Source organism: Eriocheir sinensis, chromosome 11 (genome assembly GCF_024679095.1).
Source record: "Eriocheir sinensis breed Jianghai 21 chromosome 11, ASM2467909v1, whole genome shotgun sequence".
In the NCBI taxonomy this organism is placed as follows: Eukaryota; Metazoa; Arthropoda; class Malacostraca; order Decapoda; family Varunidae; genus Eriocheir; species Eriocheir sinensis.
In genome coordinates this window covers 24,486,377-24,539,528 of record NC_066519.1, presented here as the reverse complement: position 1 = coordinate 24,539,528, position 53,152 = coordinate 24,486,377, and the positions used below count along the sequence as shown (strand labels likewise).

Below are 53,152 nucleotides of genomic sequence, written 5' to 3'. Positions count from 1 at the left end.
ATTGCCAGATACTACGGAGACAGTGAGGTCAAGTGTGTTTACAGCGGTGGTGCAGCAGGTGGGGGGCGTGGGCGTGATGGGCGGGTGGTGGCAGTGGTGGTGGGATTGGTGGAGGTTGGAATAACACGACAGAGGAGTAACCGGGGGGAAAGAGTGGTATTGGTGGAGGTGATAGTGGTGATGGTGGTGGTTGACGTGGATGCAGGAGTATACTAGTAGCTGGAAAGGAAGGTAGTGAGGTATAAGAGATGGAGGGGCGTGGTGATGGTGGTGGAGGGAGAGGGGGGTGGGGGTGGCGCTGTTGGCACTGAGCTCGTGGTGGTGGTGGTGGTGGTGGTAGTATCATGTGCCTCAGTGTGCAGGGAATCGTTGCCGTGGATGGTTACAATCCCCCTCCCCTCATAGCCGCTGCCAAGAACGTTCCTCTCCCTTGCGTGTCAGAGAAGAGCGGCGTGACAGTGACTCAGTGGGATTATAAGAACGTTTCTCAAGAACACAAACGTTGGCCATACAGTGAAGGGTTGGCGTCTTTCCATCGATAACTCTTGTTTTATTTACTGATCTTTTATTACCTGTACGCGTTCAACAGGTGTGTATATTAGTCTCTCTCTCTCTCTCTCTCTCTCTCTCTCTCTCTCTCTCTCTCTCTCTCTCTCTCTCTCTCTCTCTCTCTCTCTCTCTCTCTCTCTCTCTCTCTCTCTCTCTCTCTCTCTCTCTCTCTCTCTCTCTCTCCATACGTCAAGAATTGCCAGCCGATCAGAAATTCAGTAAGTAATTTAAGTAGGAAAGTCGCTTTAACTTTTAACAAGCAACTGTCAGTCTTCAGTCTGGTAAGAGGCAAATCAGCCAGTCAGTCAGTCAACTCTGCATCCCTTCAGTTAGAGGAACATGAGCCAGGATACATTTTCCATATATTCTTCTTCCTCCAAAGACTAACATTATGAGAGAGAGAGAGAGAGAGAGAGAGAGAGAGAGAGAGAGAGAGAGAGAGAGAGAGAGAGAGAGAGAGAGAGAGAGAGAGAGAGAGAGAGAGAGAGAGAGAGAGAGAGAGAGAGAGAGAGAGAGAGAGAGAGAGAGAGAGAGAGAGAGAGAGGCATGCTGCCACAGGTGTTAAAAAAATAATCTCTACGTGATGTTTGGTGTGTGTGTGTGTGTGTGTGTGTGTGTGTGTGTGTGTGTGTATTCACCACGGCCTCATCACTAGCTGGACTCGCCAACGCCAGCAAGTACTCTCGATTAGAGCAACCTCATTGTAGTCAATCTCTGGGTACTGCTGGACCTCCACACATCACACATCCCATCCTCGAGGGAGTCAGTAACCGCTCCTTGTCATCGGAAAACTCTCGGACTGAGCGGGGCTCGAACCTCAGCCTGCCAGGCCGGAGACTGACTGGGGAGAACATTAATCCACTGAGCTATCGGAGCGGTGTATTTACCTAGTTGTATCTACCTAGTTGTAGCTTTACAGGTCCTGGGCTTACGCTCGTGTGGACCCGTCTCCGTATCTGTATTTGTCCAACTTTTCCTTAAAGTTTTGCACACTTCGCCGATACTACATCCTCACTTAGTCTGTTCCAAACCTATATATTTCTTTGCGCTAAGCTATATTTCTTTATGTCTCTCAAGCATCTTCCTCTCCTCAATTTTTTAATATGTCCTCTTGTGCTCCTGGTGTTTATTCCTTCTTTTAGTAGTAACTCCTCATTATCTACATCTTCCATTTTTTCAATAATTTATAAATTTGTATTAGGTCTCCCCTTTCTCTTCTTTGTTCCAGTGTTGGTAGGTCCTTCTCCTTTAATCTTTCTTCATATGTCAATCCCTCCAGTTCTGGAACCATTTTTGTTGCCATCCTTTGTATTCTTTCTAGTTTTTTTATGTGTTTCTTCTTATGGGGAGACCACACCACCTCCGCATATTCCAATTTTGGTCTAATCATAGTGGTTATTAACTTTTTCATCATATCCTTATTCATGTAGTGGAATGCTAATCCTATATTTCTCGCCATTTTATACATATCACCGAATATCCTATTTACATGACTCTCAGGCTGTAGATTATCTTGTTTTGTCACTCCCAGACCTCTCTCTTCTTGAACTTTCTTTAATATTTCTCCATCTCCCATTTTATATTTCCATTTTTGTCTCCTTTCACTCTTTCCCATTTCCATTACATGCCTTTTCTTCACATTGAATTCCATCTCCCATTTAATATTCCATTTCCAAATCTTGTTCAGGTCATCTTGCAGAATTTCACAGTCTTTAGTGTTTCTAATATGTCCTAGCAGTTTTGCATCGTCTGCAAACAGGCTCATATAACTGTTTACTCCCTCCGGCATATCATTTACATATACTAGGAAGAGTACAGGTGCCAATACCGATCCTTGAGGCACTCCACTCTCTACAATTCTCCATTCCGATTTCGTATCCTTTACCTCTGTTCTCATCTCTCTTCCCACTCACACACACAGCCCGCTCCCCCGACACACTATACATAGAAACCAAACAATCAATCAATTAATCAGTAGGGCATATGCCGGCGGGAGCGTCGCCTCGCCCACCTTACGACGCTAAGCTCGGGGTCCCTCCGGGCAAGTCTCCATGCAGGCCCCCTTCCCAGCCTGAGTACCTCCCGGCAGGATCAATCGACTTGCTCAAGTCATGAGCTCTGTGGGAGTCCCCAGCCTCCTCCACTCAGGATTGTACATCCCAATGAGCAGGGTCGGCTTCTGGATAACGTGCCACATACCCGTTTAGCCGGAGCTGGCGCTGACGGACTATGCAGGTAATATATGTTGAATCAGTCTCACGGAGTAGTGACTGGTTTGAAACAAAGTCATTCCAGCGATATCCCATGATTCTGCGCAGACATTTATCATCAATTGCATCAATCCGCCTCTCCAAGTCCCTATTTAGTGTCCATATCTCACAGCCATAGAGTAAGACAGGGAGCACAAGAGACTTGAAGATCCGAATCTTTGTCCTTTTACACAGGTATCGACAACGCCATATACCCATACTGAGCGAGTCCATAAAACCGTGGGTCATGTCAGTCCGCCATAAGACTTCACGGGGAGACTCACCGTTGTTTTGAACTACGCTACCCAGATATGTGGAATTTTCTGAGACCTCAATGTCCTCGCCATACGCATGAACAGATTGTACTGTTTCATCTAGCAAGCCTCCAAACACCTGTCCCTTGGTCTTGGCCCAGGAGACCTTAAGTCCCAAGGGCTACGTCTCCTCGTGCAGTGCCTCGAGAGCCATTGGAGAGCATTATCGGCAAAAATAAGGTCAGTTGTTGACTTACCAGGCGTGAGCCCAGACTTTTCAGGTCTCTGCAGCTTCAGCAGTTGGCTGCGAATTCGCAGAAAAAATACCCGCAGAAAACATACCTGCAGAAAAATACCCCAAAATAATAAGTACCAAAATAATCAAGCCGAAAAAACACTAAAAATTGTAACCACGCAGAAACAGCATTCATCGCCTAATATATATTTGCTGTTTCTCATGCTGTCTATCTGGTTTGCGGCGCACACAATTTATTCCTTTGCCAAGAGCGTTGTGCCTCACCCAACGAGCGCTGCCGTGAAGGAGGTTATGAAGAATGTAGGTTACTGAAAGCCGATATTGTGTGGGGCGGGGCCTTCCAGCTATACATTTTGCTCCATTTTTTTGTTAGTTTTTTTTCGGATGCCTGATATTAGCGCGCAAACAGTGGTAAAAAGAGAGAGAGAGAGAGAGAGAGAGAGAGAGAGAGAGAGAGAGAGAGAGAGAGAGAGAGAGAGAGAGAGAGAGAGAGAGAGAGAGAGAGAGAGAGAGAGAGAGAGAGAGAGAGAGAGAGAGAGAGAGAGAGAGAGAGAGAGAGAGAGAGAGAGAGAGAGAGAGAGAGAGAGAGAGAGAGAGAGAGAGAGAGAGAGAGAGAGAATTCCTCGTATTATAGCAACCTCTAACCGCTTTTGCTTCATTTAACTAGTTTCCTACATCCTTCTTTAATCTCGGCGCCATTGTAGAAAAAATATATCCTTGTTAAAAAAGCTAAAAATAGTGAGAAATTAGTTTTCGTAATAATGTCTTTCGGCTTTTGCTCTTTCAACAGCTGCGAGGGAGAAAAAAATACACAGGTGACATTTCTTTCTGACGTTCATGATCGGCGGCTCGTGTTACTTTTCTTAGCATCTCCAAAGTGCGAGCCGTGTTTTGCAGGCAAGGAGGCAGCTCAAGGGCGTCGCATAAATTGATAATGCCGCCGTGACGCTGCACCGACGAACACACGACAGGAGGAGCTTAAAATACGAGGGTCACATTCGGTTGGTTTGCTTCCTCTTGCAGCATGAAAAAGGCGTGAAAAAAATAATAATGATAACCTTATTCCAATAATGTGTCAAGGCTGGATCTTGCATTGCTCTGTACTACCCTTGAGGAAACCCTTACGTAGCCTTTGTCCCGTGTTCTAATATAAAACACGAATACCAGAAAAAATAATCAAACTGGCTCCAACCGTGTGTCTAGGCTGGACCTTGGGATATAATTTATGTCTTGTAATTCTTTCGAGGAATGTCTCTTTAACGATCGATCTGCTTCTTTCTATGGTAAAAATGAGGGTGTCGGAAAAAAAAAAGAAGTCTGGACTGAAATTCGCAACAGTTCAAGTTCAGCATTCTCTGACGCTTCCATCTCTCACATTAATTATTTAAAAAGGCCGGGAAGATTAATCGCGTACTCAGGAGTGTATTTCTTCATGCTCATGGTACAGAAGTTTTGTCAAACTGTCGCCATGGTCATGAAACTGCCCATGGAAATGTCCAAAACTCTTACGAAAGTCTTGTTAACTTAATGTGTGTGCTTGGCGCCGAAGAGTTTTATCAGGCAGATGGCTCTGCATGTATGTTTTTTCACGTTCATGGTACAGAAGCTATGTATAACTACCACCAGGGTCATAAAACTACCCATGGAAGTGCCCTAAACTCCTAAGAAAGTCTTGTTAACTTAATGTGTATGCTTGGCAACGAGGTGTTTTATTGAGTATATAGCCCTGCACTTGTGTTTTTTCACGCTCATGGTACAGAAGCTTTGCATAACTACCATCAGGGTCATGAAACTACCCATGGAAGTGCCCTAAACTCCTAAGAAAGTCTTGTTAACTTAATGTGTATGCTTGGCAACGAAGTGTTTTATTGAGTATATAGCCCTGTACCTGTGTTTTTTCACGCTCATGGTACAGAAGCTTTGCATACCTACCACCAGGGTCATACAACACATGGAAATGCCCCAAACTCCTACGAAAGTCTTCTTAATTTAATATGTGGACTTGGGCGTCGCAATGTTGAATATGGCCCTGTACCTGTATTTTTTCACCTTAATTGTACAGAAACATTGTATAACTACCCCCAGAATCATAAAACTACCCATGGAAATGCCCCAAATCCTACGAAAGTCTTGTTAATTTGATGTGTGTGCTTGGCGCCGAAATATTGTATCAAGAATAGGGTCCAATACCTGTCTTGAAGAACACCGTGCGCGGGCTATGGTAACACTGCTGCACTGATCGTTCCTTAGTACTACTGTGTGTCCTTTCTCCTTGACGCATCGCTTAGTTCACGACGTATTACCCCGAACTGGGACGCGTTATCATATGATGGATTTCAGCGGTATATTTTTTAATTTTTTTTACAACAAAGGAGACAGCTCAAGGGCACAAAAAAGTAAACAATAATGAAAAAAGAGCCCGCTACTCGCTGCTCACAAAAAGAATCTAAAAAGGTGCCCGAAAGAGAGGTCAATTTCGGTCAATTATTCAACTCATATTTTTTCTCTCTTTCTCTCGATCTTTCTTTCTCTTCTTTTCTCTCTCTAGACAGGCATGACGGATGGGTGAGCAAATTTTCAGCGCAGCGTCGTAAGTTACAATGAAAACTATCGAACACGTCCTTTAAAATTTATGTGCTCAGCTCCACACCGCCGCCACCACCACCAGAGGAAAGGAAAAAAAAAAAAAATGGTTCTAAGAAGTTTAACGACATGCAATCGGAGGAGGAGGAGGAGGAGGAGGAAGCAAGAACGTAAATTAAGAGACAACAAAATCTAAAAGCTGACGGAGAAAAAGTGAGAAGATGACACCCCCCCACTACTACTACTACTACTACTACTACTACTACTATAAACTCCTCCTCCTCTTCCTCCTCCTACTACTACTACTACTACTACTACTACTACTACTACTACTATAAACTCCTCCTTCTCCTACTACTACTACTACTACTGCTACTACTACTATTACCACTACTACTACTACTACTACTATTACTACTACTACCGCTACTAGCCATAAAAAAGAATCACCATCACTACCTGCACGACAACCCAGCGCCATTACCATCACCACCATCATCTCCATCGTCATCACCGTCATCACTAAGCCGTAATACGATGAGGAATGGGCCCATCGATTTAAGCTTGGAAGGTTACTATGGAGGGAAGGTAGAGGGGGGCTGGGCGGGAGGGAGGGAGGAAGAGGGGGGTAGGAGGGAGGAAGAATGGAGAGAGATAAGGAGGGGAGGAAGATAGAGCCCTCCTCCTTGTCATGTGTGTGTGTGTGTGTGTGTGTGTGTGTGTGTGTGAATGAAGGAATAACATGTAGTTTGATATACGAAAGAAGAACCAAAATACAACGCCTATGTACAAGTTCTTTTTCTTCTCCACCCTCCATTTCCTCCTCCTCCTCCTCCGCCTCTTCCTCCTCCTCCTCCTCCTCTTCCTTATTATAATTACTAGTTGTCCAATAGCTTAGTAATTAGTCCTAAATATCGCAGAGTGAAAACAAGTGAGAAAACTAAAACAAAACAAAAACAAAAAACAAAACAATAAAAACATATAGAAATGAACCTTGAGACAATGTTCATTCTCACTAGCAACCAAGACAACCACACGTTTCTCCTCAAGGGGCAACTCGGAGCACAGTTTAAGGGTAGAGATGGTGTTGCTTTAGGGAGGGAATTACATATTGAAACCATGATCCTGAGTCTCAATTCTACTTTTGAGTGTTTCAGGCGTCGAGAAGATAACTAATATGATACCCTAAAATAAAATCAGTTAGTACATATATTGCCTCTCATCTTTAAAAGTATAAGAAACAAATATTATAGGGAGTACAATACTTACCAGATATTCAACCCTCTGAGTATGGAAGAAATATACCGTAGAATTACATCCTTTTGTGCTACGGGGAAAAATACGAGGTTGGTGGCATTACTAAGTTTAGACAATCTCCTCTGAGCGCCGCAGAAACACATGCAACAAATACGAAAACGGAAAACAATCACTGGGAAGAAAAGACACACCAGATATTCCTTTTCTTAACGCATTTTGAATTGAGCGACTGATAAGGGCCAAGAGAACGTGACACCAGTAAACTAGCATGGGTTAAGGGTACGAGGGAAGGTGTGAGCATGTTTAGGTTATGTTTATTTGGTCTGGTTATGATAGAGGAAGGTAAAGATGAGCATTGTGTTAAGCTAGATCAGGTCTGGTAAGTTGGATGCGGGAGGCGGGTGGGAGAACATGAGGCCAGCATGGTAGTGTAAAATATACGAGGGAGGGTGTGAGAATGTGTTGGTAATTTGCTTTGGTTAAGATAAAGGAAGGTAAAGATGAAGATTAAGTTAGGTCAGGTCTGGCAAAATAACCAGGGGAGTAGGGTAGGAAAACATGAAGCCAGTAAGGTAGTATTAGTTAAGTGTACGAGGGAGAGTATGAGAATGCTTTGGCTACGCTGGTTTGGTTAAAGATAAAGGAAGGTGAAGAGGAATGTTATGTTAAGTTAGGTCTGGTCTGGCAAAGTAACGAGGGGAGTAGGGTGGGAATACATGAAGCCAGTAAGGTAGTATTAGTTAAGTGTTTTGGCTATGCTGGTTTGGTTGAGATAAAGGAAGGTGAAGATGAATATTATGTTAAGTTATATCAGGTCTGGCAAGGTAACAGGCCGGGAGGAGGGTGGGAGAACAGGAAAAGAGTAAGCTAGAATTGGTTAACTGTACGAGGGAAAGTGTGAGAATGGTTTGGCTATGCTGGCTTGGTTGAGACAAAGGAAGGTGAAGATGAATGTTACGTCAAGTTAGATCAGGTCTGGTAAGTCTGGTAAGTAAGGGGAGAAGGGTAGGATAGGAAGAATACAGCGCAAGGGTTAAGTGTATGAAGGCAAGTGTGAGAATACTTTTACTATGCTGGTTTGGTCATGATAAAAGAAGGTAAAGATGAATATTGTGTTAAGTTAGGTCAGGTCTGGTAAGGTAACACGCAGGGAGAAGGGTAGGATAGGGAGAACACGACTCCAGTAAGCTAGCATGGATTAAGTGTATGAAGGAGTGTATGAGAATGCTTTTACTATGCTGGTTTGGTTATGATAAAAGAAGGTAAAGATGAATATTGTGTTAAGTTAGGTCAGGTCTGGTAAGGTAACACGCAGGGAGAAGGGTAGGATAGGGACAACACGACTCCAGTAAGCTAGCATGGGTTAAGTGTATGAAAGAGTGTATGAGAATGCTTTTATTATGCTGGTTTTGTTGAGATAAAGGACGATGAAGATGAATAATAAGTTAGATCATGTCGGGAAAAGTAGGACGCGGGGGGGGGGGAGTTTGGCTATTTATATACGGCGTGGCTCCTGAGTGAGACTTGAGGTATGAATTTTACAGTGCTGTGTGCCGTTCGGAAGGCCATGGCGAGGGTATAACGCGGTCTGTTTACGCCCGCATTCCAGAGCTTATGGCCGCGAGGGACGAAAAAAGAAAAAATATTGAGTAGCTTGGTGGAGTTGTCATTTTTAGGGTATTTCATTCACTTTTATTTTCTTTTTACTCGGACTGGAAGAACACACATCATGAAATATGTAACTGTGACTGCCTTACTACTACTACTTCTGCTGCTACTACTACTACTACTACTACTACTACTACTACTACTACTACTACTACTACTACTACTACTACTACTACTACTACTACTTCCTCTACCACTACTACTACTACTACTACTTCCTCCACTACTACTACTACTACTACTAGTACTACCACCACCACTACTTCTACTACAGCAAATAAAAAATGAAGTGACAAAAGACAGAAGGCAAACATAAAACACAAAAGGAGACCAATAGAGTTCGTGACACCCTCCCCCTTCCTCTGACGCGAAGAATGATTGCCCTGCCTCCTCCCACCTCACCCCCCCCCTCGCGTGGCCTGCAGTGGCGCCTTGTGGGTAAGGTCAACAGGTCATGGGTCTCATTAAGGTTCATGTGCTATACTGTTTTCTACGCTGCCCTTTCTCCTGGCTTGATCGAATGCGGTTTTCTTTCGTTTATTTTGTCATTTTCCTAAACAGAGGGATATTTTCTTCCTAGGTAAATAAATATCGTATGTGTAATGTTGTTTTCTTCCATCTGTAGTCATTTTCCTGAACGTTGGACATTTTCTTCCCTTTAAGCTTCGTACGGTATTTACGGTATTACGGTATTTGTTACGATATTTGACCTCTCTTTCGGCCACCTCTTTTGATTTTTTTTTTGTAGGAGCAGCGAGTAGCGGGCTTTTTTTTCATTATTGTTTCCTTTTTTTTGTGCCCTTGAGCTGTCTCCTTTGTTGTAAAATACAAACAAACAAATAAAAAAAAAAAACCGCTCCGCTGTTTTCTAGCTCCCCTTCCTTCTGGCTTCAGCGAATGCCGTTTTTCTTAATTTAATTTGTCACTTTCCTAAACAGCTGTGCATTTTCTCTTTAGTCGAATGAATATCGTGTGTGTCCTTAGTAATTTTTCTAAACGAATGAATACTATTTTCTTTTCAGGCGATTAAATGCATGCATACCTAATATTATTTTTCTTTTATTCATGAGTCACTTTCCTAAACGAGTGCATGTATTCTTTCTAGGTGAATATATACCGTACCTAATGTTAATTTCTTTCGTCTCGGGTCATTATCCTAAACAAACACAACTTCCTGACACACCCACATAGAACGTACTTTAGCCACGTGCAGTACCCGGTTCCCTTTCCTTTTATGCTCCATTCCCTGCTGCCAACGTGACCTTCCTAATGGAGACACCTCGGGAATTCAGTGTAATCATGTCCAGAACCTTTTCACCTCCTCATAATCTTTTTCTCGCATTGTGGACGTCTGTGTCGAGGCAGAGGAAGAAATTGTGAAAATAGAAAGCCTGCTGTACGTTGTGTTCCCTTGAAGCTGAGCGTATGAGTAGGAGGAAGACATACCCACATCATGTATAGCAATGAGTAAAAAACAAAGAAAACAAGAAATAAAATGTTAGTTCTTCACACACGCCCGCATACGCTAACCCACACACGAAAGATATATGAGAAGAGGTAAAAACGATCCATAGAAGGTTTTAATTGCTATAACGAATAAAATAGACGAGCAATATTTGATTACTATACGTTTTTATGTAAAATACGGGTACAAGAAAACATACGTACTCTCTTCCTGTGCGAGGGTGAGTGAATGGAGCACTAAAACTCTAATATGTACATAGATAAAAATCCTCAAAACGCTTCCACTTTCTATAATATAAAAACAGGAATTCTCTTAAGTCACGCCACGAGTGTCTGATTACTTCCACCCACTCCTGCATGTAATTATAAACGTAAGCGCTTCACTTTCGCCAACTCGTGGGCAAAAGGACCGAGACAATCGCACGGTTCCACACGAATAGGAACCCTCGAGCTCTTCACGGGTGTCGGGTTACTTCCACTCCCTCCTGCAAGGAAAGAGAAGTCCGTTGTGTTATCATCACTAATCTACATACAAACAACTAATCGCATCAACGGTATTTACTAGCGAGAGTATAAAAAATAGCATCCCTTGAGCTATTTCAGTGTCGGGTTACTGCCACACCTTACACCGTGAAAATAAAAGCCCACACTGTTATTCCTAATCTGCATACAAACAACTAATCGCATCAACGGTATTTACTAGCGAGAGTATAAAAATAGTACCCCTTGAGATACTTCACTGTGTCGGGTTATTGCAACACCCAACAACGTGAAAATAAAAGCCCACACTGTTATCATTCCTAATCTACATACAAACAACTAATCGCATCAACGGTATTTACTAGCGAGAGTATAAAAAATAGCATCCCTTGAGCTATTTCACTGTGTCGGGTTACTGCAACACCCAAAACGTGAAAATAAAAGCCCACACTGTTATCATTCCTAATCAGCTTACAAACAACTGATCGCAACAAAGGTATTTACTAACGAGATGATAAAAAATAGGAACCTTTCAACGTTTCCACGTGTCATTGATAGAAATAACTAACATATAAAGTAACGTATCTAAAATTAACGGCGCAAACAGCGGTATTGAGTCATGTTCGGAATGAAAGGGAGCATCAGTTTTATTCTTTTCTGTTCACTACTTCCTATAAACAGAAGCAGGTAAGGTTATTTTGACTAACTTGCAGACAAAAAAACAAAAAACAAAAACAAAAAACAACAACAACAAAAAACCTTACCGATGTTATTAATTTGCAACCCTACTAAAACACAAACTCCTTTCATTCCCTCCAGCATATACATGAGAATAGGTGAGGATATTTGTACTACTTTAAACACACACACACACACACACACACACACACACACACACACACACACACACACAACTCTCAGAAGGCTTATGGACCTGATGGAGTTCCTCCTATTCTCCTTAAAAACTGTGCTTCCGTGCTGACACCCGCCTGGTCAAACTCTTTCTTCTCTGCCTATCAACATCTACCTTTCCTTCCTGCTGGAAGTATGCCTTCATACAGCGTGTGCCTAAGAAGGGTGACCGTTCCAATCCCTCAAACTACCGCCCTATAGCTTTACTTTCCTGTCTATCTAAAGATTTTGAATCAATCCTTAACCGGAAGATTCAGAAGCACATTTCCACTTCTAACCTTCTATCTGATCGCCAGTATGGGTTCCGCAAGGGGCGTTCTACTGGCGATCTTCTTGCTCTCTTAACTGACTCTTGGTCATCCTCTCTTAGCCGTTTCGGTGAAACTTTCTGTTGCGCTAGACATATCGAAAGCCTTCGATAGAGTCTGGCACAAGTCTTTGCTTTCTAAACTGCCCTCTTTCGGATTCTATCCCTCTCTCTGTTCCTTTATCTCCAGTTTCCTTTCCGGCCGCTCTATCTCTGCGGTGGTAGACGGTCACTGTTCTTCCCCTAAACCTATTAACAGTGGTGTTCCACAGGGCTCTGTCCTATCACCCACTCTCTTCCTGTTATTCATCAATGATCTTCTTTCCATAACAAACTGTCCTGTCCACTGATACGCCGACGATTCCACTCTGCATTATTCAACTTCTTTCAATAGAAGGCCATCTCAACAGGAAATACATGACTCCAGACTGGAGGCTGCAGAACGCTTAACCTCAGACCTTGCTATCATTTCCGATTGGGGTAGAAGGAACCTTGTGTCCTTCAATGCCTCAAAAACTTAATTTCTCCACCTATCAACTCGACACAATCTTCCAAACACCTATCCCCTATTCTTCGACAACACTCAGCTGTCACCTTCTTCAACACTAAATATCCTCGGTCTATCCTTAACTCAAAATCTCAACTGGAAACTTCATATCTCTTTTCTTACTAAATCAGCTTCCTCGAGGCTGGGCGTTCTGTACCGTCTCCGCCAATTCTTCTCCCCCGCACAGTTGCTATCCATTTACAGGGGCCTTGTCCGCCCTCGTATGGAGTATGCATCTCACGTGTGGGGGGGCTCCACTCACACAGCTCTCCTGGACAGAGTGGAGTCTAAAGGCTCTTCGTCTCATCAGCTCTCCTCCTCATACTGAAAGTCTTCTACCTCTTAAAGTCCGCCGCCATGTTGCCTCTCTTTCTATCTTCTATCGATATTTTCATGCTGACTGCTCTTCTGAATTTGCTAACTGCATGCCTCCACTCCTCCCTCGGCCCCGCTGCACACGACTTTCTACTCATGCTCATCCCTATACTGTCCAAACTCCTTATGCAAGAAGGAACCAGCATCTTCATTCTTTCATCCCTTACACTGGTAAACTCTGGAACAACCCTCCTTCATCTATATTTTCTCCTGCCTTTGACGTGAATTCTTTCAAGAGGAGTGTATCAAGACACCTCTCCACCCGAAATTGACCTCTCTTTTGGCCGCTCATAGCTTTTGTCTCTGTAGGAACAGCGATTAGCGGGTTTTTTTTTCACCTTTTTTGTTGCCCTGGAGCTGTTTCTTTAGCTGTAGATGAAAAAACACACAAAAAAACCCGCGATCAGACTAATACTTAAAATATTTTCATACCATGCAGCACATATATAAAACAACGCTAGGATGTTTTTAGTACCTCAAACACACACGCGAGGAAAAACAACACACACACACACACACACACACACACACACACACACACACACACACACACACACACACACACACACACACACACACACACACACACCTCGGGAAAACAATAACACACGACTCGACTAATGCATAAACTATTTTCATACTCTACAACACATACAGAAAAAAACGTAAGAATAATTTTACTACCCTGAACACACACACACACACACACACACACACACACACACACACACCCAAAGGCAACCCATCCAGACTACAACATAATTCGCAAAGCCATGCCACGAGTCGGTCACGGGATGCTATCATTTCCACCGGCAGTCCGTCCACTCTGCCTGCCTGACTGATTGCATGAAAAGCTTCTATCGATTACATTCGCGGAGGGCAATCAATTTCCTTTCCATTGGACGTCCACTTATCGCTGCCTGTAAATGATGAAGGTTCGTTGTCCTCGTGTGTGTGTGTGTGTGTGTGTGTGTGTGTGTGTGTGTGTGTGTGTGTGTGTGTGTGTGTGTGTGTGTGTGTGTGTGTGTGTGTCGCTGACCTGAAAGAGGGCTTACTGGTGCCGTAGAGTAGAAGTGTGAAGGAAATTATAATATGTATATTGTGTGCTCTCTCTCTCTCTCTCTCTCTCTCTCTCTCTCTCTCTCTCTCTCTCTCTCTCTCTCTCTCTCTCTCTCTCTCTCTCTCTCTCTCTCTCTCTCTCTCTCTCTCTCTCTCTCTCTCTCTCTCTCGTTATAAAATGTAGGTTTTTTTCATTTTTGGCTTTATTTTTATTATTGGTGTGTGTGTGTGTGTGTGTATGTGTGTGTGTGTGTGTGTGTGTGTGTGTGTGTGTGTGTGTAACTAATGCAAAGGTGTCATTCTGAGGATACCTGTAATTGTGGGCGATAATAACTCTTGTGCAATTTTTATAAGGGATTGATTCTCTCTCTCTCTCTCTCTCTCTCTCTCTCTCTCTCTCTCTCTCTCTCTCTCTCTCTCTCTCTCTCTCTCTGTCAGGCAAAAGGGGGTAGGTAAAAAAACAATAACGACGACGGCGACTACAAAGAAGAAGAAGGAGAAGAAGAAGAAGAAGAAGAAGAAGAAGAAGAATAAGAAGAAGAAGAAGAAGAAGAATAAGAAGAAGAAAATAATAATAATAATAATAATAATAATAATAATAATAATAAGAAGAAGAAGAAGGAGAAGAAGAAGAAGAAGAAAAAGAAGAAGAAGAAGAAGAAGAAGAAAGACAAAGTGATCCTTCCAGAGTGTTTAAGACAATAAAACTAAGGGTGCAATAAAATAATAACTCCCCCCACACACCTCCCCCCCAATAAAATAATAACTCCCCCCACACACCTCCCCCCCAATAAAATAATAACTCCCCCCACACACCTCCCCCCCAATAAAATAATAACTCCCCACACACCTCCCCCCAATAAAATAATAACTCCCCCCACACCTCCCCCCCAATAAAATAATAACTCCCCACACACCTCCCCCCCAATAAAATAATAACTCCCCCCACACACCTCCCCCCCAATAAAATAAGAACTCCCCACACACATCCCCCCAATAAAATAATAACTCCCCCCACACCTCCCCCCCAATAAAATAATAACTCCCCCCACACCTCCCCCCAATAAAATAATAACTCCCCCCACACCTCCCCCCCAATAAAATAATAACTCCCCCCCACACACCTCCCCCCCAATAAAATAATAACTCCCCCCACACCTCCCCCCCAATAAAATAATAACTCCTCCCCACACCTCCCCCCCAATAAAATAATAACGAGGACATCTGCGTTTCGTTTCATCAACAAGTTTACAAATACTCCGTTGATGAAACAGCTAAGAGGTCTCCCTGACACCCTCACAGTGTTTAGTAACTCGTGCTTAGTTAATGAACCTACATACGCTTTAGTAAGCCGTTGATGGTTTGTGACGACGTAAAATCAATTGATCGATAAGACCATACACACGGGGGTCATGGCAACACTTAGCTCGGCCTTGTTAGACGCTTCCACCTTCCACATCAACTATTTCCACACGGGGGTCATGGCAACACCTGGGTCGGCATTGTTAGACGCTTCCACCTTCCACATCAACTATTTCCACACGGGGGTCATGGCAACACCTAGGTCGGCATTGTTAGACGCTTCCACCTTCCACATCAACTATTTCCACACGGGGATCATGGCAACACCTGGGTCGGCATTGTTAGACGCTTCCACCTTCCACATCAACTATTTCCACACGGGGATCATGGCAACACCTGGGTCGGCATTGTTAGACGCTTCCACCTTCCACATCAACTATTTCCACACGGGGGTCATGGCAACACCTGGGTCGGCATTGTTAGAGGCTTCCACCTTCCACAACAACTATTTCCACACGGGGGTCATGGCAACACCTGGGTCGGCATTGTTAGACGCTTCCACCTTTCACGTCAACTATTTCCACACGGGGATCATGGCAACACCTGGGTCGGCATTGTTAGACGCTTCCACCTTCCACATCAACTATTTCCACACGGGGATCATGGCAACACCTGGGTCGGCATTGTTAGACGCTTCCACCTTCCACATCAACTATTTCCACACGGGGGTCATGGCAACACCTGGGTCGGCATTGTTAGACGCTTCCACCTTCCACATCAACTATTTCCACACGGGGATCATGGCAACACCTAGGTCGGCATTGTTAGACGCTTCCACCTTTCACGTCAACTATTTCCAAAGGCCAAAAAGGAGGTCAATCGGGTTTTCATGAGTGTTTTTCCACGTTCATGGCATAGAAGAAGGGTCAAACTGCTACCCGGGTCATAAAACTATCCCTGGAAATGCCCAAAACGCCCACGAAAGCCTTGTCAATGCGTGTGCTTGGGCGACGAGGTGTTTAAGAATACGACCGCTAAGCACCTCCTCTGTCCTTCCATGTGTTCCTCTTTCCCTTTAGAACAGATAATCTTACTATGGACAGCTGTAATGAAGGCCACGAGCTTAATGAGTGTTCCTTGATATATCTCCTAAAGCATATCACATCCCTTGTAGTGAAGAAACATCTACGTCACCTCTCTTTTCCTTCCTGGTGTTATTCTTCCTCTTTTGAACAGATAATATTTATTTGGATATATTAAATGTAGGGCACGAACTTATGAGTGTCCTTTGGTCTTTTCTAAGGGATATCCTCTACATAGTGGACAAAACACCAATAGTCGCTTCTTCTTTCCTTCCATGTGTTCCTCTCCCTCTTTTGAACAGATAGGCTTAATATGGATTGATAAAATGAAGTCCACGAACTGCATGAGAGTCCCTTCATCTCTCTCTTAAAGCATATCCTCTATGTAGTGAAAAATAATCATTAATGGTCACCTCTTCTTTCCTTCCATCTGTCCTTCTTCCTCCTTAAAATAGATAATCTTAATTTGGATAGTTATAATGGAGACCATGAGCTGAATGAGTGTCCCTTGGTCTGTCTCCTAAAGCACATCCTCTATGTAGCAAGGAAACAACAAGAATTGTCATCTCTTCTTTAGTTCCACGATTTCCTCTTCCTCTCTTAAACAGATAAGCTTAGTTCGGATAGTTAAAATGAAGGCCACGAACTTTAACCCAGTAGCTGCGGGGATCATGTTTCTTAAAGGCTCCTCTAAGCGAGAAAAATGAGAAAAAAATTATCACTCACACAAACCATTTCATAATATATATCAACGCATTTGTGATCAGTTTATGTATAATTTATTTTGGGGATTTATATCATGGCACAAATTTGGCCTGTCGCTGCTACACGGTAAAGCCACAAATTTGGCCCGTCGCTGGTACACGGTAAAGCCACAAATTTGACCCGTCGCTGCTACACGGTAAAGCCACAAATTTGACCCGTCGCTGCTACACGGTAAAGCCACAAATTTGGCCCGTCGCTGCTACACGGTAAAGCCACAAATTTGGCCCGTCGCTGCTATCGGGTTAATGACTGCCCCTTAGTCTCTCTCCTAAAGCATGTCCCTTACTCAGCGAAGAAACATCAACGGGATTGTTTGATTAGAGTCACGAACTTAACGGGAGTCCCACCAATCCTCCTCCTTCCAGCGGATTATATTTCTCCTTCCACAAAGTCGCAAGGAAAATAGATTAAAATTCATGTCACGAGCGTTATGGGCGTCCCTTTCATCTTCTCCGTTCTTGCGTTTCTCTTCTACGAACCAAGAGGCGGGGGATATTGATGAAAGAGGCGGAGGATATTGAAAACAAGAGGCGGAGAATATTGACTTTACGAACCTTTGCAACACGAACACGTATCCACAGGTGGTGGTTATGGATTAAGCAAGTGTCACGGTGGCTATTCATATTCTCTCTCTCTCTCTCTCTCTCTCTCTCTCTCTCTCTCTCTCTCTCTCTCTCTCTCTCTCTCTCTCTCTCTCTCTCTCTCTCTCTCTCTCTCTCTCTCTCTCTCTCTCTCTCTCTCACTTACAAACAACCCCGTACATTCTCACACAAACAAAAGGTGCTTAGAGCCCTTAATAAAACATGGGAATTCCCCTAAACACGCATGCTAACTATTAATACAATCTTCAGCCTTATATCTCCTCGCTCCCTCGATCAATAGCGGCGGTGTATTAGCGACACGTATCCAGGCACACAAACTTAGAGGGAAGTCAGGCGGCCTTGGGTAGATGCGACGGGAAGTAGATAAGACAAGAAGGAAGGAAGGAAGGAAGAAAGGAAAGAAGGAAGATGTGTAGTAGGTATTGAATAGAGAATGAGGGAAGAAGGAGAGGAAATATGGAAAGAACAGGAGAAAAAAGGGAGAAAGTTGAGTGAGAATGGAACTAAGAGAGATATAGACAGGAAGGAAGGAAGGAAGGAAGGAAAAAAGGAAGATGTGTTGTAGGTATTGAATAGAGAATGAGGGAAGAAGGAGAGGAAATATGGAAAGAACAGGAGAAAAAAGGGAGAAAGTTGAGTGAGAAAGGAACTAAGGGAGATATAGACAGGAAAAAGGAAGGAAGGAAGGAAGGAAGGAAGACATGTAGTACTGGATAATGAAGGAGGGAAACAAGGGAGAAAATATGGAAGGAATAGGAGAAAAAAATGGAGAAAGTTGAGTAAGAAGGGAACTAAGAGAGATATAGAAAGGAAGGCAAAAAGGAAGGAAGGAAGGAAGGAAGGAAGGAAGACATGTAGAACTGGATAAGGGAGGAGGGAAACAAGGAAGAAAATATGGAAGGAATAGGAGAAAAAATGGAGAAAGTTGAGTAAAAAGGGAATTAAGAGATATAGAAAGGGAGGAAGGAAGGAAGGAAGGAAGGAAGGAAGCATGATTTATTTGGCTAGATAGAGACAGACGTAAGGAACCAGGGAAGGAAACATCGAAAAGGAAGGAATAAAGGAAGAAAGCTGAATGGAAAGGAAGTAGGAGAGGAGAAAGAAGAAAAAAAGGTAGTGAAGAGAGGACAAGAAGGAAGGAAGAAAGGAAATATGTATAAATAAAGACATTGAAGGGACATTGTTTTTTCTCTCCCACTCAAAGAAATTAACTTCGCTCTTAAGAAAATAATTGAGAGTAATATTTAAAGAAGAACCAAATATTTCGTCTTTACAGTTACCCTTCATTATTACTATTATTATTATTATTATTATTATTATTATTATTATTATTATTATTATTATTATTATTATTATTATTATTATTATTATCATTATCATTGTTTAGAGGCAGTAAAAAGTATTAATGTGTAGAGAAAGAGGGTGTGGTCCAGGAAGAGAGAGAGAGAGAGAGAGAGAGAGAGAGAGAGAGAGAGAGAGAAATATATATACGTATAAGGAAGAAAGAAAATGATATAGTGAATGTAAGTCAAAATGGAGGAGGAGGAGGAGGAGGAGGAGGAGCTACGACAGAATGAGTGATGTGTAGATAGGAAAGAGGAGATAATGAAGGGTGGAGGGAGGGGAGGGAGGAGACAGTGAGAGAAAGGGAGGGAGGGAGGGAGTGAGAGAAAGGGAGGGAGGGAGGGATAGAAGAGGGTGGAGCAGCCTATTAGAAGCATTGATCCCAGGTGAGTGGAAGGAAAGGGGGGGAGGGGGAGGGGAGGATGAAGGAGGAGGGGAAGGGGAGGAGGGAGGGAGCCAATACTCTCTCTCTCTCTCTCTCTCTCTCTCTCTCTCTCTCTCTCTCTCTCTCTGTGGCTAAGAGAGAGAGAGAGAGAGAGAGAGAGAGAGAGAGAGAGAGAGAGAGAGAGAGAGAGAGAGAGAGAGAGAGAGAGAGAGAGAGAGAGAGAGAGAGAGAATTTTTTTGTTTATTTGTCAGTTTATTTTTATCATCAGGCCAAGAGAACTTTCTTCCTCATCCCTGTCATCCATTCATGAATGACAGGGGTAAGGACACCAGTATTGAACCCTTCAGCAACTGACGCGTCCGGTACGAGTTGTCACTCAACTGAGCTCAATAGAATAATATAAATGATGAATTAAGAAATATCAAGGTTATGAGGGAATGCAAGAAGTTATTATTTGAAAAATATAGGAAGTATGATAACGGTTTAGATGTAATATAATGTGCCGGTTCCGACCTGTTTTTTTTATGATAGATACAACAAGTGTGGCGAGACAAGTGATGTCCTGCTGAAAAGACGCCTTTCTTGGTGTTTTGAGTCAAACGTACGATTCAATTTCGCCCTCTACAACCTTCCCAACGCTAAGGAGGTCAGACTTAGCTACAGGCATACGCCTCTCGCTCCCTTTATCTCTCATGAGTATAATCAAAGGTTATCTCGCTATATAGCTACAGATGCTGTTGATAGCCTACTGAGGAAAAAAAACCGCTCTCTCTCTCTCTCTCAGGATGGTCACACTCAACCAGTCATATGGATGCTTGGCTCGCCTGCCTAACTATTTCGCATCGCTTATAACGACAGGTGTAATGTCTGTCAAACTAAAAAAGCCATTATTATTTGCACATGACATAGAAAGTATTAGGAATTCATATAAACCATGCTAGTAAATTATAATATATAATGATTCGGGTCTGACGAAAATTCAGTATTTCCATGAAACAATAATTCAGTCCTGTTATCACTTATAATGTATCCCTCCCAACGTAGCTCCCTAGGTAAATATTGTCTACCGACAGGTAAAATCATCCCCCCTCCCTCGCGCAAGCAAGGTACCAAACTCCGACCATACCCGTGACGTCAAAGAGTGGTATAGGTCTGGGTCTTGGATGTGGGTCAGCTTCTTTCTTCAACGGAGCTCCCCGTTGTCTTGATTTATTTGTGTCGAGCAGGTTATTTATTCTTTTCATTGTCTACGGAATTGGTATATAATTTTTTTTTGCCTCTTGTCACATGCTGTATGTGTTGTATGTGTGTAGAGAAGTTCCCCATGCATGTTCTGCAAGTCACTGCACGTCATGGGGTCAAGTCTGAGACTGAGCCGCTGTTAGCTCTGCAACCTCTCCTCCTACCCACGCTTTGACGTGACACACACCCGCACTCAGAAGCGCAAATTTAGAGCCAGCGTTTGGGGGGGACGATTTTACCTGTCCGAAGGATATTTTTACCTTGGTAGCTCCTGTCGCCTACCAAGTCCGGTGGTCACATCAATTCTTTGATTATTATCATTAGCAAAGATAATGTTATAATGGCTTGTTATCCTGGCCGTCGGAAAATATTATATGGTTCATGAGGGTTGTCGAGTCACGATTACGAAGCATGTGTTTCATATGAATAAAATACGAATATATTGTGGAATCTAAGTCATTTTCTTGATACAGTCACCAAATGCTTTTCCATTGTCAGGCGGGACATGGCTTACATACCACCAACGACCCTACACAGAAGTAGCAATAATAATTGCATTCAATTCGTCCCAGCGACTAATCGAAACAAACCTGGCGAGCCTCATACTCATCAGTGTTGCCATGTCCAGAGACCACCACACCTCCTCGCGAATGGCTGAGGTGTTTCTGTTTCATGTGTCCGCCACTGTACATTCCAGATAGTTATTGGCACGGTTTGGAACACTCGCTATTTACGTAATTGACTACTGGCCGTCAATAAGACTGTTGGTCTTGCAACTGAGAAATCAAAGGCATGACTATGATAATTTTGCTGAGATACAACCTTTTGGGTTTTCGTACGACTGCTGTTTATTTTGCAGTAGTAGTAGTAGTAGTAGTAGTAGTAGTAGTAGTAGTAGTAGTAGTAGTAGTAGTAGTAGTAGTAGTAGTAGTAGTAGTAGTAAAAGTAGTACTGCTGGAGGCCACAGACCTTTTAATCTCAGACCTTACTATCATTTCCGATAGGGGCAAGAAACCTTGGTGTCCTTTAACGCCTCAAAAACTCAGTTTCTCCACCTGTCAACTCGACACAATCTTCCAAACACCTATCCCTCATTCTTCGACAACACTCAGCTGTCACCTTCTTCTACATTAAACATCATCGGTCTATCCCAAACTCAAAATCTCAACTAGAAACTTCGTATCTCCTCTCTCACTAGATCATCTTACTCGAGGTTGGGCGTTCTGTATCGTCTTCACCAGTTCTTTTCCCCCGCACAGAATCTGCTTTCCACATACATGGGCCTTGTCCGCCCTCGTATGGAGTGTGCATCTCATGTGTTGAAGGGCTTCACACAGAGCTCTCTTTGGCGAGTAAAGTCTAAGGCTCTTCGTCTCATCAACTCCCCTCCTCTTACTAGCAGTCTTCTACCTCTTAAATTACGCCGCAATGTTGCATCTCTTTCTATCTTCTATCAATATTTTCAAGATAACTGCTCTTCTGAACTTGCTAACTGCATGCCTCCCCCCCTCCCGCGGCCCCGCTACAATCGAATTTCTAGTCTAGCTCATCCCTATACTGTCCAAACCCCTTATGCAAGAGTTAACCAGCATCTTCATTCTTTCATCCCTTTCACTGGTAAACTCTGGAACAATCTGCATGCCTTTTTCCTTCGTCTGTACTTCCTCCTGCCTCCGACTTAAACTCTTTCAAGAGGAGAGTATCGAGACACTCCTCCTCCCAAAATTGAGGTCTTTGGCCACTCTTCTGAACTCCTTTTATAGGTGCAGTGTTTAGCGGGCCTTTTTTTCTCATTATTATTATTTTTTGCCCTTGAGCTGCTTCCTTTGCTGTAAAAAAAATAGTAGTAGTAGTAGTAGTAATAGTAGTAGTAGTAGTAGTTGTTATTTTGTTAGTTATTTTTACAGGTATTTTATCTTCCAGTGCTCATTTTCATTAATATTTTAAATCGTATAATGGCACCTTTCCATTCATACTAACAGGATTAAATACATCCCGTGAGACTACCGACAACACTAGAACACCCGGCCTGCCAAGTTTGTTCCCATTCCAACATTACCAGAAAACTATGAGGGAGAACAATTCTGAGGCATGCCTGTGTTCCGCGAGTTTGGACTAAAGAAATATAACGAGTTGCTGAATACCATGTAAACGAGGAGTAGGAAAAAGAAAGGAAGGAGTAGGGGAATGAGTAAGGAAAGTAAGAGGAGGAGAAAGAGTAAGAGGAAAAGGAGGAGGAGGAGGAGGAGGAGGAGGAGGAGGAGGAATAATAAGTTACTCCTCAAGAATCAGCTCCCTCTATTATTTACCGTGGCATTTAGGTTCATCCACTTAACGAGGAGGGGAAGGGGTCTCTCTCTCTCTCTCTCTCTCTCTCTCTCTCTCTCTCTCTCTCTCTCTCTCTCTCTCTCTCTCTCTCTCTCTCTCTCTCTCTCTCTCTCTTTTTCTGTAGACTGACACCCTCACCCCCCCCTACCCCTCTGCCCTTAACCTCACCCCCTCCACACACACGCACACACACACACCTGCATTGAAGTATTGAATCTCTTCCTGTTTTTTTTTTTTTGCTGCTCGAGGTTATGATAGTGGTGAGGGTGATGGGAGTGGTAGAAGAGGTAGTGGCGGCAGTGATGGTAGTGGTTGAGGTTGTTGCAGTAGAAGTGGTGTTGTCGATAGTAGTAGAAGTAGTAGTAGCAGTAGTGGTGGTGGTGGTGATGGTGAGGGTGGGAGCACGTAACTGGTCCTCCACTTGTTTATTTAATGAATGCACGTCGCCGCTAGAACTAAATATAACTCCACTCCCCTCCCTGAAGACAAAACAAGCTGAGAGATTCCCGGAAAGTTTGTGACATGCGAAAAGTGTCTGCTAAATGATATAAAAAATGACGCTTGGTCGTAAGTGTGCGTGTGGGGGGTGAGGTGTAATGGAAGGATGTTGTATGCGTGATGTTGTGTGTGTGTGTGTGTGTGTGTGTGTGTGTGTGTGTGTGTGTGTGTGTGACGTACGATTGTAGCTCTCATGCGAATAACTGCACTCATTATTTTTCATATCTAGTAGTTTTTCTCTTAATAGTAGGAATTAGGAAAGGCGAAATTTCTAGCTAGGCAAACATAATATTGACATTCTCGTCCATAACTATATTTTTTCTTATAAAGGTAAACTCTTCTTATAGCTAAAATGTTATTGACAAGACTATTTATAGCGCTTTCTAATACAGAGGTATATATTTTAGCTGAGGCAAATTACTGAGTGGGCAAGAGTAATATTAATATCGTGATAAAATAAAAGGCTTATATGATTTTTTCCATTTTCCTCGGATTTCTCAAGTTTCTATTTGCTGGCATTACCTCGCTTCGTATATTATTCATTGCAGGATCTTAGACAAAAGGAAACACAAACATAATGATACAATAATGAAGACGTGTGTTACTATGTCTTTGATTGTCTTGCTTTACGATGTATTTACACTGTCGAGATATAATGTAAATGTCTGAACTTACTTGCAGTGATGAAAAAATGTAATTGTGTGTTACCTTTCTTTGATCGTCTTATTTTACTATGAGCCCACAATGTCTCTTCATATTATGTTATATTTTTAAACTTACAATGATACAATATTTAGGCTATGTACTTTATGAGGGAGTTCTTTCACAAGTGAGTTATGAATCCTTGTAAAATGAATCGAAGCGGTTCAGATTCTGGCTAAAACACACGTACGAAGCTCATCAATACGGATTGACAAATAATCTAATCGGAATAAATATTGTAAATCCTGACTAAAAAAAACTCTAAGATATAAAAAGCCGAAGAGAAACGCAGCGAGTGAAAAAAATATGAGCATCGAATGGAGTGTGTGTGTGTGTGTGTGTGTGTGTGTGTGTGTGTGTGTGTGTGTGTGTGTGTGTGTGTGTGTGTGTACATTAAGCGGTCATTTGTCAACTCGTCTTTGTATCATTAGGGCTTCTCCCCCACCACACACACACACACACACACACACACACGTTATCCATTCCCTCCTTATCATCATTTATAGGACCCAATATAACATGAAGAAATTACGATACAAAACAAAACACAACAAAAACAGAAAAAAAACACGTATCAGCTTTTAATTTCCAAACTGCATTACCACCAACCATGAATCCAATCACAGAGCACCTCCCTCCACCCGGTGCACCCCCATAAATCACGGACCAATTAAAACTCACGAAATCCATGACGTGAGCGAACCAATAAAAACCCAAGACTACTCCATGACATCAGATCAGGACAACCAATAGAAACACAACAATCCAGTGACGTCAGGAGCCAATAGAAACACCAGGATTTGATGACGTCACGGCCCAAACCTTTAACTCCTCGCCCTCCCCACCTTCCCCCTTTTAGATGGGAGGGCAAATGTCAGGGAGGCAGAGTAAGGCCGAGTCTGATTCTAGTGTTGGGAGTCTAGTTCTCAAGGCTGGACTGGGCTCTGATCTCCCTCCTGATTGGTGGGTCGTCGTGTGCTAAGTGTGACGTGATTGGTTGAATTTCTTCGGCCTAACTAACACCCTTTGAAATACGAGATGGGGGAGTGAGGTGGGTGGGTGCTTTGTATTCTTACTTTTGCTATTGTTATTGTTGTTGTTGTTACGGTTGTTGTTACTGTTGTTGAGGTTATTGATGTTATTGGTGGTGGTTTTACAGTTTCTTCTTTTTTTCCTACTACTACTGCTACTGCTACTGCTACTACTACTACTACTACTGCTGCTACTGTGTTGATGGTGGTAGTGAGAAGCAACAGTAGGGATGAAAAGGTGAAGTGAAAGAGGAATGAATAAGTGAAAGAAGGGAGGATTGAAAAATAGAGGAGGGCGATGGGGCAGAGCAGGGAGGGGAGATAATGGAAGAGTGGGAAAGGGAGAAAGAGAATGAAGGTAAGGGATAAAACAAGAGGAGTGAGGGAGGAAGAAATGGGACTATCAATAGGGAGGGAGACATGAATAAAATGAAGAATGGGGGGAGGGAGAAGAAAAGGAGGGAGTAGATGTTTATTTTTTTTGTGTGTATAGGTAATTTTCGGATTCCATCAAAATAATATCCTTTATTTTAATGTGTGTGTGTGTGTGTGTGTGTGTGTGTGTGTGTGTGTGTGTGTGTGTGTGTGTGTGTGTGTGTGTGTGTGTGTGTGTGTGTGTGTGTGTGTGTGTGTGTGTGTGTGAGCGCGTAGCAAACAGAAAGAAAACCTCAGCAAACTCTTGCATTATAAAGTTGGACCGAATGAAAACACACGTAACTCAAACGTGTAAAAAAGTTACTTGAAAACACCATCAAACCAAGAATCAACTAACCATGCGGGGGCCATCAAGACACAAACCACCAATCGACAGCATGTCACAAGCATTACGAAGTCACTCCAACAATAGTAACTCTGACAATACAGCCAGCAAGTAAGAGTTGGCACAGTTAAGCGTGACATACGACCCCTGGTGACGTGTTATTCCTGCGGCCAGGCGCGTGTAAACTTTTGGTATCCTAAGGAGCTATGCGTCTTTGCCCTCTTCAAATATAGCTATATATTGATTTGCCTGTGGGTGTGGGTGTGCCAGTTACCTATTGACGTCCAGATTGAAAGGAGAACAAGAGGAATGTCAATTGAAGCTAGAGAAAGAAAGAAGGCGAGATGAAAAGACGTGAAGATGAATAGAAATGGAAAATAAATTAACTGGGGGAAAAGAAAAAAAGAAATAAGCAATAATAAAACAGAGAAACAGTGAAATAGAAAGAAAGGAGAAATAAATAAATGGGTAAAACTAAAGAAGAGAGAGAGAGAGAGAGAGAGAGAGAGAGAGAGAGATATACACCACACACTCACAACTCTCTCCAAGGCAACACATCATTCAAACAACAACCACCACCATAAGTATCATCCTTCAGTGGAGTGCAGTGCCACTACCTAAGACCATCCCTTCCTTTCGCAGATCCAAATCCAGTAAACAAAGGAAGACACGATTGCCTCTTCCTGAAACCACACCACCAGCATGGGCTCCTTCCTCGGGCATATCGTACCAGGCACCTTCTTTGCTATGTTCGGCGCCTGGTATGTGTATCAAGTGTTCCTGCGTTACTTCATGTGCCAGAGGGCGGCTACGGCGTTGGGCGAGAGAGGCAGAACGCTCTACAGGAATACCTCATCTTTCGTCTGTTGCTGCTGCCCGAGTATTCCCCTTGAAGGACTCCTGAAAATTGTGGCCTCGGTGGTTGGCATGATCGGTGAGCGTGTGGTTGTTTTATATATGATTTGCTTCCGACGTGATCGTGTCAGTATGTAATAGTAATGTATAAGTACTTCCATCGATATTCATATTGGTATAAGCGAGCTAGCAATGGGCTTAGAAAAGAACACACTTATAGACACATCGAAACCCCTTCTTAAACACATACATAACCCTCCTAGACATGCTATTCAAACCTTCTTAACACAATATCCTACTCATCCAACCCAGGCAAGTTAGCGACGGGACTAGAGAATAACAGACTTATACACACATCCAAACGCTTTTTAACACACACACGTTACCATTCAAACCTTCTTGATCACTATATATATACTTATCCAACAAAAGCGGGTTGGCGACGAGCTTCAAACATAACCCACTTATACACACACCCAAACCCCTTCTAATACACACACATTCACCTCTTTAATATACCATTCAAACCTTCTTAACACACTAATCCACTTGTCCAACATAGGAGAGTTAGCGACGGGCCTAGAGAAGATATTCATACACACATCCAAACCCATTTATACACACATCCAAACCCCTTCATGCACACACATTCACCTCTTTAATATACCATTCAAACCTTTTTAACACACTAATCCACTTGTCCAACATAGGAGAGTTAGCGACGAGCCTAGAGAAGAAGATATTCATACACACATCCAAACCCATTTATACACACATCCAAACCCCTTCTTACACACACATTCACCTCTTTAATATACCATTCAAACCTTCTTAACACACTAATTCACTTGTCCAACATAGGAGAGTTAGCGACGAGCCTAGAGAAGAAGATATTCATACACACATCCAAACCCATTTATTCGCACACCCAAACCCCTTCATGCACACACATAAGCCCTCCATTCTATTCCAGCCTTCTTAATCTACTTATCCAATACAGGCGAGTTAGCGACGGGCTTCGACGAGAACAACAACCTTCACCTCGGCAACGCTCAGCACACCACCATGTTCTTCTTCTTTGGCCTCCACGGGGCGGCTGAGGTACTCCTGCACTACCGCATCGCCGCTCCGCCCGACCTTGACTTCCTCTCAGGGGCTCTGGCGTTTGGCATGGAGGCGTTGCTTTTCTTTTACCACCTACACGGGCGAAGCAACATGGACGTACAGGTGTGTGTATTGGGTGGGTGGGGGTGTAAGGAGGCGAAGGAGGGCGTGGGTGAAGGAATATATAAGAGAAGAACAGGGTGTGTGTGTGTGTGCAAGGAAGCGAAGGAGGGCGTGGGTGAAGGAATGATTAAGAGAACAGGGTGTGTGTGTGTGTGTGTGTGTGTGTGTGTGTGTGTGTGTGTGTGTGTGTGTGTGTGTGTGTGTGTGTGTGTGTGTGTAAGCAAGCGAAGAAGGGAGTGGTTGCTGAAATAAATAAGAGAAGAACAGTGTGTGTGTGTGTGTGTGTGTGTGTGTGTGTGTGTGTGTGTGTGTGTGTGTGTGTGTGTGTGTGTGTGTGTGTGTGTGTGTGTGTGTGTGTGTGTGTGTGTGTGTGTGTGTGTGCGGGAATAAGTAAAAGAAGAACTGAGTAACGGAAATATATATGACACACGAGCAGGAATAATGAGAATGGGATCGATATAAAGACGTAAATATGAATGTGAAAAGATACCGAGAATTGGTGTGGATTAAAAGGTGTGTTTTGAGGAATGTGAGGCGTGGTAAGTTGAAGGCGTGAGGGGGAAGAAGTAATGGGAGGAATACATCTGAGTAATAACTTCACCACACGGTTTGCTTTAGTCAGAGTTGCAGAATATTGCCTAGCTCTGAGGGGCCTTACCACCTAACAAACTATACAGGCTGTCGGACAGAGAGAAATGGAAGACGGCTTTTATCTTGCACGTAACTAATGATGGCTGTTGATGATGATGATAACAGATACTAATACCTACCACGCTTCCCCCTCCCCCCCGACCACACAGGTACACATGCTGCTGTTCTTTGTGGTGGTGGCCTGCGCCGTCTCCGTCGTCCTGGAGATGTGCTACAAAAACAGCGTGGTGCCAGCACTCTGTCGGGCATATTTTATACTTCTGCAGGTAAGACTCGCATTAATTAAGTGTTCACAGACGTTACTGACTCTCACAACATATATTTCCTAAGGCCATTGAGGAGATTAGTCGGGTCCTCATGAGTTTTTTCACATTAATGGTGCAGAAGCCTCGTCAAACTAACACTAAGCTCATGAAACTATCCATGGGAGGCCTATAACCTCTATGAAAGCAACAAGGACGTACAGGTGTGTGTATGGGGTGGGTAGGGGTGTAAGGAAGCGAAGGAGGGCGTGGTTGCTGGAATAAATAAGAGAAGAACAGGGTGTGTGTGTGTGCAAGGAAGCGAAGGAGGGCGTGGTTGCTGGAATAAATAAGAGAAGAACAGGGTGTGTGTGTGTGCAAAGAAGCGAAGGAGGGCGTGGTTGCTGGAATAAATAAGAGAAGAACAGGGTGTGTGTGTGTGCAAAGAAGCGAAGGAGGGCGTGGTTGCTGGAATAAATAAGAGAAGAACAGGGTGTGTGTGTGCAAAGAAGCGAAGGAGGGCGTGGTTGCTGGAATAAATAAGAGAAGAACAGGGTGTGTGTGTGTGCAAGGAAGCGAAGGAGGGCGTGGGTGAGGGAATAATTAAGAGAAGAACAGGGTGTGTGTGTGTGTAAGCAAGCGAAGTAGGGAGTGGTTGCTGGAATAAATAAGAGAAGAACAGGGTGTGTGTGTGCGCGGGAATAAGTAAGAACAGAGTAACGTTGGTGTGTAAGCCCCGAAGTGTCTGAGGATATGTCACGCCGATCTTAGTGCTGTGTCAATCTACCACTAAGCTCATAAAAATACCCATGGACAACATATAATCTCTACGAAAACCTTATCAGTTGTGGGCGTGTAGGTTTAAAAAAGTCTGAGAATATGGGGCTATGGCACGCCGATCTTGAGTGTTTTTGAAGGTTAACACAAAGACGCCATAGATGTGACTGAAAGTAGCTTTTCCAGCATTCAATAACCGGCGCAGAAGACAATCTACTTCGTCTGACACTTTGCACGTTGGCTTTCAAAGACTTTTTAAGATCTCAAACATTACTTCTCACGCACCTTATGAGACACCGTGAAACCATCTATTAGCTATTAAGTCTGAGAACCTCTTGAGTTGTCCTTTTATGGAGCTGCAAATTATCTTCTTCACATACTCTATGGTCGGCACATCTCCAAGGGCAGACTATTGACCAGTTTAACCTATCTCGTGAACCTTAAGCACTCAGCCTTTTCCTTATTCCGCAGGGCACGTGGTTCTATCAAATCGGGTTCATTTTGTACCCTCCAGTTGGCCATCAGTGGGACCAAGAGAACCACCGCCAGATGATGCTGGTAACACTGCTATTCACTTGGCACAACGCGACGCTCTTCGTGGGCATGGCTCTCGTCGGCACTCTGGTCTACTTGAGGGTGAAAGCCTTGCCCCCCTCCTGCCTGTACACACGCCTTCACCATCACCTCAAGACGCCGTACGAGCCCCACCTGACACGCCTTGAAGCAGAGCCCGCCAAAGGGATGCTGTTGTCCGAGGATGAGGAGGTGTGAGGGGCTGGTAGGGGGTGGTGGGAGGTGTAAGAAGATGTAAAGGGTGTTCGGGCGTGTTAAGGGTGTAAAACTGGCGGGAAAGAGGGAGAACAGGAGGGAGGAGAGGGATGTTCGTGGGTGAGGGTTTTTAAGATGTTAGTTCAGGTAGACGTGCTAGATTATCGTGCGAAATGTCATATCGATGTGATTGTTCTACTACTACTACTATTACTACTACTACTACTACTACTACCACGACAATGACGACGACAGCGATGATCTCTGCTACTACTACTACTATTACTACTACTACTACTACTACCACGACAATGACGACGACAGCGACGATCACTGCTACTACTACTACTATTACTACTACTACTACTACAACTACCACGACAATGACGACAACGACGACGACTACTGCTACTACTACTGCTACTGCTACTACTACTATTACTACTACTACTACTACCACGACAATGATGACGACGACGACGACTACTGCTACTACTACTACTACTACTACTACTACTACTACTACTACTACTACTACCACGACAATGACGACGACGACGACGACTACTGCTACTGCTTTTTCGACTAATATCGCCACCAAAATTTGCGGTGCTAGTCCTTTACGAAACACGGAATAAAAAATTCTTGGAACAGTGAATAAAATAAATCCCGACCGTTGTCATCTATCAAGAAAACAAAATTCAAAACAAAACAAAACAAAGAATCGGACACTAACAATTGCTAACAATGTAGTGAAAACAACACTTATAGTTCCGTAGAGTTAATTGAAGCAAATTAATATGTAGGGGTGGGAGGATTAAGTTAAAGAAAAATGAGGGACGGGAAGGAAGCAGTGCATATCTGTGGTGATGCATTGATGATTACCAAAGGGGACATCACCAGTAATACAAGTGATTCACTGTGCCTAAATACCACGAGTTCCGTTCAAGAGTGCCTCGGGTGGCCTTCCCTGGGGCAGTGCTCTTCAGACCTATCTTGCCGCAACCCAATTTTTATGTGAAGCTTTCCCATCCTGACCCATTGCGAGGCCTATGATGGTGCTACGACCTGTGTTTGTCTCACCGTCTGGAATTAAGTTATGTATTTGAGAAGCGGCGATCCAATGCACAGAACTTTGAAGAACACTGCGCTAGGGTGATGTTTAGGTTCCCAGGACAAGAGTGACGTGTAACGTATAGTTGCTGTGAAGTGCAAGGCCGCTGTGGGTACGTCATTCAGCCATCTCGAACCTTGGGCTCATCATCACATAATAGTTCTTTCCCCTAAAAAACTTAATTTCGAAGATATTATAAGAAGAAAACGCTTTGTTGTTAAAAAATCATTACTTTTGTCACATTACACTAAACTGGTCCAAAAGCCCCACCCCCTCCCTCACCCTCACCCCAGTGTAATATTGACCCCTAGCCCCAAACTCCTTTCACCTAACCAATCAGCTCCTCTATGGTCCAACACAAATATGATCAGTTTGGGTGGGTCCAGGACTCCTTCCCAGCGCTACTGCATCACCGGATTCATCACTCTCCCCCTCATATGTCATCTACTTATATTTTTTTTACAGCAAAGGAGACAGCACAAGGGCATAAAAAAAGGAAACAATAGAAAAAGCCCGCTACTCGTTGCTCCTGTAAAGAATCCGAAGAGTATCATGCATATAATTTTTGTATACATTAAGTAAGATTAGGCAGCGCTATGGCCAGGGAGCTCCCCGAGAGGGCCCCGTAAAAACTGAATTCAAGGCTGCGTCGGACTATAGCAATGGAAGAGGAGGTGGGGCTGCTGGGTCAGTTTAATGTGCGATGGCTTTAGCCCGGTAGCAGCGACGGGCCAAATTTGTGGCTTTACCGTGTAGCAGCGACGGGCCAAATTTGTGGCTTTACCGTGTAGCAGCGACGGGCCAAATTTGTGGCTTTACCGTGTAGCAGCGACGGGCCAAATTTGTGCCATGATTTTAACCCCCCAAAATAGATGATACATAAACTGATCACAAATACTTTGATATATATATTATGAAATAGTTTGTGTGAGTGATGATTTTTTCTCATTCTTCTCGCTTAGAGGGACCATTAAGAAACATGATCCCCGCTGCTACCGGGTTAATAATGGTAAAGACTTTCATAATGGTAAAAATGGATGATTACTCTTGTTAGTATGAGTCAAAACTTTCATCGGTAGCTACGTACATGTTGTCAATCACGTAATAATTTTGTGGTGGCCCAGGTAAGCCAAACTTCGTAGTGGCTGGCAGGAGTCTCCACATAAGTCCTGGTGTACCATAAGTCAATTGTATTCTAAGTTGTCATATACTAAGGAAGCATAATTATCTTTCACCCTTCCATCCTCCACCGTGGGATCGCACCTTGTCTCACCCTGGCACCTGGTGTGAGTGTTCCCCCGCGAGCCGTTTGAAAATGGGTGTGAGGGTGTTCTATGTTCAGGGTGAGCGCCTTCGTACCTTCCATATCTTACTGTCGTACAAAAACACCACGTATTTCCTGATTCTTGCGAGCTGCTTCGAGTCTTTCTGCAGAAGTGCTGAAAAGGAAAAGACGAAGAAAAAGATGAACGCGTCAAGACTTTTGTGATACGAGTAATATTTCTTTTTCAGGATCATTCAATTTAAATAGGAGACCATTTAAATGAATAATCCTGTACGTCATTGCTTTAAATGTTTCTATTTTATGTAAACACTTTTTTCCGTAGTGTAAAACTAACACGAAAAGTAAATGTGTGTGTGTGTGTGTGTGTGTGTGTGTGTGTGTGTGTGTGTGTGTGTGTGTGTGTGTGTGTGTGTGTGTGTGTGTGTGTGTGTGTGTGTGTGTGTGTGTGTGTGTGTGTGTGTGTGTGTGTGTGTGTAGTTGAGTAAAGCATTCGTGATATAAAGTATCGTAAGTGTTCCACGGTGTTAAGTGCTTGTGGTCAGTGTCTTAATTGCTGTTCGTTTTCATTTTTTCTTCGTGGTGTTTATGAGCAAGAAACAAACAAACAGATAGAGAATTTTTTTTTGTTGGGTGTTTGTAATTTCTGTTCCCTGTAGAGGTGTTCGTATGTAAAGGTTGAGGCTGCAAGGCGTTAATTAATCTATATTTATATTCCCTTCGGGCATCGAGGGTTTACAGCAAAAAAGAGTCTGGTAAGGTGTTGTAATCATTGCTCTATATATTTCCGTTACTCTGTGGATTTTGTTAATAAAATGATAGTATCAGATTAGATGTTCTTTACTTTGCCTTTCAACAATTCAACTCAGTTAGTTGACGCATTTCTTTCTGATAGACCTCTAAGTGCTTTTCAACACTGTAGTGTCGCTCTCGTCGCAAATCTTCTCGTTTATTGAATAAAAATTATAGTCTAGACTCGCCTCACCCCTGTCCGCCAACAATCCGCCATTACTTATTTTGCCAGCTCAGTCCAGCCGCGAGGGAACTGCGTTGTCAATTCCTTCCAACTAATTGTTGCGAGACTCATGCTCCAGAGTAGCAGAAAGTTATGTGAAAAATGCAGCCCGTACAGCCGATAAAATCAAGGCTCTGACGCATGGTATGACATTTCAGATAATTTTTGTAGCCTAAAGAAGTGATAGCAAGGATATTGAAAAATGTTTCCTGATCGTTTTACTAATGCGATATTATGTTCCAAATCTAGCAGTGCAGTCACTGAGTCTGCAACTTTGCTTCTGGCAGGAACAGATCACCTAACCACAAAGCTGTTTTTCTAAACATATAAGGAGGGATCAAGAGAGACAAAAAAAATCTAAATCTGACTATTCAACTCAGAGAGAGAGAGAGAGAGAGAGAGAGAGAGAGAGAGAGAGAGAGAGAGAGAGAGAGAGAGAGAGAGAGAGAGAGAGAGAGAGAGAGAGAGAGAGAGAGAGAGAGAGAGAGAGAGAGAGAGAGAGAGAGAGAGAGAGATTTGTTAGCTTTGTCTCAAATGAATCGGTTGAATAGTCAGATTTAATTACTTTTGTTATAATTGATCCCTACTTATATGTTTAGAAAAACAACTTTGTGGTTAGGTGATCTGTTCCTGCCAGAAGCAAAGTTGCAGACTCAGTGACTGCATTAGTAAAACGATCAGGAAACATTTTTCAATATCCTTGCTATCACTTCTTTAGGCTACAAAAATTATCTGAAATGTCATACCATGCGTCAGAGCCTTGATTTTATCGGCTGTACAGGCTGCATACCGAATTTTTCTCGCATAAAACAAATACTTGGCTGGCACATTTAGGTTAGTCGCATATGAGCGAATTCGCATATTTCGAACTCGCATATATCGAGTACCCGGTTTTAGCAATGTACTTTAGATCCTCTTTAGATACTTTTGCAGTTTTGAATTCCTCTTTGTCATGGCTACATTTGACGCCGTAGAGTTTGCCGGTAACCCCGACATAGCGGAATTCAAAATTGCAAAATTACCTAAAGACGATCTAAAGTACATTGCTAAAACTTTCAACATCCCTTTCACTTCAGATGTTAGGAAAGATCAATTAAGAACTCTCATCCTTGTCCATCTCGGGGATACAGAAACGGCCAAATTCCCTAATCCTGAAGCAATGATGCTCAGCTCATGTTAGAAATTAAAATGATCGAAATGCAAGCGAAGCTACTTGAGCTGGAACATGCGGAAAGAGACAAAGCTAGGGAACATGAGTTGCATGAGTAAGATTGTCTGATAGACTGGATATTTAATCTCTGTTCTTGGGTAGAAAAACGAATAAATCATCTAAATCCTTGCTTATTTTGCTTCTCTCTTCGTGGTATCTCTAAGGAAGGTTGTAAAAGATATTTAGTCGTATGATTATCGTGTTGTTTAGAGTCCACCTCTTCTAATATAGCTCCCTGGCATAAGACAATAGTTACTCCCTAAACGAGCCATCTTTTATAGAGCATGGAAGAAAACTAACTTTAGAAGGTAAACAATAGTACAGCTACGCCAGAGTATTGATTTATATTATATATTATATATTATCGTTTCTCTTAATTTACTCTACACAAAGAAAAATAACAGGCAGGGCTAAGGAGCGTCAAATACACCCGGCGAGACGTGTTTACAGGACTGAGTCAAGGTCGTATGTCTAGTTTTTTCATCACACTTATATAATACATTCCCTTAAAATTTATACCATATTATTAAGCACACAATTTCGTTATGTAGATATTCCATTAAGTGAGTGAGTGAGTGAGTGAGTGAGTGAGTGTGTGTGTGTGTGTGTGTGTGTGTGTGTGTGTGTGTGTGTGTGTGTGTGTGTGTGTGTGTGTGTGTGTAGCTTTGAAAGAAACATGTCTATTCCACAACGAAAATGATTCATGCTCACTATTATCAATTTACACATGAAAAAATATTACTCAGTCATATCACATAACCGTCTTTTAAGGGACACCCCTCCACTTTCCACCCTCCCCCCCCCAGAAAAAAATAAAAAAAATAAAACGATACACACTGAACCACTAAAAATATATCACGGTACTGAAATAACATGAAACTGTTGTATAATGTTATAAGCCTTCTTTCTCTCCCTAATTGGCGTAAGATCATTAAGCAATTTAACACCATTAACTTCTCTCACTTTCCTCTTAAGCGTTTTAAAGACCCGGGCATCAACAAGCTATTTTGGGCGACGCTGCGGGGTGTAGAGGAAGGGGGTAGGGGAGGGGAGTGGGGGGAGAGAGAGAGAGAGAGAGAGAGAGAGAGAGAGACGCCTGGCCCAATGTCATTCTTATTTAATCGAGTTTACATAGGCCAAAACGGATAGTGCTGGGAAACATGACATGACCTGACCTCTCCTGACCTGACCTACCCTAACCTGACCTTTCATCTTGACCTCTGACCTCACACGCCACCCACGCAACAGTGTCATCTCACCCCCAGCTCTTCACTTGCTCTCCACGTTTCGCTTCATTTCTCCTTTTTCTTTATTTTTTCTCTTGTCTTATCTTCGATTTTTGTTTTCCTTCGATATTTCTTTTCTATTTTCTAGTAATTTTTGAGTACTGATCATTTTTTTTATCTTTGTTTTGCTTTATTTAAATGATATCTTTGAATGGTCTCTCTCTCTCTTACTCCTTATCTCTCTTCCTTACTTTCTCTTTCTTTCTCCATACTAAGATAATTTGCATTCATTTCCCTTAAATTACGTCGTTCTCTTCTCCTCCTCCTTCTTCTCCTTCCCTCAGTCCTACTCATTTACTTCCTCCTCTCTCCTTTCCACTTCTTACCTTCCTCCCACTCGTTTCCTTCCACTGCTTCCCCCTTTCCTTCCCTCCCTTCCCAAGCACACATTTCTCTACACATGTTCATCCCTCCCTTCCTTCCTTATGTCTTCTTCCACATCCTCTTCTGACCGTTCCTTTCTCTCCTTATTATCCTTCCACTCGTTTCCTTCCACAACTTCCTCCTTTCATTCTTCTCCTTCCCAAGCACATACTCCCTCTCCCCTGTTCATCCTTCCCTTTCTTCCTTATGTCCTCCTCCTCACCCTCCCCTGACCGTGCCTTCCTCTCCCCCCTCCCTCCATCAGATATTCCAATTTTCATATGTTATTGAAAAAGACACGCCACACAGAGAGACCAATAATTCCCTCTCGGCGCCTCCCTTGAAGCCAAATTTACTTAGAATGAGAAAGAAAGGGAAGAGAGCGAGAGCCAGAGCGAGAGAGAGAGAGAGAGAGAGAGAGAGAGAGAGAGATTAAATGGAGGTGATGTCCAAAGAAGAAGTAAAGAAAGGAAGGAGTAAAGAATATGTGCTTGTGGGGAGATGTTAAAAAAGAACAAGAAATGGAGAAAGAGAGGAAGAAAAGGAAAAGGAGGAGGGGGAGAAGGAGGAGGAGAAGGAGGAGGAAGAGGGAACGTATATTAGGAGTTAAAGAAGAGGAAGGAAAAGGAGGAAGAGGATTAAAAGATAACTGCTTGTGGGAAGAGGAATAACAGGGAAATGGAGGAAGAGGAGGAGGAGGAGGAGGAGGAAGAAAGGAAAATGTTTGTGAGGCGTTAAGAAAGAGGGAGGAAGAGAAAGAAGATGAGGAGATGAGAGGAGCGGTGATGTTTGTTGGGAAAAGGAGGAGGAGGAGGAGGAGGAGGAGGGAAAAAGAGATAAGAGGAAGAAAGGGGAGAAGATGGAGGGGAAAAAGATGGAGAGGAAGGAGATGGAGGTAAAGTAGGAGATGGCGTGTGAATTAGAGAGAATATTATTTAGGATTTTCAAGATGGAGAAAGAGAGAAAAAGAAATACAACCTGAAGGAAAACGGTCCATAAAACAACATTTAATATTTCAATAAACATTATATCACAGAAATCATACACATATCTCTCTCTCTCTCTCTCTCTCTCTCTCTCTCTAAATTTGTGTGTGTGTGTGTGTGTGTGTGTGTGTGTGTGTGTGTGTGTGTGTGTGTGTGTGTGTGTGTGTGTGTGTGTGTGTGTGTGTGTGTGTGTGTGTGTGTGTGTGTGTGTGTGTGTGTGTGTGTGTGTGTGTGTGTGGTGTGTGTGTGTGTGTGTGTGGTGTGTGTGTGTGTGTGTGTGTGTGTGTGTGTGTGTGTTTGGGTGTGTGGAGTGTGTGTGTGTGTGGTGTGTGGGTGTGTGTGTGTGTGTGTGTGTGTGTGTGTGTGTGTGTGTGTGTGTGTGTGTGTGTGTGTGTGTGTGTGTGTGTGTGTGTGGTGTGTGTGTGTGTGTGTGTGTGTGTGTGTGTGTGTGTGTGTGTGTGTGTGTGTGTGTGTGTGTGTGTGTGTGCATGCATGTATAAAGAAATAACGTTTATTTTTTTCATTCCTCCTTCTCCTCCTCCCCCTCCCCTCTCCCCAGCGACCGTGGAAAATAAACATCAGTAATCCATAACCTGGAAAATGGGAGCGGCAGGAGTCGCTTCAGTTGGAAGAATGGAAAATACTTCTCGAGACGACGAATGTTGGGGCGGGGAGCGTCGGGCGGCGAACACGCTTAGGAATTCACGGCGACGAAAACTAGTACCGGGTGTCATAGTAAATAATTGGAGCTATAGAAATCTGATTGCGTCAATTGATCCCTTTCATTCGTGAACAAAAATATCAATAATTAAATTATTTATTTCATTCTTTGTGTGGGTGCCGCAGTTTGATTTAGTACGAATCAGATTTATAGACTGTGCTGAGTTCGACGATTTAGTGACAATGGGTTATGCGAGGCGAAGAGCGTTGCCGAGGACCGTGTCTGATCTATTGAAAGGAATTCTAAATGGAGTTATGATGAAAGAAAAAAAAACAGGTAAAAGAATGGATTATAGAGAAGAGCATTGGCGAGGAGCATATCCGATCTAAATGGAGTTATAATGAAAAAAAAGAGAAGAAAAAGTATAAGGATGGATTATAAAGACGAAAAGCGTTGCTAATGACTTTATCTATTCTAAAGAAAGGTATACTATATGGAGTTACGATGAACGTAATTAAAGACGAAAGAAAATGAAAGAAAAAGCTAGCATCAGGGTTTGTACCTTCCAGGGATAAACGATGTAACCTTCTCAACCATCGCGCCAAGACCACAAATATGTGATTTTGTTAAATATTTATTGAAACATCCTAACCAACGTTATAGGCCTCAGAGACTCGATAAAAAGAAGCGAAACCATATCAGAACTTAGCATCAGGATTTGTACGTTTCTGAGCTTCGATCTCTAAGCTTCTCGACCACCGCGCTCACAATACGTGGTTTTATGTACGACGTAGTCTGCTTTCAGAATAAATCTACGGTGCGGTCATGCCACATTTTATTAGTCTCGTCCGTGATCGTGACTGCTTCCGTCCACCTCTCTGGCTAATGGTGCCTCATCATATCGCTCTTTATTTGTGGGTAAAATACGAAGGCTTAAAGTGATACATTCATGTGTTATAGAGTAATAATGAAATCGAAGAAAACGAGGCTTCTCTCCTCTGTCGTTTGTTTACGCTTCGGTCGTCCTCTTCTTGTCACCCTTAAATTCCGGGTATTAAAATGGTGTCGATATATGCGTCTCTTGCAGGCATTGGTCGTACTTACACCTTTTACCGTGGAAATGAATAATTAATAGGAAATACAAACCCAGCTTTATTGGTTAGAGGATGAAAATAAACTCTTTGCGTTAGTGTAAATCTTACCGCAAAAAACCATCATGCACACACACACACACACACACACACACACACACACACACACACACACACACACACACACACACACACCACTGCAATAGCTGAGTCGGTTAAAGCGATGCGCTGCCAGGCTTCGTGGCGTGACAGGCAGAGGTTTGAGCCCCGCACAGGCAGTTTTTTTTCTTCCGCTGAGTAGGAGTGGTTACTGACCCCCCAAAAGCAAGGGGGATAGGGTGTGTGGTGTATGAGGTTACGACAGTACCCAGAGATCGACTAATGAGCCTTGCTCTAATCGGGAGGGTACTTGCTGTCGACCGCGAGTCCAACTCGTGATCAGACGTGGTGAATTATACACACTCAGACAAACACACACACACACACACACACACACACACACACACGGTAGCTCAATATTAGAGCTCTGCGCTGCCAGGCTTCACGGTCTGGCAGGCGGAGGTTCGAGCCCTGCTCAGGCCCGGAATATTTCCACAGACAAAGGAGTGGTTACTGCCCCCCCTTGAGAAAGGGGGACGAAGCGTGTGGTGTGTGAAGGTCCCGTCAGTACCCAGAGATCGACTAATGAGCCTTGCTCTAATCGGGAGGGTACTACTGGCGATGACGAGCCCAGCTCTTGATCAGGACGTGGGTGTATTACACACACACACACACACACACACACACACACACACACACACACACACACACACACACACACACACACACACATACACACACACACACACACACACACACACACACACACACACACACACACACACACACACACACACACACACACACACACACACACACACACACACACACACACACACACACACACACACACACACACACACACACACGCAATACCAACTTCTTAATACCAGGCGTAGCATTAAGCTTGTCGCAGTGTCAGTGTTGGCGTAGATAATCTTCGTGTCTTTCCAGCCCCGAACTCAACAGTGGCAATCAGGTCACGTGATTCTTGGAAGATAAAAACGCCGCAACGCCCAGGTAACTACAGGTATAGTTTTTTTTTTCAGGCGTAGTACTAACTTTGTCACCTGCAATTTCTTTAGGTGGTTATAATTTAGTGGTTTGCTTTTTACTTGGAAAAAAATAATCATATTGATGGTTATTTAGCACTGGGAATTAATAGCCAGATGTGTGATTAAAGACTTATACACACACACACACACGCACACGCACACAGACAGACAGACAGACAGACAGACAGACACACACACACACACACACACACACACACACACACACACACACACACACACACACACACACACACACACACACACAAAGAAATAAGCGCCTGAGGTAAAAACAATAATAGTAACGTTTCTATTAACCTCAAAGGAATTTAATATCGACTTCTTTTCAGAAATTCTCCAATAACCTTAGAACTCTCTCTCTCTCTCTCTCTCTCCATTTGCTAATCAAGTTATATTTCAAGGTTCATTTTTCTGTTTTCTTCATTACCTTGATAACGACTTGCTTTTTAGACTCTTTTTCTTCTCCTTCTTCTCCATCCTCTTTCTTCTTTTCCTTTGTTCTGATTCTCCTAATGTCTCGCCATTCTTTCTTCTTCTTCTTTGTTGTTGCTATTGTCTCTTTCTTTCATTCTCCTCCTCCTTCTTCTCGCTCATGATTGCAATCAACACCATTATCAACGAATCTTTCGTTTTCTCCTGTTTCCCTTCTTATTTCCTTTCTCCTCCTCTTTTTCCTCCTCCTTCTTCTCCTGGCATCTATTTGCGATTAACTTTTTAAAACTTTAAGTGCTGAAGTCGGTAGGTCTGGGTGTCGGTCGGCAGGTGGCAAGCAGGTCAGGAGGGAGCGAAGATGTGTGGGAGGGGATGTGGGTGAAGTGGGGAGCTGGGGGTGTACGAGGGATGGGTGGGTGGGTCAATTACTATTAGGGTCGTATTATAAGACATTTCGTGGCCCAAGAACACCTATTTGACAAGGCTTTCGCAGGTGTTGTGGGCATTTCCAAGAGTAGTTTTATGCTCCTGGTGGTACTTTGACCCTTCTTCTGTACCATGAACCTAAAGAAACACTCATTAGAACCTGAATGACCCCCTCTTTGACCTTTAGAGATAGCTGATGTGAGAAGCCAAAGTGTCTTACAATACGGCCCAGTGTTGAGGTGTAGTGTGGCATACGAGTGTGAACTGGGGTGTTGTTCTACCCAATACAGTGTATACCCAGTGTCTAAGGGGCAGGGGAAGAGGAACATCAAAGGTGGAAGAGAGAGGAAGAGAGGAGGAGGAAGAGGAATGAGGGGGAGGGTAGTAGAGAGAAGGGGAAGGGAAAGAAAGGAATGGCATGACGAAGAAAGAGGAGTGGAGAGAAGAGAAGAGAAGGTGGAGAGAAAAAACGAGAAGAGAAAATAAGTGAGAGAAGGAAAGTGGTTGAAATTTTTGGAGAGAAAAATGAAGTAAGAGGAGAAAATTAAGAGGAAAAAAGAGGTGTAGATGAGGAGGGACTGGAGGAAAGTAGGATATAATGGAGGAAAGGGGGAGAGAGACAGTGAAAGTATAGAAGATGGAAAAAGTAAGAAGAGAGAAAGAAGAGAGAGGAGGAGGAGGAGGAGGAGAGTAAAGCAGCCAAATCTTACCTCCTTTCATCTCTCCTTTTTATTTTCAGCTACTTTCTCCTTCTCCTCCTCTTCCTCCTCTTCCTCCTCCTTCTCTTTTACTTCGTCTTATTCATGTTTTTCTTTGTCATTATTCTTTTTTCTTTTTCTTCTTTGTCTTCCTTCTTCTTTTCTCCTCCACCCTGCTCCTCCTCCTTTTTCTCCTCCTCCTCCTCCTCCTCCTCCTCTTCTTCCTCCTACGATGACATATGTTCCCAATACAGGCTCCTTCTCCCACCCTCCTTCATCTCCCTTCTTCATCTCCCTTCCTTTATCCTCTTTCTTCTCCCTCCTCCCTTACGTTATCCTTATTCCTTTAACTCCTTTATTATTAATTGCTATTTTTTCTATAGTATTAAATTTTCTTTGTTTCTTCTTCTTCTTCATTATCTTCTGTATATTTTTCTTCTTTTTCTTCTTCTTCTTCTTCCTCTTCTTCTTCTTCTTCCTTCACCTTTCCTTCTTTCTTTTGTTCGAATTTTCCTTACGATGCTTTTTTTTCTCTCCTCTACGTCTCTCTTCCTCTTTCTCTCTTGTCCTCTTTCCTTCTTCAATGTCTTTGCTTGTTTTTTTTTATTATTTATTTTTCGTTCTATTCTCTTTCTCTTTTTCTTTCTGTATTTTCTCTTTCTCTCTCTCCTATTCCGTTCCCTTTATCTCCATATCTCCCTTTCTTCTATTTTTCTCACTCATCTCTTTTATTTATTTTCATTTTTTTCTTTAATTTTTCTTCTGCATTTTCTGTATTCTTTCTTTTTTCTCGTTTGTATTTCACTTCCTTCATGATTTCCTATAGTCCTTTGTTTTCCTTTCTTTCAACTCTCTCTCTCTCTCTCTCTCTCTCTCTCTCTCTCTCTCTCTCTCTCTCCTTCGTCACGTCTCTCCCTGCTGCATATTTGGCATTCACAGGAAGGTTTATTGAGGAAGATGCCATCCCTCCTCTTCCTCCTCCTCCTCCTCCTCCTCCTCCTCCTCCTCCTCCTCCTCCTATTCCTCCTCTACTTCTTCCCCCTCCTCCCACCTCCAATAACCAATACCTTTTCCTGCCCCTTTCTCCTCCTCCTCCTCCTCCTCCTCCTCCTCCTCCTCCTCCTCCTCCTCCTCCTCCTCTTCCTTCTCCTCCTCCTTATTGGTTAATAGGGATAAAAGATAAGCACAGATTAATTCAGAAAACAGAAGAAAAAAATGATTATGAAAAGAGATACGCTGATTCATACCCCGATGTTCTCTCTCTCTCTCTCTCTCTCTCTCTCTCTCTCTCTCTCTCTCTCTCTCTCTCTCTCTCTCTCTCTCTCTCTCTCTCTCTCTCTCTCTCTCTCTCTCTCTCTCTCTCTCTCTCGTATCAAGTCAAGTAGACAATATAGCGCCATTGTATATTCCTTCTCATCTCCTTCTGCTTCTCATTTTCTATTTATTTCATCTAACTCCGCCTCCTTCTCCTCCTCTTCCTCCTCTTCCTTCTTCATCATCATCATCTTCATTTTCATCATCTTCTTCCTTCTTCTTCTCCTTTTCCTTCTCCTCCTCCTCCTCCTCCTCCTCCTCCTCCTCCTCCTCCAACCCATCCGTTATGTATATCTCAATAAGGTTCATGGCAGAGAGAGAGAGAGAGAGAGAGAGAGAGAGAGAGAGAGAGAGAGAGAGAGAGAGAGAGAGAGAGAGAGTCATATACCTAAAACCTATTTCAGAGGAGGCGATGAATAAATGAAGGAAGAGCAAAAAGGAGAAGGAAAGTGCTTTGCTCCTTCCTCCTCCTCCTCCTCCTCCTCCTCCTCCTCCTCCTCCTCCTCCTCCTCTTCCTTCTTCTCCTCCTCCTCTCCATCGTCCCCAAGACAAACTAATAATGTCGTCACTTTGTTCTCTTTTGTTTATTTGTGATGGAGGGAGGGATGGAGGGAGGGAGGGAGGGAGAGAAAAGAGAGGGAGGGAAGGAAGAAAGGAGGGAGGTGAGGGAGGGAAAGAAGATTAAGCTGGGTTAAATGCAAGGAGGGAGGAAGGGTAGGGGGAGGAAGGGAGTTAAGAAGGAGGCAGGGAGGGTGTAGAAGCAGAGAGAGGGAGAGAGGGAAGGAAGAGGAGAAAGGTGGGCTACAAGGGAGGGAGGGAGAGAGGGAGGAAAGACACAGCCAGAGAGGAGGAGGAGGAGAAGACAGGGGACGGGGAAGGTGGAAGAAATAAGACAGGAAGGATGGAGGGAGGGAGTGAGGAGGGAAGGAAATTGATGAGTGAGGAAGACTATAGGGAGTAGGAGGAGGAGGAGGAGGAGAAGGAGGGGGAGGAGGAGGGGGAGGAGGATGAGGAAGAGGGGGAAGAGGAAACATAGAAACATGGAAAGGCAGGAAACAGGAAACTTATTAGATTATTACGAGATTGCCCCCTCCAGAGGTTTAATCTGCTGAGTCACTTCATGCCTGCTGAGCAAAGGATAGCCGTTCCATACGTGCGTTCAATTTATTCCTTAAACATCCAAATAACGGTCGATTTGATATTTTACGATGCTGGTTTTCGTATTAACTACTTTTGTAGGAGAGCTGTTCCTATGGCGGATGACTTGGTTTAAGAAGAAACTCATTCCAATGTGTGTATTACATCGCCTTGCTAGAGTAAGAAGACCGTTATTTTTCACTATCGAATTGGTTTGTAGCTCACGAACTTGTCACGTGATAGACGTTACTGAATCATAATTGTCCTGAATCATGGACCCGAATCATAATTATCTCCTCGGAAGCGTCTCTTTTCCAGCGTAAAGATGTTGCGTCGCCTCGTACACTTTAGCTCTCAAGGGTGAAGTCATTTTCGTAGTGCGTTGCTGAACTCTCTAGTAATTCAATGTCCTTCCTGTAATTAGGATACTATAACTGCACTGCATATTCGAGGGGAGGTCTTACCATTGAATTATATAAACGCAATATTAGTCGTGGCGTGTTAACTCGAAGTTCTTCGCTTTGAACCCGAGCACAGTATTGGCTTTGTTGTATGCTTCTTAACAGTGCCTTGTATGTTTTAGGGCACTGCTCATGGTGACTCCAAGATCCGCTATTTTTGACCCAAAGATCATTGGTTTTAACGTTGATGAACATTTGCCATGTGCACTTTTCAGACCACTGGATTACTGGATTACTGGTAAAGATCCTTTTGGATGATTTCGCATCGGCCGTTGCGAGGGTCTTTCCACCCACTTTAGTGTCGTCAGCAAACTTTGATAGGGAGGTATAACAGTGTGATAGTGGTGCTCCCTTCGTGAGTGGAAGCAACTCGGGGGCCTGTGCGTTGAGTAAAACTAGTTGCTTTCCACTGGTAAGCCAATCTCTTATCTACGCAGTTAGGTTGTTTCCTATACCCGCTGACTGTAGTTTCTTTAGGAAGGTGGTACCTTGTCAAAGGTTTTCCGCAAGTCCAGATAAATAACCTCGTAAGGGATTTGATAATCCAAGTTTTCATATATACTTTGATAGAAATCAAATACGTACTTAAGAAGGAACTTTTATTTCTGAAAAAAAAGTGCTGGATGTCGCAAATTATATCAAGTCTTCTAGAAAGCTGACAAGTTTGTCTCTAACAAATTTCTCAAGGATTTTGGCTGCCACTGATGTCAAATGCATGGACCTGTAGTTTACTTCAATGCTCATATCTCCTTTGTTGAAAGTCGGTTTTACGTCCGCCATTTACCAGTCTTCAAGGACTTGTTCAGTTGTAGTGACCGGTTAAGTATTCTAGCGAGTGGCTGAAGTATTGGTTGTTAAGTTCTCTCAACAACTGGTGACCAGCTGTCGGGTACAGTAGGCTCGTTCGTGTCGAGTTTGTCCAGGAACTTTTTCACATCTTGTTTTCATAGTGTGCCAATTTCAACGGGCGTAAATCCCCTCGGCAGAAGAGGGCCCTCGGGAATGGCTTCGATATCCTCGACCGTGAATACGGGTGTGAGGTGCGAGTGGGAGTGGGAGAGGAGGTGGTGGAGGAGGAAGGGGGAGTAGTGGCGGTGCATGGGAGGACGCAGGTTCACTTCCCGCCCGCCGATGCCAACAAGCTGGCAATTTTTTCGTCATCGCCGAGTAACCCAAGACTAGCCATGCTGTCCTGAGAAACAACTCAGACTCTTAGATTCTCTCTCTCTCTCTCTCTCTCTCTCTCTCTCTCTCTCTCTCTCTCTCTCTCTCTCTCTCTCTCTCTCTCTCTCTCTCTCTCTCTTACTATACGATAAATCAGTCAGACCCCACTAGCAATATGTGCTACAGTTTTGGTCTCCCCACCACGTGAAGGACATTGCTAAATTAGAAAGTGTTCAACGTAGGGCAACAAAAAGGATCTCTTCTTTACACAATAAACCTTAAAATGAAAAGCCTTCATCTCTTAACCTCTTCTCTCTTCAGGAACGTTGCCTCCGACGAATACTGATCGAATGTTTCAAAATACTCAATGACTTTACCAATGCGGACAAATCCAACTTTTTCATGATGGATAACACGTTCCGAAACAGAAATAATGGGGCAAAACTTCAGTGTAAATGTCTTCAGATTTCACCAAATTTTTCATCAGCAACGTTGTAGCTCGAGACTGAAATAAACCCCTGCCTGCAGCCAGCCAATGCAACACGACTGATCATATAAAAAAAAGATCAACCACCGCTTCCTTCAACTTGATATTCACAGAAGCAGAAATACAGTCTTGATGACCATCTGATTTAATGCAATTAAATTTACATTTAACGACAGACCACCTAGTCTGGACCTTAGGGCCCGTGAGGTCTGTATCAATGTAAATCTCTGTCTGTCTGTCTGTCTGTCTGTCTCTCTCTCTCTCTCTCTCTCTCTCTCTCTCTCTCTCTCTCTCTCTCTCGTTTCCTCAGTACGTTGTTAGTCCTCATTCTTCTCCCTCGTTGCCACTCCTCCTCCTCTTCCTCCTCCTGCATCTTCCTTCTTCCTTTCACCTCTCCTTCCGCTGCATCCTCCATCTTCCTGCTCTCACTACCACCCTTTTTTAGTACGCAGTTCCTCCTCTTCCTCTGCTTCCCCCTACCCTTGCTCCTCCTCCTCCTCCTCCTCCTTCTCCTCCTCCTCCTCCGCGTCTGGCTCTCTCCGTTATCATATTTTCCTCCGCGAAGAAACTTATACGAAAGCACGTAACGAAATTTTCCTGCCTTCTGTGTGTGTGTGTGTGTGTGTGTGTGTGTGTGTGTGTGTGTGTGTGTGTGTGTGTGTGTGTACAGAGTTCGCAAAGTGAGTTGATTTCTCTGTCTACATAACAATTCTTCACAATCACTGCTTCACACACACACACACACACACACACACACACACACACACACACACACACACACACACACACACACACACACACACACACACACACGCTTTGCTACCCACCACACATTCACACAATTCCAAGTTCACGGGAATGACGGTCGATGAAGTGACAGATTCTCGGGAATGATGTTGGAATCCGGCATAAATCTGCATTAAGAAAAAAAGCTTACTCTTCCTCGCTAATGGGAATGACGGAGACGCGGAGACACTGATAAAGAAACTGTGAGAGAAAAAAGAATGGAGAAAAAATAAGAAGAATAAAAAGATGACAAGGGGATCCGCGAAAACCATACGTGACTTATTGGAGAAGGAGAAAGATAAAAAACCGAGAGAGAGAGAGAGAGAGAGGGAAACAGGTGGTGTGTGCGTGCGTGCGTGTGTAGCTGTGTGAACTGCTTGCACAGATCGAGTTTCTTAATGTTACGGTGATGGTGGTCATTGTAATACTATGGACGTGGTTATGAGCAGGGAGGGAGCGAGGAAGGAAGGGAAGGAGGGAAAGAGGGAGTAAAGGGAGGGACGCACATAAAGGGAAGGAAGGAAGTAGGGTGCAGGAGAGAAAGGGAACAAAGAGGAGGGAAAACAGGAAGGGACTGGGAGCGTACAAATCTGAAGGGAAGACGAGAATGAAGGAAGGATGGAAGGAAACGAAGGAAAGGAAGGAAGGAAAGGAAGGAAGGCGTGTAGAAGTACAGAGTAAAGTGAATAGAGGGTAGAAGAAAAGGAGGGGCTTATAAGATAGTGGTAGGGTTATAACATGGAAGGGAAGAAGATAAGGAAGGAAGGAAGGAAGGAAGGAAGGAAGGAAGGAACGAAGGAAAGGAAGGAAGGAAAGGAAGGAAGGCGTGTAGATTTACAGAGTAAACGGAATAGAGGGAAGAAGAAAAGGAGGGGCTGATGAGATAGTGGTGGGGTTAGAACATGGAAGGGAAGAAGACAAGGAAGGAAGGAAGGAAGGAAGGATGAAAGGAGAGGAAAGAAGGCGTGGAAAAGATGGCTAGCGGAAAGGAATGAATGGAAGAGGGAAGAGTGGAAGGAGAAAAAAAAACTGGAGGGTTAAAAGGACATAAGGAAGCAGTGGAAAGGTAGAAAGAAGTGGAAGTAAAGGATGGAAAGGAAAGAGCAAAGAAGGAAGAGGAGAGCAAGAAACACAATAGCAAGGAAGGAATGGTTGAGGAAAGATCTGGACGAAAGAAGGATAAATGGCAAAGAGAGTAATAGTGAGAGAAATAAATAAAAGAGGGCGAGGAAGAAAATAAGGAAACATAACAAGATGGAACATACCGAAGAGGGAAATAAAAAGGAGAAAAGCAAAAGTGAAGAAGTAGAGGAAAGAAGAAAAAAAGGGGTGAAGAAAGATGGACTGTCCGTGTAGAAAGTTAACGAAGGAACGAGCAAAGGAAAAAAAAAAAAAGAAGAAGGTGTAAAAGTTTTCGAGGAAGGGAGGAAGAGGGAAGGAACAAAAAAGGAAGCAGGAAAAGATGAAAAAGTAAAGCAACCAAAAGAAAAAAAGAGAAAAAATCATTGAGGAAAAGAGGGAAAGAAAGGAGCGCAGGATAAAAAAATAGAGGAGGAAGAAAGGAAAGAAGGAAGGAAGGTAGGAAGGAAGGAAGGAAGACAGGAATGAAGGAAAGAAAGAAAAAAGTAAGAAGGAAGAAAGAATAAAGGAAGGAAGGAAGGAAGGAAGGAAGAAAGGAATGAAGAAAAGAAAGCAAGTAAGAAGGAAGAAAGAATGAAGGAAGGAAGGAAGAAAGGCAGGAATGAAGGAAAGAAAGAAAGTAAAAAGGAAAAAAGTAAAAAGGAAGGAGGGAAGGAAGGAAGAGAGAAAGGAAGGCAGGAATGAAGGAAAGAAAGAAAGAAAGAAGGAGGAAAGAAAAAAGGAAGGAAGGGAAAAAAAAAGAGGGGAAGAAAAAGGAAAGAATCAGACATAACTAGATGAATCAACAGAGAAAAGGAATTGTAAGGAAAGTATCAAGAAATGAAGAATGAAAGAAAGAAAAGGAAAACAAAGATACGTAGGAACGGGTAAGGAAGAAAAGAAATATAAATACAAATACAGGAAAACAGTGATTAATAGGAAGAGAAAAAATAACAGATAAATTGTTGAATACATGAACGAGGACGTATGAATAAATATCGAGAAAACGAGAGGGCAAAATGTAAAGAGAGAGAGAGAGAGAGAGAGAGAGAGAGAGAGAGAGAGAGAGAGAGAGAGAGAGAGAGAGAGAGAGAGAGAGAGAGAGAGAGAGAGAGATCCCTCCTTTCCTCCTCCCTCTCGCATACTCCTTCCTCATTCCTCCAAACCACATTTTCCCCCAAATTTTTGTCGTGTGTGACGGATTCCGGAGTATTTTTGGCATCCTCATTTTTCTTGCACGGAGGAGGAGGAGGAGGAGGAGGAGGAGGGAATAGGTTAAAGGGGCAAGTGAGAAGGAAAACAGAAAAGCAAAATACGAGAAAAATAAAAAGTTTAGGAATAAGAATAATGATGAGAAGAAACGGGGAAGTGTGAGATGCAAAGAAGAAGGAGAAGAATAATGAGAAGGATGATAATGATGAGACGGAGGAGGAGATAGAGGACAAGAACGAGGATGAGGATGAGGAGAAGGGTGAGGAGAAGGATGAGGAGAAGGGTGAGGAGAAGGATGAGGAGAAGCAGGAAGTAAAGCAGGGAGGAGGAAGAGGAGTAACAAGAGGAAGAAAAATAGATGGAGTGATAAGAAACAAACTTGAGGCTCCTTTTAAAGAGTTCCGAAGTGGGGAAAAAAGAATTCTCAAGAAACTTTTTTTTTCTCTCCCTTTTGAAAAAGTGAGAAATGCGAAGCAATCAAAATAGCATGTTTATATAGGAACTTCCCGACATACCTCTCTCTCTCTCTCTCTCTCTCTCTCTCTCTCTCTCTCTCTCTCTCTCTCTCTCTCTCAGCGATCATAAGTGGAGTTGGACCCTTAACAAACAGCGACGGTGCACTAGTGACTGACAGCCAACACGTTGCAAACCTATTAAACATTTACTTTTCCTCGGTGTTTAATACTAACAGTCCTCCCACCACTACCACCAACACCAGTACTAATGTAAATCCCGAGCATGCATTGCCTAACTTTGAAATAACAGCCGATTAAGTACCTTGAAAGCCACTCATTAATTGGGTCTCACAACACGGCTTCCGTAACAAAAGATCCTGCCTATCAAACCTATTAACCTTTTATAACGACCTCTTCACGGTTTATGACGCAACCAAATCACTGGACGTAGTCTATCTTGATTTCCAGAAAGCGTTTGATAAAGTCCCACATCATAAATTACTTTATAAATTAAAGCAAATAGGTATTGACGGTCAAGTACACCAATGGATCGCGAATTGGTTGAACAACAGACAACAAAGAGTGGTGATTGACGGATTTAACTCAGAGTGGGCGCCGGTCACTAGTGGCGTCCCTCAGGGCTCGGTTTTTGGCCCAGTGCTCTTCATTATTTACATCAACGATGTGGATGTCGGACTCAATAATCGCATTAGTAAATTTGCAGACGACACAAAGATTGGTAACTCGGTTCATACTGACGAAGACAGGCAAAGCCTCCAAGAGGATTTGCACAAAATTTCAGCTTGGTCTGATAGATGGGAGATGCCTTTTAACGTAGACAAGTGCCAGGTCCTTCAAGTTGGAACAAGGAATAAGAAGTTCGATTACGAAATGCGCGGCGTTAAACTGAAAAGCGTTCAACGCGTTAAGGACTTGGGGGTTAAAATCGCGTCAGACCTCAAATTCTCACAGCAATGCATCGATGCAGCAAATAAAGCGAACAGAATGTTGCGCTTCATTAAAAGAAACTTTTTATTCAAGAACAAAGATGCAATACTTCCACTCTACAATAGTTTAGTCAGACCCCACTTGGAATATGCGGTACAGTTTTGGTCTCCCCACCATGCAAAGGACATTGCTAAATTAGAAGGTGTTCAGCGTCGGGCAACAAAAATGATCCCTTCTTTGCGCAACAAATCTTACGAAGAAAGGCTTTCCACCCTTAACATGTTCTCTCTTGAGAAACGTCGCCTCCGAAGAAAACTGATCGAATGTTTTAAAATACTTAATGGTTTCACGAATGTAGACAGATCAACATTGTTTATGATCGATGACACTGCGTACGAGGAACAATGGCGTAAAACTCAAATGTAGACAAGTAAATTCAGACTGCACCAAATTTTTCTTCACCAACGTTGTAGTGCGAGAATGGAATAAGCTCCCACCGTCAGTGGTCCAGTGTAACACGATTGACTCCTTCAAAAACAAGCTCGACCGTCACTTTCTTCAACTTAATATCAACTAGAGTTGAAATGCATTGTTTTGGAGCCTTCTGATTAATACAGAATCACTTAGGTTTAAGGACAGACCACCTAGTCTGGACCATGGGGTCTGTGTGGTCTGATTGTCTATGTAAATCTCTCTCTCTCTCTCTCTCTCTCTCTCTCTCTCTCTCTCTCTCTCTCTCTCTCTCTCTCTCTCAATCATCATCACTATCAGCCTGTAACATTCCCCTGCAGAAGTCCTCGGCCTCACACAAACTTTTCCACTCGTTCTTGTCTTGTGGCTCTGATTCACAACCTCAACTACACGTCCCTCAGCCTTCTCTGAATCACCACGACATCTGTAGAAAGCCCTTCTCTTCAGTGCTTTTATAATCATCAATTTCTCTCTGTCACTCTTTTAATCAATCTGAAGTCCTCTCTCCTATATATGTCTTGATAATTGCATTTTTTAAGTGGCTTTATTATGTCATCTAATTATCTCTTTTCTCTCATCCATTTGAAGAAGTAGAGCAAACTAAGAAAAAAAAGACAGGAAATCGAATACATCTGATAATAGAGGAAAATAAACAACAAAAACAAAAAAAAAAACAATATATGGAAAAGGAGGTCACGAAATTCAGGTAAAGAAATAACACAAACTGAGAAAAGCAAAAAAATAAAATAAAATAAAATAAAATAAATAAAAACAAGAATGGAGAAGCGAGTCCAACTGATGAAAGGGAAGGAGGAGAAAACGATGAGTTAAGGCGAAGGGAGCCCGGCAAGTTATCCCTCACATCCCACAACTAACACGCTCCCTGTCCTCGCCCTGAGCAACCCTTGGGCCTGGAGCACAGGGCGGCAAACACACCAAGAAAGACGGACGAGGCGACAACAGTTCCCGCAGCTTATCAGAAAGAAAAATAAGGATAAACGTAGCGAAATAACGGAATTAAGGTTCTTTTCGGATGGTTTTCGGAGAGGCAAGAGGAGCAAACCGTCCCTCCAGCTTATTAGAGAAAGAAAGAGACAAAGGAGGATACATAAAGGGAAATATATACCTTCTTGTGTTTTTAGGGGTTTATGACGACACGAGGGATAATATTCACGAGAGGGTAGCCCACTCTGGCAGAGTTAATACTTACAACATGGGTTCCTTTTTAGTCCCTGAATACAGTGCAGTAACAAGTGACTTCCGGAAAATAGAAGGGGGGGGGGGGGGAGTATTGCTTTTCCGTTGCAAATGGAAGGGGCGTCGAGGGGGGCGAGGCCCTC

The 53,152-nt window shown here is 43.2% G+C and overlaps 1 protein-coding gene across 2 annotated transcripts; it reads left to right on the top strand.

Moving 5' to 3' along the window:
- The first annotated feature begins 367 nt into the window (after positions 1 to 367).
- Positions 368 to 33,750, top strand: LOC126997088 (transmembrane protein 45B-like). Of its 2 annotated transcripts, none has more exons than XM_050858144.1 (5): positions 368 to 589; positions 26,645 to 26,936; positions 27,858 to 28,084; positions 28,885 to 29,001; positions 30,226 to 33,750. In XM_050858144.1, exons 2-5 carry the CDS (start codon positions 26,705 to 26,707, stop codon positions 30,523 to 30,525), a joined length of 876 nt encoding a protein of 291 aa, XP_050714101.1. In that variant the 5' UTR covers positions 368 to 589; positions 26,645 to 26,704; the 3' UTR covers positions 30,526 to 33,750. The 2 variants fall into 2 exon arrangements, with proteins under 2 accessions (XP_050714101.1, XP_050714102.1); XM_050858145.1 differs by lacking the exon at positions 368 to 589 and adding an exon at positions 25,122 to 25,262.
- Positions 33,751 to 53,152: the final 19,402 nt, after the last annotated feature.

Coding starts and splice junctions, on each gene's coding strand:
- LOC126997088 (XM_050858144.1), top strand. CDS start 26,705: ATGGGCTCCTTCCTCGGGCATATCGTACCAGGCACCTTCTTTGCTATG. Junction 26,937..27,857: donor CTCGGTGGTTGGCATGATCG/GTGAGCGTGTGG, acceptor TATCCAATACAG/GCGAGTTAGCGACGGGCTTC. Junction 29,002..30,225: donor CATATTTTATACTTCTGCAG/GTAAGACTCGCA, acceptor CTTATTCCGCAG/GGCACGTGGTTCTATCAAAT.